The 72,089-nt window shown below is 40.6% G+C and overlaps 1 protein-coding gene across 1 annotated transcript; it reads left to right on the forward strand.

The window, feature by feature from the left end:
- Nucleotides 1–6,752: 6,752 nt before the first annotated feature.
- LOC118786213 (ly6/PLAUR domain-containing protein 6-like) lies at nt 6,753–31,730 on the forward strand. The gene is made up of 5 exons (XM_036541316.1): nt 6,753–6,864; nt 26,010–26,199; nt 29,370–29,468; nt 30,126–30,256; nt 31,374–31,730. The coding sequence occupies exons 2-5, from the start codon at nt 26,082–26,084 to the stop codon at nt 31,554–31,556; spliced, it is 531 nt and encodes a 176-aa protein (XP_036397209.1). The 5' UTR covers nt 6,753–6,864; nt 26,010–26,081; the 3' UTR covers nt 31,557–31,730.
- Nucleotides 31,731–72,089: the final 40,359 nt, after the last annotated feature.

The raw sequence follows: 72,089 nt of genomic DNA on the forward strand, positions 1-72,089 counted from the left end.
CTATAAAATTTTATTTAATTTCCAAATATAACTGAAGCTTAACAATTCTGTTTTCTTGAAAAAGTCTGTGGTATAGATTGCATCAATGTGAGGACATTTGTTACATTTACATTTATTCATTTGGCAGATGCTTTTATCCAAAGCAACTTACAAGTGACGGACATACTATACTATAAATATGAAATAAAAAAGAAAACACTACATTAAAATACACATAAATGTTTGAAGTATAAGGTAGATTTTTTCCCCCGTAACTATATTTTTGATCAATTTTGGCTTGTTGCCTAACATTAGTCCCAGCCTTTTCCGACGGGTTTTTGTAGAACTCCAGGGGTAGTGATCAGCCTGAGGTACAGTACCGAGTACATGTCACGTCAACGGGCCTTTTACACAAGGCCACTTTACAAAAACCTGGTATGTCCTTTGAAACCCTTTCACTTGAGTATAGGGTATACTGTCAGTAGTTCCAAAGAGAATGCAGATTTTACAGGAGACAACAGACCTTGTTTGTAATGTGACGACAAACATTGTAATGCATATCCATGGATATCCCAAAAATGCACCTAGTCATCTTGCTCAAGTGGGAGAAAAGAGTGTAGACATGGACCTGTTCAGATTCTGACCTTGATATTTCTGAGAACTGAATAGAGCTCTGTCCACAGCAGGGTCTTCTTCACTAGTGCCATTGTCTCCTCTGATGGAGCAGCCCTCCACTGATAATGCAGAGAGGAGACATCCTAGTGTACACCATTTTGTACATCATTCTCCTCAGGAAGTGCTTTGTTTTTTCGATATTAGCAAGCCCTTCTGATTAATGTTTCATTATTAAACAAATCTAATTTCATTTTAAAACATGCGTTTATAGTCTTGATAGAATCAAAGGCAGGTGCTCTAACAGAATGTGTAATGTGGCTCACAGTGGAAAGAGGAAATAGTCACAATAGATCCATTCACACAGGCATCTCCACAGGAAACGGCAGCAGGCATGCTGATATGATTGTAAAGGGATTCTGGAAGACAGTTTGCATCTGAGGTATGACGGGCAGGGAGAGTGGCTGGGCAGTCCCGTTCTTCATTCTGATAAAACACACTGTGGAATTGTGTTTTCTGATATCTATCCGGAAAGGAGTTTTAATCCATGGCGCGTGCCTATCCATCATGTGAACACACTTGCGGAGTGGCAGACGAGAAGGAGAGAAATGCTGGTGGTCTTGATCCATGATGACAGAAGAGCTGAATGCCTGCACGAGAGCTTAAAAAGTTATTTCATGTTGTCACTTCTGCTGCATCCAGCGTTCTGCTTTCAAAAACTTTGCAAACAGCAATAAAGAAAAAGATATCAGGGAGACATGATCATGCACAGTATTAAAGGCAGTTTATATATAGTAATATATTCACATTGAAAGTCTTACCATAATTGACAAATACCTCTCTACTTCTAAGTAGTTGTCATCCAGAGTAGAACTGGTGGCTACAATAACAATCACACCCTCCTCTAAGGAAGTGGTTTATGTAAATTGTCAAACTGTTCTGACAGCCAGGGTTATAGCTGCAGGCTGATACAGGATGTGGAGTTTTGTAGTGGCAAAAGCTAAGATTCTCTGCATATACCATCAAAGACAGCATATCCAGTTATAACACACAGATTGATGTGACATGATTTGTCTGCTGGATTTGATGCAGTTAGGAACAGGGTAAAATGGGCCTGTTTGCTCAATTCATGGACAGATCAAGTCAAACACTCACTTTTCCAAACATTTTATCTGTGTTACAAAATGCTGTGCACAGAATATGAATAACTATAATAAAATTTAAATTGGTTTGATAGCAAACAACACAGCAAAAAGTTACAGAAACTAAAGTCAGCGTTACACTATTTAGCATGCATGCTGTAATTTATTGGTGCTGGCCAATTCAAAGGGCTGTCTGTGGAAGGAAGCTTGAAAGAGTGTGAAAGGAATCAGATTATTTATTTTGGACATGAATGCACTAGATGGGTCTTTGTGTTTGCTGGGTTAGTGTCCCTCAGATTTATGCATCCTGTAGTTTTTCCATTGCTTCAGAATTGCTTATAAACAGGCCTATAATAGCTGTGTGTCCAATTTGAAACATTTATCCATTGCTTATGCTTAAGCAATGGATTAATGTGTGTTATTTTATGGTGTTACATATAAATTCATCATTCTAATCTCTCATTCTGTTTTATCTTGTTCTTTCCTGTCCCATTTTTGGGCTGGGTCTTCCAACCACAAAATTCCACAATCAAATGAAACCTGACCCAGGAGGTAGGGAGCTGTATCGGAAAATTGCTTTTTTTTTTTTTACATTTTAACTTCAAATAGAGCTCAGTCATGATTGAAATCTATGAATGAAACTGATTCTTTTCTTCCTATAATTATAACAGATACGGTCTATGCTGTTGAGAAACATAAAGTGTGTTCACTGGAAGACCAAAAAATTTACAAAGGTACATAAACATCCATGTGTCCACAGGTTCTTTCACATAGTTTGTGAGGGAACTGTCAATGAGCACTAAACTAAAGTATAACGTGTTTATTATTTTCTAAAGATTCACCCAAAACTTTTGCACTTGCAATCTAATACCTACACATGTTCAAAAAATTATCTTTCCAAATAACAAAGCATGATTGTTCTGAATCTGTATTAAATTGTAAATGATATCTGCAGGTTTGCTGCAGGTTTACGTACAGTAAACCTAAATGGCACCAAATAGGTAATAAAAGTTAACAATGACAGTTTAAGTAGGGAGACAACCATTTGAGAACAAAGCTCATGGTTAATTAAATATATTTTTTCCAGCACTGCTCAATAGTTGTTTTCATTTGGGTGAATTGCCCAGGACACACTCAGTTTAATAACAATGTACTAGTGGATAGTCCAGTAAAGCTGTTATGAGAAACTGAATTGATTATCATCAACGGGTCACTACAAAGAAAATTGACTGCATCATATTTGGTTCTTCTTCTATCCAAAGAGGGAGTAAGGCCCTCTTTCATTTCATTGATTCACAAAGCAACAGTTCCTCAGTGTCATGACAGGGTCCATTGTGGTTGTCATGTGAGTTCCCTGCAGAATAAGTTAAATAACTTAACCTCATGTTATGAAAGCGACATTTCTTTGAACTGCGTTTGACTAGGAGAAGTTCGATATGAATGTGGCATTTGCTTCAATTCTCGTAAATGTTTTCCACACAGGTGGAAATTTACATCTGTTTCTGTTTGGTAGAAAAAGGCATACAGCAGTGATATTCACTGTATACATTACATACACTCCTACAAAGGAGCATGTTGAATAAGCTGTAAATGATTTTATAGTGACTTGGAACTGCGTGTTTTTACATCACATCATTTTTCTTCTCACACCACATAAACAACCTCAGTCGGTGACGCAGCACTGTTGGCTATATCCTCCCACACAACAATATTTAATTTACTTAAAAAAAGCTGTCTTTGCCAATGCTCTGCTATGTAAGAAAAGCTGCACATAAGGAACTGTTGGCAAGCTTTGTGAACCCTCAAAAATCCAATTATTTCTAGACAGCCTTCAAAACAACATCATGTATTTTTGGAGAGCGCAAAGCAGTTGCTGGTTTGTGCTTCATGATGAGGTGGCTATGATCACAGCGTTGCAGACATGTCAGGTTATACTACACATTCAGCAGAATGCTTATCCTGGAATGCATGGACACTATAGTATGTCAAAGGAAGATCCCTTTTTGTAGGGATGTGCAGCCATCAATCCATCATGCCTCAGTCTAAATAATATGGTTAGCATGTCTAAAAGTTCCGATTCTCCACTTTTATATCTGTGTGCCACAAATCAAAATCATATACTGGCTTCGAAACAACCTAGACATGTCTTTTTCAAATGAATATCTTTAGGCAAATCTTTTAGATGTGCTTGATTGATTTATGTTAAATACATACCGGTGCAAACTGGAATGACACAAATGCAAACATATACAATAATTGAATACATTATGTTCACCAGCTTCCGGGCAATAAATTCTCTGAGTGAATCTCGGTATTTTACTTGGAAAAGAATCATGTTTTTCTTCTAGTTGTACCACTTAATACACATTTTTTCCTTATTTCTAAAGCAGTCCACGGGAAGTCATTACAGGTTTTATTATATCCATAATTAAATATACTGAAAGAACTTATCAACAGCTACAAGAAAATTACATGCTGACATGTTTTGAGGTATGAGTGTAATGGGCTGAAATAGCTGCATTACATTACATTACATTACATGATATTACATTAATTTAGCAGATGCTCTTATCCAGAACAACTTCCAGCATGAGAGAGAAGTGAATCCATTCAAGTTAAACGAGCAACAGCTTCAGACCAGGCTAACAACACTCCCAGAACAGCAAATATGAGCACAATACCATTCAAGCACTACCACAAGTTAACTTGCGCTAACCTGAGACTAGACAGCCTAGAAAACTAAGAGTCAAGTACATACACTACCATACATTGTACAGTCACTAAAGGACAGTTGATTGTCAAGCATTACCCCAAGGTGTCTGACAGTAAGAGTGTTATTGATGGAATAGTTTGTTGTGTCTAGATTGAGGGAGAGGTCTGGAAAAGGGGAGGACTGGAGGGGATATAAAGTATCTCAGTCTTAGCCAGGTTGAGCTTTAGGTGGCAGTTCACTTTCCACTGTGAAATGTCCTTAAAGCAAGCTGAGATATTTACAGAGAACTGTTTGTCATTTCTGCTCTTTATGTGAAATATATCAGTGCAATCCCAATGTCAGATTCATACAATGCCCCAGTGAGAAAGTGGAGCTATGGTAGATTATCTCTAATTCTCCAGATACTGGTGTATGCTTGTAATAGCCTTTTTCATGATATATGTCTGGGAGGAAACGGTTTGAAGATGGGAATGCTAGCTTTTAATTCAAATCGGAAAGAAAAATGATATCCTAAGAAAACATTTCCTGAAGTTTCACTTAAATGTATGGTTTTATTGTTGTCATTCTCTATTTAAAGATTAGGTTAATATAAGATATTCTACATTCTTGCTTTCAGATGAACTTAGTTAACTATGTATCCATCAATCAGTACAGTGAAAGGACAGATACCCCTTATGTCTACAGAAAATTCATACTACAAAACATTCTGATTTCCTCTTTGCCTGACATCAGCTCTCTGAAGACAAGTTACACTCCAGATAGTTACTTCAGAACATCAAAATACCATTACTAAAATGAGATGTATAACAGTATAAAAGGCTTGTGTGAGCCAAAGCACTTTATAAAATTACAGGAAAGGCTTTCCACAGACAGTGCTCCCGGGATGATCTCTGCATTTCTCTGCATTGTTCTCCCTCTGCATCAGTGGACTGCTTGGTGAAGCCATGGATGGCTGTTATGGCTGACTCATATACACTGAACCCATATATTTCCACTCTTGATATCATCCAATACAGTGTCCTCCTCCATTCTGTGACAGACACTTACAAAAGCCTATTTACAGAATTTAAGTGTATCGATATTGGTGAATGTTAATACTGCTCAGTCATATCTGCTGTTTTGATTACAGAATGTTTGCAGTAAAATGAGCATGCATTTGAGCTGGAAATATCACACTTGCAAGCAATTAACTGATACCTGTATGTGATGGGAGGATCCTGTGCTCTGTTTAGGTGTGTAGCTATTGAACACATTAATCAGTCTCAATACTAAATTCTTACGTGCAGTTATCAGCTTGCGATAATGTATAAATTACATTACGTTTCTTTGAATACACTGTTAGTCTATAGTTTGCGATGTTTAGGCTAAATGTTATCTATATCTACAGCTGGACACATGTTGAGGGAATTCGGGTAAAGTGCCCATGGGTACAACAACATTGACCCACGTGGAAATCTTACGGCAATCTTTGGGTTGCCAGTCCCTAAACGTAGCTCTTTACTACTGCTACATGACACTGCTGCTCTTGAACAATGTTCAGTACTATGGTATTGTTACTTATACCCTGTGTTAGGGGAAAGGAAACGAAGGGATAGCAATATTTTTATAGCAAAGATTTTTGTTAAAATTAAATTCACTTCCACCGTTTATACTCTAAGCGTTTAAAAGACTACAAAAATGTTTTCAACCTGTAAAGAGTGACTTAAGGAATGGATAGTTTTGCACGTGTTGGAGGCACGTCTGAGACTTCAGTATTTCATGTCAAAATGTGACTTGTTTGCCCCCCATGGTTTCCGTGTCCCGTAGAGGGCGTTGGTTTTATGCGAATCCAGAGATCATACAGTACCGTATTTCGAATGTGTAATGTACTCTGCAAATTCCAAACTGTGAAATTTCTGTCAAATCATGTAACCAAAATAATTACTCTTTTTATCACACTAAAATTAGCTTTCACATGCATTTGATCATTTTTAGTTAGATTAAAACGTTTAAAATAATCCATATTATGACAAATCGGAGAGGAAATAGGTAATGGGTTTATTATCTGTTCACAAAAGAATACACTTGTTTTATCAAAGAAAAACGAGTGACGACGCAAAAGAGATAATTTCTCTGGCGTTATAATGCCGCAGGGTTGCTGAAGCAATATCCCTATTTTTCTGTCCGAAATATGTCACGGTGCAGCCTATGGGATGGTCCTTTCCTTTAAAGAGCACGCCTCCGGAGACGTCCGATAGGACCAGTGCGACAAGCACAGTGAAAGCACCTCTGTACTTGTGCATTTCATTTCAAAGACGCTCAACGAAGTGGAACTCTGTGACGGATAATACTGTGCTTGCAAACGGCAAAGTAGATGTTTGTTTTGACCTGTGGAATACTCCGTGGTGCTCGCAAGTTTGACAGCCGGTGTTGTCATTGGTAAGTGCTCATAACGCTTTTTTTTTTTTTTTTTTTTTTTAGAAATTCATACATTGTTAAGAGTCAATAAACCTGAAAACGTAGTGCTCCTCTGACGCAACTATCTGGAAACAATCGAAACATAATTTATCAACAAAGCAGTGCAATATTAAATATATTTTGAAAACAATACTGCTACTGTTTTACTATTTTAACCATATTTTGTATCTCTTAGGCTACTTTATCTTATTGTTCCCTTTTACCCATTCTTCTCCGACCTCATATCGTGCTAGATTATTAATGTAAATAGCACCATTACAGTTACTTGTTATATCTTCTTTTTTTCAAGTTAATGCTCAATGTTTTGGTACCTCTGTTCCAAAAATAAACGTAGGCCTAAGTAAGCGCACCACTGAACTTCATGTCTGTATTTGAAAAGCCAAGACAAAGCAAATCTGATTCATTGGTCGGAAGACAATTTTCTATTTAACATGAACGAATTATTCCATATCCTCCTGAGCCGAAACGAAGAGGTTTATTTCGTTCATACCACGTAAATAATATAAAGCGACGATGACCTTAAATATCGGGCAATGTCAGCGTCTTGGATCAAATTAATCACCAGTTTATGCGGAGAACGTGACAGTTGGGTCTGAGAATGATAATTTGTTGACCAGCAGGTGCACGGAGTTGCGAAGAGTTTCTGCAAAATACTGTAGATGGTAATGCAACTGATTCATAGGAACTTGTCACGGGTTTTCTGTCAGATTTAAAGAGGCTGGGCTCGCTGGTTCACGTCTGCTGGATGCACTGTACACATTCCGGACAAATACATAAAGACCAGTTATTTGGGGGTCCTGCAGAGGACCGTTAAGCTGCTGTTGCTGCCCGGTTTCATCAGTCCATACAGTCAGTAAGATGTTTGAATTTTCTCAGTGCAGTAAAGGCAACCGAGGGCACATCTGCAAAAACTCTCACTGCCGTAACATGTGGACACGTTATAAAAGTGATGTTGTGTAACAACAGCTTGGAGCAGAACTCTACCCTTTATGGTAATTGTTTCTTAAATATTGCTTACCATGTGATTATTACAGACTGTAGTTACCTAATAATTGAAATTTACAGTTGGAATGATTACAATTATTACTGTACCGCTGTACTAGTTATTTTTCACTCGCTTGTCAATGTTTGCTTGCATGTACATATCTGATTGTTTTACAAACAGTTTATTTTTCATGTGGCGGGGGTACTGCCTTCTTTAATGTAACCATGTGTTCTAATTTAGTTAAAAAAAAAGACAATGCTGATCAAAGATAATTGATGAAAGGTATTTTGAAAGACAATTTTTCAATTTTAATTACTATAATAACTGAAACTAACTGAAAGGCTCCTCATTCAATTTCCTGCTGGGGCACTGCTTTTATACCCTCGGGCATGGTACTTAATACAGAATTGCCTTAGTAAATATCCAACTCTATAAATGGGTAACATGTTAAAAAAAATCAACCTATGTAAGTTGCCCTGGATAAGACTGTTAAATGTAATGTAATGTAAAAACTGCTCCAATAGTGTATGCAGGGATAAGCACACCAGGTCCACCCAAAAGCAGTGTGTCCTATGTAGATGATTAACTTGGGCCTTTCCTCATTTTCAGAAAGAAAACAGTGGTTTGCTTTTAGATTTTGCATGTTTGTGAAGGAGCCATATGCTGGTGGCCAAGTAAATAGCACAAGAGAAGCAGAGTAAAAGCTACTTCACTTGTGATTCTCAGGATCAGTTAGCCCAGAGCCGTGGAGATATTTCTGAAAGAAGGAGGGGAGAAGACTGTCGGGAGAGGCTCCTGTGGGGCTGCAGGGTCCCCTGTGACAGTGACGGGGGCAGAGTGGTACACTTAAGCACAGCACAGAGAGAAACCACCTCAGTGCCATCTACTGATTTATCATACAGATCAGAGAAACGGTCCCATTATTGCCTGCAGTGTTGGTCTTTAATGCTAGGTTCTGTTACTAAAAACCTCCTGGTTAAGAAAAACAAACTGATCATGAGGGCTCTTAAAACCCCAGCAGCTGCCTGGAGGATTCAGGAAAAATGTACCTCGTACATCACATGCCATCTCCATTAACTTAGAGGGGGTGATATATGTGTAAGATGTATGATTTTATGCACTGTTACTCTAGGTGTGGTTTACAGTAGGATAACACTCAAGCAGTGAGAGGTTTTGAGTTCCCAAAACTGTCGCGACCCAGGGTCTAAGTTCTGGTGAGATTCCTGCCACAGTTGAACTGTATGACGGACCACAGAAGCTACTGTACTTTAATGTACATATATTGCAATTTTTTGTCAGAAAAAAAATATTGTCTCAAATAAACATGCTAATTATACAGTACTATTTAATTATAAACAAAGCCAGTTGTGATATTCAAAAAATAGGTATGGCCAATACAGCACCGAACATGTTTTACTATATCAGAGTAATTTATAATTTACCGATTTCTTTATTCAGAATTACGGGATCAGCGTGAGTGCAGCCCGCATTCCTCCAGATGTTCTGTGATTCAGATACTCAAAGGTATCTTCCTGATGATGACCTCAGAATTATACGCTGACGGACAGGTGCTTGTTCTACATCTCTAGTGCATTCTGGAATCTTTTGGAGCATTGATGGATCCAAATTTAGACCCCTGCAGAAGTAGGGACCTGCCGTTCCTACCCTGCGGGCGCATTGAGGTGATCTCACTGGAAAGCTTCCACAAAATATCGGCACCCACACTTGAGTAAGGCTATTGTTGTGAGCAGCACAGTGTAAAGACCGGTTGACAGAGACAGATGTTTTGCCTGTATAGTCCATGGTGGTGTGACCAAGCGGTTGAAGTGTGTCATTAGAGCGTCAGGAATGACTAGGCTCCATTTCTAACAGGTGTGAGGGTCATTGTCATTAGGTACATTCATCCAGGTGCGGGCCTAGTCTGTGAGGGTGATCACTTTCCTGACTGGCGTTGCATTTACTGTAAGGACATACCTGTCTGTCTTTACTCCATCGTTTTCTCATGCAAACACTTGACAAGTGAGGCCCCTTTTGATAAGAGTGGTTTTCTTTCCTGGTCCCGGAGTGGCACTGTATATGTAGCCTAGCTTTGTAATGCATCATGCTATTTCCAGCTTTTTGATTTTCTTTTTTCCATTTTACAGCTTTATAAATAACCTCTTGAATTCTTGCATTTAAATACATTATGGCCCAGCCATAAATCATGACTGTGCATCTGTGAATATACTAACTTATAATGATGTTAATAAAAATGCTTTGCCTTCAAGCTGGCGCGTGTGGTATCTGTGCTTTTGCGTGCAAGCAAACCCAGTGTGGTCATATGGGTGCTGAGCAGTCCTCTAAGTACAGCAGACAGCTGAGCTCCTTTCCCAGTCTTGTGAATCCCATTACATTTCACCCTGCTAGAAAGAGGACAGTGTTTCAGCATACCCAGGGTGTAGGATGGGGACAGACGGTCATTCACTGCCCCCTCATTTAAAACAGGTCTCGTACGATAAGAAAAGCAAGATACAGCAAGTCTTTGTGGAAACGTTGCTGTGATGAATTTCCAGACTCGAACATAGATCTCAGCCCAGAGCACAAGTTAAGCGGAGGTCAGTACGGCCTTCTCTCTCTCTCTCTCTACAGTGCATTCTCTGTGTAAAGGACATCAAACGGAAATACCACATTCACCTATGTATTGGGGAAAACTGCCCCTGGGGTGCAGTGTGGAGCTCTTACAAATCAGCACGGCCTGCAGTTCATTAGAGAGGGGGAAGTGGAACGGCAGGGGAAGTCTCGTGAAAGAGAATCAAAGCACCAAACTGCAGCCATAAGGCCAAGACCTGCAGGGAGTCACTCAGCTACTCCATTACTTCATATCCTCAGACAGTACCAGGGAGAGGCATCCGTCAGATGAGTGGATGACAGACATTACAGAAAGAGTGAGAGGTGTTTCTACCGTACGTCACACCTCTGCATTAAACTACCAATTCAGCTGCATTTTTTTACCAAAAATAACAATCCAGATAAAATGTGTCTGGCTCAGTTTGATAATACTTGATAAAGACATGTACTCTTGTCAGCTGTATGACAAAAACAGTAATTTATGTGAACCTGTAGCCACCACAGTTTTTAATTATGTGATTTGAATTGCTTTCTCACTTGTAAATAACCTGACTTACTAGTTAGTTAATGTCACTTATCAAGTCATGTGACTGCTGGGCCTTTTCAACCTGTTTTTTCTGTTCCACCAGCCTGTTCCTTTTCAAGATAGCACATTTAACACAACGGTGTGTCTCAGATTTAATACCTCTAGAGCTCACTTTCAGATAAGGTTGCATTAATTAGATTCAGATGAATTAGGACCAAATGTGTTTAATTGTGATGCTAATTAATGTTGCTTGATCTCTTATGTTCTCATACATTTAGAGGGCAGATGGATTTGGTTTGAAGAGGCTCTCAAAAGTTTTACTGGGGTTGTTCTCGCATCCCATTGTGAACCTGCTGGTTTTCGGGTCTCTGAACATTTTTGTCTTATAAATATAAAGGTCAAGTGCCAGCGATAGTGGCAACATATCTTTTCAAAGTTGCTTAAATGGAGCTGTCAAATCACTTCAGATATTATGAGGTAATTTAATATTATTTTATGTCTTATTGAATTATGTTATATCTATATATATGTTATATATATATAATGAGATTAAGGGTAAAGGAAATAAGCTTTGAGGATAAAATGTATTATTTACAGTGCCTGGTAAGTATCAGTGTTAGATTGTCATGGTTGTGTGTTTGTAAAAATGAAGATCAAAGTAATTGAAAAACTTACTTTAATAGTGAACAAGGTAGAATGCTTAATTCAGATAGCACTTTGAACTGCAGCTTTGTCCTAAGGAAATCCGGGACTCAGCGTAAAAAATAAGATACTTTCAGGGCAGATGAGGTGAAACTGCTTTTAAATACAGACTTTAAAGAGATGTCAGGCAGACTCTTCATATCTTCGAGGGCGGGAAAGACCAATAATCCCTCCACAATTAAGTAGTGTCTTAATGTCCATCAATACTCCTTGTTTCAGAGGGGTTTGTAAGTAAGTTAAGTCTTCTCTCTGACATAAGCACCAAAGAGCTCTCCTCTGAAGGTTTTCTATGCCCCCTTTTAAATGGCAGCTGTGAATTCAGACACAGGCTATTTCTGTGAGAAAAAATGTCTGTAGAAATGTATTATTTCTTTATAATTTGAAGGAGAACACTTTCAGCTAATACTGAAAGATAATCATTGTTTACAGATAATGAGGGCTATATTTTTGGGCTGGTTCTAGCATATTATATCATAACCTATTCATATAGCATGTATAGCATACTATACGTTGTTGACACAGCTTGATTTTTGTGTACATTAATCACAAATTAAGTGAAATAAATTATATACAGTAGCTTTATTAAAATCATTCTTTAACAGTTTTTATGCATTGTCAAAGAAAAGCTGGATACTGTTAAGGCTGATCAAAACTTCTCTATATGAAGAATCAGTATTTAAATTATCCCATGATGTTACATGGTCATAATGTGGACAGCAAAGACATTACAGTTATAGCGGTACTACCCTCCCCTTTCTTTATATTGGGGCATTTTTGTGTTTGTTCACCTTTATGCACCATGTGTAAGTGTATTTTTTCATGCCTGAAGTCAGCCCTCAGTAAAAAACTGCCATCATAAAACTCATATTTTGGAAAGGAAATGAGGTACACAAACTCCTCTTCTAAAAAAGCCATCATGAAAGTGCTGCAGAGGGTCATATGCGGTTCCCGGAGGCATCTAGGAAAACGTTTAACCTGAAACCCTGAAGATGAGGCCGCCAGATTGAAAAGATGCATCATTTTGTATGACGTTGGAGCTCGATTGGGCCCTCTCCCGTAATCACTCCCCCCGCCCGCCCCCCAACCCCGACACCAACCTCAGCTGCATGCTAATAAGGTCCAGATGGGAGACTGGTCTCGAGAGTGCTTCTCGACAAAAGAACAGCGTTTCCATATGGACCTGTAGCAAACACAGTCTCCCTCACCACCAGACATCCATGTCCCACTATTTGCCTGTTGTTTTAAGTGTGGAGTGTGGTCTGGACACTTAGAACTGCATTCTAAACACTGTCTAGCTCTCGCTAAGTCTCTTAGACTGGATTGGATTCGCTCCAGCTTATTAAAATCATCACATCCTGTATTTCTTTGTTGTTTTTAATGACTCCCTTTGTCTTAAATATCCTTTGACATTATTAATCAATTTATGCTGATTGTAGGTGAGAGGCTTCCCATCTAATTAACCAGTTGTGTAAATAAATACCCAGGAAAATGGTGTGTTAATGTGGTATCCATAATGCTGTTAAGAATTGAAAAGATGAGCTCTTACACTTCTTATCAGACAGACAGAGCTGTTTTTTAATGGAGCTAAAAACGATGCTTCGTTCTTTACCTGCTTTAATGTCACGTCCCCAAATCCGTGGAAGCTAATTAAACAGTTTAAAGTGTGAAAAGGCTTTAACCAGCACCGCAAGGTTCCCCTAGTCCTGCTTTAAGATAAAGGCAAAGAAAAGCCTTCGCCTCCAAATCCCAATTAGCTCCCCATGCCTTTTAACTGTGCCGTGGATTTTGCCCTGAAGTTTGGGGGGATAAAACTCCCTGTCTTCTTCTGCAGCTGCGACAGTTGTGCATTATTCCAGCCTTGATCCCCATTATTCCCCTGGCATCTGCGCCGTCTTACCCGTCCCTCACAAGGATTTAGTGTTCCCTGTTCTCATCGGTGGGTTTAACCCCTTTGAGTCTGGACCAAATGGGGCAGCTTCCCTTTGATGCAGGGGTCAGCAACTGTCCCTAAGCCCTGTCTTGTACGTAGTGTAAAATAAGGCTGCTCATAGATCAGTGAGGCTCAGACACCGAGCTGAGAAAGACAGAATGGCGGGCACCCTGTTGCACAGTAACTAAGAGTGCAGAGAGTGGCTCAGCAGTGCCCTTTGCTGTCATTTGGGAACGCTGAGTGGCTGTCCCCTGCACAATCATTACCAGCTGTCTGCTCGACTGGAGAGCCTCATTATGAAGTCATCTTGGTGCCCAAGTGTCCACATCCTGTTTGCTCTACCCTGAGCCCACATTGCTTGGTTACATAAGAGATATGTGCAAGTGCAGCATTACACTGGATACAGATATCTCTAACCTCTTCTTTTAATGTCCAGGCCAAGGTTACGATCTTTTTTCAGTTTTGTTTAATATTAGTACTTTGTGTTGAAAGTATTGTTTATCATCTGGATGGCTGGACTTAACATTAGTAACATGATTCTAGCAGATAATGTGTTTTTTTTATTACTCTCACCACAGCACTCTGATTATGTAAGTGTGTGTTTATAGTGCATTACATGTCTGTGTTTACATTAGCAATGTAGAAAAGATCCACATTTGATCCCTCTACCAATGAAAAGTAAAAGCTGGCTGCTCGTAAGTGGCTTTTATCAGGGATACAAAAGACAAACAAAAGAAGAAAATTGACTCTGTTAGTTATAGATTCTGTGGTTTTGATGGTGGTTTGTAATGTTGGTTTTGGGCCAACTAAAGTCACATCTTTTAGAGATGGCTGTCATCAACGATAGTTTAATTTGAGGTGCATTTATAGAAAAAAATCTCATTTCTAATCTGGTGGTGTCTTTTTTTTATCTCTAATGCCATAAATGTCAAGTCCTTGTATGGAATGTATTTATTTCAGATACATAGCTAAAAGACCAAATAACTATAAGAGCAGAAATCAATATTGCCCATTTAGTTGCCAATTCAGTGCTTGTATTATTAAAAAAAATATTGGCTCTCTGTAAAACATCAAACAGCCATTTAAAATCCACTTGAGGGCATTATTCAGTTTCATTTTTAATGCACTTATTGTATATTTAAACACAAAATATTGCAGTTCAAGTAGTTCAGCCTATTGAAGTGCAGCATTGCTTTATATTTGCTTTGTAATTAGCTTACACCAGCACAAGAAGTCATGAGATCTATGAGTACTTCACACAGGTGATCACCGCCGCATGGCCAAGCTGTGGCTTTCATTCCATGGAGATGAATCAGCTGCTGTAGAGCAACAGAGATACTTGTCAATCCACATTCACACAGGCACAACAACATCACCACACAGGCCACACATAGTTTGGCCCTGTGGTGGTTGTATTGACAAAACATGGTGAAAATGGTCATTCCTGCTTTTGTTTGCAGTGTGGAGAACCTTGTCCGGATACTTTTAGGGTTATACTTGTAGATATTATGGATGTTGTGTAATCCTTGGATCCTTCCAGCATAGTAATGTTGCTACAGCATGGTTATGATGGAATTACATGATGATGCCACAACTATTTGGCAATGTAATAGCTGAAGAGGAATTTAAATTGCAAGGCCAGGTGCCTGCTTACTAAACCACAGACTCCTGCTGTCACACTGGACTCGCGCACAAACAAAGCCGGTGCATCTCTTGCAACAGACCCTGTACAAGGGAGGAGGCAGACGCTCTGGCTGGGTCATGTGACCAAATGACTCGTGTCCCTCCCTGAGGTTTTAATTACAGATCAAGAGAGCTGGGGCCCGTGAAATGGAGCCCTGCATAATAGAAAGTGATGGGCTGAGGTCCCCGGCCCTGGCCGGGACCTTGTGTGACTGGGGGCTACACAGTTAATCCTTTTAATCTTCATGTGTATGGAGCCGCCAGAGGATTAAAAAATTATGCAGCTGACTTAAAGTACTTCAAAGAATGCAGCAGGATTATGGTGTGTGCGCAAGCAGGATTTCGTTTAGGTGGACCATGATTCAAATGCGAACCGACTCCTGTTCTGGAGGACCTAAATGAGCAAAGCCAGAGGCGTCGTTAGTTGCCATGTGGCATCCGATAAGGGGGTATTGTCCACGATGAGAATTATTGTGTTCCAGCTCTTTTAGATCAGATGAAGAGATTTGGATGCTTAATGTAATCATTATTCCTGGGAGTGCTATTTTTTAAAGATACTTTGATTTTGCACTTGGTCACAGATTGGAACAGATTTCAGCAGCATTCTTAGAACTAGGCTACTTCAGGAACAGGACTAAAAATGCAGTAGGCAGCAGTGTGGTGTAGTGGTAAAGAGCAGGACTAGTAGCTGAAAGGTTGCGGGTTTGATTCCCTGCTGGGCCACTGCTGTTTTACCCTTGGGCAAGGTACTTAACCTATAATTGCCTCAGTAAATATCCAGCTGTATAAATGGATAGGATGTAGAACTGTTACCTATGTAAATTGCTCTGGATAAGAGCATCTGTTAAATGAAAATAATGTAATGTAACAAAAAGCCTTAAATCAGTTAGGAGTTTCAGTGCATGTAGAGCTGGTGACCTTGAATGTCACCGGCTGGAAAGGGCCAACATCACACTGCCTGAGTTTCTGTCACTAGCTCACACTCCCTTGCATCTGGTCTGACAAGTTTGGAGAGTCTTGCGAAGATACAAGAGGGGATTCTGCATTTCTGTCTCTCTGATGGGCGGAACCCCTATTCAGAGATTGTCACTTGAGCTAGAATATCGCTTTTCACCACTGGCAGTGGTTCAGAGGATGGGTTTCGATTCAGGAGTCATGGGAAGACACCATTGTGTAATCCCTTCTCTCCCTGTTGGTCAGTTATCAGCACCGACTGAGGGAGTAATGAGATGAAAGAAAATTGTGCCATCTTTATCAGGGAGTATTTGGCATTGCAGAGCATTTCCAGTTTGCATTGAGCTGGAGATGTGAGGTTTGATAGTACTGAGGGCTCTGAGGAGCTGGGAGGCATTCTGCCACTGATGACTGATGTTTGGAGCAGAGAGAGAGATTGTTGTCGGTTGCCAGTGCTGTGGATTTCTTGGAAACATGCACTCTGGCAAATGTTTACAGCATAATCAGATCAGACCGGCTCTGCTGCACTGTGCTGTGGTGAGCACCAGCACTCTCTGGAATCTACAGTAGCACATGATGTTTCTCATGGTGAAGAAATACACTGCCATCATACTGTTGTATACAGCAGACGGGATTCCCAGAATGCATCATGCATCCAATATGAGATGTGAAATGTGTCCTTATTGGAATTCTTGCCGATTTCATTTTCCTGGAATTACAGTAGAGGGAGATTTTGTTATATGTACAGTATGTTAGAATGTATTTACAACAATGTCTCTTATACAGGGGTAGTGCCATGACCTCTTTTTCATGGTCAGTGTTCATGGGCTTGGATGATAAACCAAATGAACTTGGTGGATTAGTCAGGGAGAACATTGGTCCGCACTTCAGAGGCATCATGTCAATGCGGTTTTTAGTGATGGTGACACTTTGTAGTGGTGGAGTAACCCAGACATGTAGACATGCATGTGATGTGATTAGCTGCCAAATGTCCTTACACTTCACTAACACCATCCCAAGTGCCCTAGGTTACAGGCTTTGTGGGTGGCAAGTTATTCGAAAACCTGTGTTCTCCTTTGTTGCACAATATCCGGCCAAAGAAAGGATGTAAGGGGCGCTATACTGAGAACTTTTCTAACACTCACTGGTGGTGCTTTCTCCTATAAACCACCACCAACTCCTTGTATGGAGCATATTCCTAATTGAGGGGTGCAGTCAAAGAGCAGATAAGGGTGTCCTGCTTCTCTGTTAGCTTCCAGACTTGTGGGGGATATTACACTGAGGTGGTCTCTGTTGGCATTTGCTGTGCCGTTCTAGTGCGTGTGTGTGACAGGGCGAGTGGGATACTGCCACCAGCGAGGCACCTGGAACTCGGCCGAGGACTGCAGAATGCAGAGAGAGAGAGATAAAGAGAGTGTGCACAAGTTCACTGCTCAAGTTGCTCTCCAAAGGAAGCAATACTCCACAAACCCAGCAATTAGCTCTGCCAATGCATGCCATCGGGCCCCTATCCATCTGTCTGAAACCTATCAAATCAAAGATTGGATTGCTCCTTATGCAAACAAGCTACTGCAAACTTCCATTTGTGAGGAATGCATGTGGGTAATAAAGTTCTGCTGACAGGTGATGTTTATTGCGGAAGTGCTGGCAGTGGAATAGAGAGGGTGCATGATTGAAGTTCCCCTCCAAGTATTTCCTGAGCAGAAGGCTGTCACACAAGCTGCATGCTTGCTCGGTGGGCACATTAATTATTGAGAGCGCTTCGCGGTGGAGTCGAATGTTTTATTGCGTGAGATTCATATATTCAGTGCCTTCCTAATTAACTGCCTAAGATGTTTATTTGGGGGAATCTTTTAGGAGGCATATCTTAAAAGTAACATTGGCAACTTGTGAAACAACTTGTGATATTGTGTGTGTGCGCATGTGTGTAACACATTTCATTTATCAGAGGGTATTCAGTGTCCTGTATGGTTCACTAATACAGGGAAGGCTGGGATGCCATCTGCTAAGTTACGGGTTGATGGAGCAATCACCTTATCTATACAGCACTGACAATTAGACCCTTTTTGAGTTAAAATAACCACAATTCCCCTGGACACCGAAAAACACTTATATCATCTAACCTCATTCGACCGCACAAAGTTCAGATACAACTTCATACTGCTACACACCAAAGAGGGACAGTGTGGTGCAGTGGTGAGGAGCAGGGCCTGTAATTAGGGTTGGGTTACATCCAGGTTTGTCAGTTAGCATACTGCCCTGAGAATAAAATGAAACTGGACAAACTTTTGAAAGAACAGAGCAAATTCTGGATAGCATCCATCTGGAACAGTGCCTCTTTACTCTTTGTAAGGTAATATGGATGAATTTGTCAGCTGTGAGTTGGTGTTGTTTCAATTCAGTACTATGAGTTGCAGAGCTATTCTAGCAAATATGCGCTAACATATTGAGTATATATGTATGAGATAATTGCTGTGTAACTGAGTAACTTGCTGTGTTTGTATGGTCAAAGTACTGTTTATTGGAGATTCACTAAAAGGATGGGAAGTAATTGATTTGTCCATACCTTTATGGTGTAGGTAAAATGTTTACTGTTTGCATGCTATCAATGACATATGGTTAGGTGAGGAATGAATGGAAGAATCAACATTTTACCACTGCACCCACAAGGTGTACCCCAGGCAAGGCAAGAGGATATCCACGGTGCATTGCATTTAAAATCAAACAACCACAAGAACGGCAAAAAGTTAATGCTATGGAACACATATTTCATTAGATCAAAATTGTCATGATAAAAGAATTGGTTCTGCCAGACGCCCTCATCAGCTCAAATCATAAAGAGTAAATGTGTGTCTTACTGTTTTCTGCCACACACTTTAGCAAATTTGGGGAAGAAAATCTGCACAAATTGGGTAATGAAATCTAACACGACAGACGTCAGATGTAGGTTCTGCCAGGATTTACTTCAATGCAGGAATGTAGGTCTTCGACCATTTTTATTTTAGCTACTAAGCAAGTCAGTAACTGAACTGTGGGATTCATAAGAAGTCATTAAATGAGATAAATGGTAACCTGCATTATTTTATCAGCTCCTCTGCTTTGAGGAGGCATTTCCCTCTTTCTTTCCCCTAACTCTGCTTCACATACAGCCAGGCAGGCCTAATAATAGAACATCCCATTAGATAATTGGAAGAAGCAAGTTGGGTAATTCTTTACTGAAATCATGCATGAAGACTGAATCATTGATCAAACACAGTAGCATCGGTTTGTAGTTATTAATCAGAAAGAAAAGAATTCTAGGGCATTAGACTGCAAGTCACTGTGTTGGACCCCCCCCCCCCCCCCTTTTCTGTGGCACTGAATGATGGAATGCTGGGAATTCCTGTTAGTTGTCTTTGCAGTGTCTGAATGGATATAAATCAGTTGGCAAGCGCAGGGTCATTCAATATCAATATGCAGCAGAGACAAACAGAACCGTTTATGGTCTTGGAATGCTTAAATTTAAATAGTAATAGTAATTGTTATCTCTACCTGCTTTTTATCGTGTATAAGTTGTGGAATTCCACCGCGAGTCACATTATCTGGGGAAAATACAGTGGGAATATTCTACAAATTCAAATTATGCACCTAAGTTATGGACAGAAATGTTCATCTATTCATTGTACTTATACTTAATATTCATCTATTCGTTATACTTAAACATGTAATTGGTCGTAATTGATTTACAATGTCATGAACTGTACACAACCACCAAACTATAAAGCATAAGTATCAAATGAAGAAACGGCCAAACTGTTGCATTGCTGCATAAGGTAATAATGAGAAAATAGGTTTATCAACATGTATAGCCGAGATAACTTTGTAAATTACTTGTAATGCCAAAATGTCGTCCTTCTTTTATCACAGCACATAAGAACAATTTATTTTATTTTTATTTGTGTTCAGCTATGCATCATCCTTTCCTCTTTGAAACACTATTTTGAACATTTGTTTTATTATTGTCACAGAGACTATATTCTGTACTTGTCACAGGTCATGAAGGGTTAAAGACAAACCAAAACAGAATAATTAAGGTGGAATTACCAGTAGGCTAGTTCTAAGGAATTCTTATCGAGATCTCTCTCCTAAATCTCATCTCATTATAATGGAGTGTCTTTTAATCCAGAGCCAATACAAGCCTGGTGAGACACAGTAATCTCAAAGCTTTCACTTTCAAGCTTATATTTGTTCAAGTTCTCTAAATCATGATGATGGAATGCCTTTTAGTGGCTTAGGACTTCAATTAGAATTGTGACCAGTAAAGGAGAGCTGCTGTTACACACAGTATTTTTAGTCCGGATTTTAAAGGCAGCTGTTTGCCCTGTCTAAATTAAACTGTGGAAAATGTGTCAATGCATTCTTTCAAAACTTTTACACATTTCAGAACTTATGAACTGAACTTTTGTCTGTTATGGTAACATAAACTGATGTAAGACAAGGAAGTTAATCTTCCAGCTTTATCCTGTATGTGTTCAGCTGAAAGACTGAGTCATTAGTCAAAGCAGTCATGGCACCTGTTGGTGAGGTCATGAAGGTACCCTCAACTTCCCCACAGGAAATGACAGTAGGGGCACCAAATGTAAGCTTAGACTCTTAGCAGAAAGCTGTACGTAGTGAGAGGTGCGTAAGCCTTGGTATAGGCACCTGCAATGCCGAAACCAGACCCTCATCCGAATGTGAATGGGACGTTTGTTTAGTTGCTTTGTTTCCCCTGTTCGTTCTCATGCCCTTGTGAAAAGAGGTCCATGCCTCACTATAGCGGTGACACTATCAAAACCCCAAATCTGTCTCATATATTCCATGGTAGGGCACTGTTTTTGTGTCTGGTTTGTGAATTGTCGGGACTTTTTAAACAACCGAATTGGCTCCTGAAAAAGTATTTCCATGTGGATTCAGAACATTATCAAACTGATCTGAAATGAAATAAATGCAGAAAAAACAGCTGTGATGAAGTTTAATGGCTCTGTAATTGGTCAGATGACTCATGACCTTTTAATTATTAAACTAATGACATTGACAAATCAGAATGCTAAATATCCACTAACTTGACAGGAAACAGGAAATGGATGTCTCCTATTTAATAGGATAACTACACTTCCTACTTAGATCTTGCACTTAATATTCTTACAGCCATAAAAATGATAAACATACTCAAACCAAACTGAAATATTTTGGTTTCAATATGCTTGAACTCATTATTTTAAGGGTCAGAAAGAAACCTGCAGAAGACTGTACAGATGAGTTGAGTTGATATGTTCCTGTAGCCTTCATTGCCAGAGGGTGTACCATTTTATAGATGCTGATGGAAAAACGATACATATGAGTGTGTGTGTGTTATTTGTATCATTGTCAGCATTTATCAGGGGAAAGCACAAGCTCATCACCTTTTTCTTGTTTTGTTGAATAATTTGTAGTCTGGATTCACACAAATCCTGATGGAGAGTATGTCACTGTAGCAGGACTGTAAGTGGCCTCCATTAGGAGCCTGGTGTTACATTCCACTAATACTTCACAAGTAAACGGCATGGATCGTTTCCGATGTGGTGCGATCAGGGCCATTATAGCAAAGGCTGATGGGTAATAAACAAGACTCAGTAGGTAGCCCACATAGTTGTGGGGCCGACAATGCAAGTGACCTTTCCAAAGGTGCACCTGAGTGTTCTCATGGTTACACTGGTACTGGCTGGAGGGAAGAGATCGGGGAGATAAGAGGACAGGAGTGAAGTTCAGTCTCGACTTTCTGTTGAATAGGGGGGGTGACCAGATTCTGTGCATTTTTTAAATTCTCAGTTTGTCCAGTGGTTTTGAATACCTGTGTCAAAGGCTTGTTCGGAAGTGTCTTTTTCACACCAGGGAACCACTGTCTGTAATTTGTATTTAGTTTTTTTTTTGGGAACACAGGTAGGGAGGGTGTGCTCCCTCATGGAATCTGTGTTGAGTAAATACACATGAAATAATATCCCAATGTCAGGCTTAAAATCACCAAAAAGAGAAATGTAATCTCTCAATATCACAGAGGCACAACTGGCATGCTTTGTTATTTTCAATAGGCAAAAGGAACTAATCCAGTAAATCCCATTTACATGCAATTGATCCAAGACACCAATGGCTGTAATGAGAACCAAACTATTATACTGAGTCATTAAAAACAAGCATTGTACAGTTTTGGCAGTGTAAAGTTTTTAAAAACATTGATTAATTTTCATTAGCAGCAGTGAAGTAGAAGTACATGCATAACATGTCTGGATAAACACGTCTATCTTATTCTTTGTACAGTCACTTGTGCTGAGGAAGGAAAAGGAGCAAGGATGAATCAGATCGTGGAAACTGATGAATGTTTTCTTTTGGTACGGTTAAAATCAAACCATGTGTCACTATCTCAGAACAACACCATGATAAGAGTTAGGGCGTCTTTTTTGGCCAGCTCTGAAATTCCTGAGTCAGCGTTTAAAAGTACAGTACTGGAATTGACGATGCGGCCCTGGAAAGCAGACCATGAAAACTACTTCATCAAAGAATTCCCTCTGCTTTGTGTCGAAAGGGGTGTTGGTTAGTGTGTGCATTAATGTTATTGTTATTATTCTGAGGTCACTGCGGTAGCCAGAGGCAACAGAGGTGCTGAAAGGACTCTTGCCGTCGTTCTTTATGACAGAACTGGTGGACTGAAGATAACAATGGCATATAATACACAAAAGACAGTTTATCAAAAACCACAATATCTCAAAAAGCCATTATCGGTGAACAATGTTTGCTTTTTTAAAGCTTTTAAAGATTGTAAAGTCATACTCATGCTGAGTCACCAGAAATATCTGGGAGGAAATCTTAGAATTTGCCACCATGTGTGTGTGTCTGTGTATGTGTGCATGTGTATATGATATATAGATTACATATACATACTTTTGGATTATGTCTTCAAATGTTAGACTCTTATGGTAGAAATTCTTATGGTAGACTGTTATGCCAGAAACTGGAACTTTAGAAGATGATTGGGTTTGAATATGTGTATCCTCTGATAAATCCAAATCATTTCCTCAGTCATTGCTTGCTTATTAATATGTACAAAAGATTTTCAATCAATGACCTCAGTGATGGCCGAATTACCTTGAGCGCAACCATGGAACTGCAACTTATATGTAGGCCAGACTGTCCTCTTTTTTTTCCTGTCAGGACTTGCTGACCTTGTCAGCCAAGGTCACTGACACAGAGAATGCACAGCTAAGCCTTGGCAAATACTTGCACATTTCTAAGCTCATATACTTTAATATACTTACCGGGATGTCAGAGGAGGCTGCGGCTCAGACGCTGGTCTTAGCCCAGTGGAGTGGTCTTTCCTCATGGGGCAATAGCCCTATTTACTCAGGACACTGGTACAGAAGTAAAGGTTGTTTTGAATGGAAGAACCCTCCCACTAAGCAAAGCTGCTTTGTCCTCTGTCTTAGTGAAAGCAGGGATAACATGCACCTCCGCTAATCTGATTTTGGCCTTGTTGGGAAATGTTGGCAAGTCTCACAGAGTGCATCAGTGATCGGGGGAGTATTAGATTACTTAAGCTTTTGTATTAGAGCTATAAGGGTTTTGAATCATCAAAATCAAACATCTTTAAATGTCTTTAATATAATGGGGTTTATAATTTTACAACCAGACATATGCTTCTGCTGCATTACTTGATATTCAAATACATCTAAATAACCTGTTTTAAATAATGTATGATTATTAATCCTTAGTTTGTATTGATTAAAGAAGCCTGTTTGTAATTTCCCTGGTACCTTTGCCTCGGCAGAGCTGGAATGGGTTATGTTTTTATCCAAAGGAGCAGTCCTTTGTTTGGTGTGAAACAGCAGGGAAAATTTCCCCTCTTTGTCTGGTGTGCTGTTGATACATTATATCAGCAGCAGTCTCTCTCCCTCAGGCATGGAAGTAACCTGTGTCTTGCCATTTCATTAACTAACTCATATTTTCTCATCCCTTGCTAAGGAAATTTGTCACATCTTGCATGATGAACAAACTGAAATAATTTTTTTTTTTTTTTAACATTGCATGTGTAAGTTAGTAACATTTGACAAAATCTGGCAGAGAACATCTTGTGAGGTGGCTTCAGCTTTTCCTTAGGAAATGATCATGTATAGTTGACAGAATTTATTTAGTTTATTTAGTTAAATTTACCATCAAATTCCAAAGCACTTTTTTGTTTTCCCCTCATTTGATAGTTCCAGAGTTTTTGCATACAGGCATAAATACATTGATGCAGAGGCAGTGAAGAGGAAATGTGGTATTGTATGTGTTAATGAGTTTATTTTTGATAATGAAAGTGTGCAGATGGACAGGCACCTGTTCAGGCCCCAGGCATGCAGCTTAGTCACCGGTCATGTGATGCTCTGTCTTGTACTTTGATCAAAAAAAGATCCAAAAAGTGTGAATAATACTCAGGAACATCAGTGCACTGCATCGCAAGCTGTTCCTCCATCAAGTAATCCCTTTCCTTGCCCAATTCTGCAAGCAGGTGTAGGGGTGTGTGTGAGTGTGTGTGCGTATGTGTGTGTGTGTGTGTGTGTGCTTGTTGAATTACTATACTCTGGTCATAGCCTGAAGGCTGAGGCCTCCCTGAGCTGCAGGAAGTGACACGGTGGGTGTCAGAGGAAGGAATGCACACAGCGGACCAGGAGAGTTGCAGCTGATCTGACTAGGAAACGGCATCGACTTCTCCTTCTATTGTCCCCTCTCACACAATGAGACTCAAAAGGAAAACCTCTTAAGCGCTTTGAGACGATTTATCAAAATTCAGAGGTATTCTTTGTGAAAGTACGTGGTTTTACCTCTGTTCAATGTGACAGTGCTGGTTGATGCACCAGCAATAAAATGGTTAAAGGAGTGCTTAATACAAGGAGTTGAAAGCAACCACAGTCCTGTATTAAAACACTTTTTAATTAGACAGGTTTGGCTCATTATTGCTGGCTTACTTCACACACATTCCTTACACACAATAATAAGTAAATAATAATAATAATAAAAGTTAAACTGATGGAATGTACTGCTCTGAGTAAGTTTTACATGGAAATGACATATTTACAGGTTTCCACTAATAGATAAATGCTTGTCCTAGACTCTCACCGTGTCTATTTTCTTTGTGTAAGAAATTTGTCTTAAATAAATATAAAAAGATCTTACAAGTCAGACTGAAGGCATTGTTATGATTTGATATTGTATCGTAAACTCATAAATAATTGTTATAGTTACGAATAGGGATTTTCGGGTTTATTCCTTTATCATTCGCTTGAAAGTGCCCCTGTTAGGTGACGGAGATGAGTGATGCCAAAAAATAAATACTTTAAACCTGTCCTTTTTCATTTGCTTGTCCATCTTTCTGAGAATTTACCATCCAACCATTTAACGTCTCATTAACCAGATGTTATACGTAAGCTTTTTGTTCCTAAATGTATGAGTCAATCATTATTTTACAATACTAACACTAAAAGACAAAGCCCAAGTATAATTTCCCATAGAAATATACCAAGGATTTATTCATTCATACCAAAGGTCTATTATATGTGCATCTGATACACAAAGCAGAATAGCCTGCACAGGATAAGGCTATCGAACTTGTTGAGATTATTGAAAGTGATTTGTAATTTCCAATGTGGAAATGAAAAAAATTGTTTCTCCTTTTTTGTTAAACTTCTCAGGTGGTTTGTCATCCTTCTGTGACAAAAGTGTCGGCCAATTGGATACCTGTATGTGTGAGGCTGCGACCAGAAATGCAACCCTGGCCAACAGTGGCCTGGGTCCTACTGCTGACTCTGATCGCTGATTGGCTGAAGACAGTCCAGTCACGGGACTTCACAGTGAAAGACATAATCTACCTCCACCCTTCAAGTAAGAACTTACTTTCTCAGAGCTTGTTTGTTTCTGCTGTATATTTGCAATTGCAATACTATTGCCAGTGTGCATGGGTGTTCGTAGAGATATGTCGGCGTATGTCGTTGTTATTCAGTTAATTTGATACTGATGGAGGTTCTACAGTGAAGATGCTTAGCTAATTTCAAATAATTTAAAACAAACAGGAGCACATGCTAGAGAGATCACATATCTTCCTCCATCAATTTTATGGCATTATTACTGTTTTCCCTGACCAGGCTTGATAAAACCCGACTGAGGTTGGCAGAGAAATTGCTACCATTCACTCTCCCCTTTGTCTCCATACAGTGGTCTTAGCTAGCAGAGATCTGATAAGCATTGCTGGCATGAGTGTCCAGACCCTCCATCTCCTCTGAAACCTCTGATTAGGAAGGGGTATTATTACAACTGGCTAATGGGTCCTGTGGATCTCCCTGGCATCTCTCTGAAGAGCTGTCCACAGTGTGGGGGGGCCTAGCTACAGGGGCCGTGGAGGTGGGGAAATTATGGGGGCTTCCAGGGTCCTCTGATCTTGGGCCAAACCAGACAGCGCCACAGCTGGTCCTAAAACTGCATGCAGCCCCTCTCCACCATGCCCAACCCTTTGAAGTTGAGGGCCCATAATTCCATGCGTATCAGACCAGCTCAGTTCTTGTGTGATGAGACCCTATGCCTGCCCATTTCTGCCCCTGCATAAACTCTGCCGTTGGGCCCCAGAGATTTTATGCAGTCAGGCTGCTCTCTCATTTCCCGGTAAACATATTCCTGTCATTTATACCCACACCCTCTCCCTGCAGGAAGGCCTCTATGAAAAGCATGGGTCAGGCGAAGGGCATAGATGGGATCCCAAATTCAGTGACTGCAAGCATTTTTAAAATAGCATGCAGAACTTTGTCAGCCTCTGTCTCTTCTCTTTGTGTGCTCTCCTGAATCTGTATTTAGGGTCCTTGTACGTACTTCTCTCTGCCCTGTAACCCTTTCAGATTTGCTGTGTGCTTTTACTGCCGACCACTTGTGTATTGGGATTCTCTTCTAGCCTGTTCTACCTTCTTTGAAGAACTTTCGTCCTGTAACAGACACATACTGTGGTGGGGTAACTGGCCTCCAGCCACAGGGCGCTGAACATGGACTCTCTTCATCCTGTCAGCGCTTCCCCAAACAGGCCCTCAGATGTCTTTCCAGTGTTAATTAATATGGATGCTGATTTAATTAAGTGTTGGGAGTCATCAGGCCATTGCAGGATCACAGCACCAATGATGAAGCAATGAAAAACACAGACAGGGGTAATTAATAGCTCTTGTTTAATGTCATCCCAGTGAATCGGACAGAATGTTCTGTGTGGAACTCTTGTATGTACCAAATGTGGCTGCTCTTAATTGGAAAGTTGTGTCAATTAGATCATGTTCCCAAAGCCCTGTCTCCGATGAGGCTGAAGCAAACCATGTCATTGTCTCAGCTCATCCAGAGTTATCTCTGTCCATACAGACGTGTGAATCTGTAATCACCCCAAATGAAATTACTGCAGGGGCTTTGCATCCATTCCATTGCTTTTACATAACCTGAAATATGTTCCTAAAATATTAGGTGCTTATAGGAGCAAGTTCCTCTGTTGTGGTGCGTGCCAACTGTTGCTGTCAACAGTGACCACTGAACTCAATTAAAATTAGCACAGTATGTTTGCATGAGTTATGAATGCTATATATTCCTCATATGTTGCAAAAATAGGACCAACCAATTCCTCTGTAATAGGAATAGACCAATACTAAGGTGCACTAGGCATTGTTTTTGAGAAAGGTCTAACTATTATGCCGTGTACACCTTCCCATAAAATTCTGAGTGTCATTCCTGCTGTTGACATCAGCTGTGGTGGTGGTATCACCATATTTTTTCTGAGCACGTGGATGGTTCCCTCTCCTGTATGCAACACAGTAGCCATACAGCGGCCTTCCATAAGTGAAGATGCAGTGTGGCTGGCAGACCACTTTCAATGTGGAACCTGAGCTGGGGAGTGATTGAGCGTGCTCACCAGTGCGTGACAGGCGTGCAAATCTAAATATTAGGGGCTGAAACAACCCAACACTCTGGGAAGCAGACATGCTAGAGGTCAGCACCTCACACTAATAGTCCTCTTCTTACCCAAGAATGAAATCTCTAAGATCTTTTGCTCTGGCTTTCTCGCCCCAATCTGCACTGCACATCAGAGAACCAGAGCTTCCAGGATCAGGTTAACCACCAGCAGCTCACAGGGATATTGTAGACGTCTTCCAGGGAAATCCGTGTCAATTTATGCCCGCCCCTCCGCTCCTGGGGGGATTGGATGACCAGTGCGGGAGGGTTCAAAATTGCAGATTAAAAGTTGAGAGGCAGGTGGAGAGGGAGGCGGACCCCAGAGAGCGGGGGGCGGCTGGGGTGGTGTCATCCAGCTTGATTGGCAGGCTTTGTGCGCTGAGTGAAGTTTGGATGACCCTCAGACCCACAGCTGCCATAGCCAAAGGGATTCGGGGGCCCTAACCAGATTAATGTAATGGTGCTACATGAGAAAAGACCAAACAGCCCTGCTGTTTGAAGACAACAGATGGCCCACCGCAAGACTCAATTCATCTGAGCTGGTTTATTGAAAGGGAAGGATCGTACTGTATGTCTCTTGGACTGTTGTATGCTTCAATAATGTCACTAAATGCTTTTGGTTATTGTTAATATTTGTATTATTTTGCTCAGCAGATGTCACATTCTTAAATTTTTATGGTTATCCATATATACAGATGGTTATTTCGTACTAGTCACAGTAATGTAGTTTGTCTGTGAAATAAGCACCCCCTAATGCATTAATGCATGTGATTCTTAGTCTGTGGCAAAGTGATGATGAAGAAGCATTTTTTTTTTCCAGAAATTTAAATGGAAGGGACATTGAGCATGATTCATGTATTTATTAAAAATACTTGCAGAATCTTTGTGAAAGCAAATTACAGCTTTTGTGGATTACTAATTTTAACTCATTGTCTTGCCAAACAACAATGCTTGGTCATTTAAAATTTTCTGTGAAGTTTAAAAACAACCTGTCCTAAAGTGACCTCCTTGTTGGAAGGAGAAGCTTGTGTGCCAGAGTGCTTGCTAAGTTTGTATCTTTTTTCTCCCATCTGTGTTTACAGCTACACCATACCCAGGTGGGTTCAAGTGCTTCACGTGTGAGAATGCAGCGGATAACTATGACTGCAACCGCTGGGCTCCGGACATGTACTGCCCGAGAGGTGAGCATCGTGAAAGACTGCTTCCTCCTCTCCCGTGTAAAAATAGTCTGCCATTTTGGAATTCTTCCATTAGGACATAAATTACTGTGTTTGTTCTGTGGGCCTCTGCGCCTGTACAATATTGAACATATTTCATTTGTGGGGGGCATGTTTAGCTCATAAATAGCTGCCCTATTAGTAGAGAAAATGCTCCTGTCTCCCTGCTTTTACACTGATTTAGTACATGTCTTTAAATGGGTGGAACACAGTTTAAGTTATTCTTAGCTTTTTAATACACAGCACATTCTTTAAATCAAGACAATACACATATGTCACCTGAGATTCAGAGGTTGTCTAAAGGCTGTGGAAAACACTAATGCTTGTTGTATGCTGAATTTCTCTGAAGATTTAAATGATATTCACAGTGTCTGTCACAATTATATTTATGACAAACACAATAATTTTCCTGTCGGACAGGTGAACACAAATGAACAGAAATGAACCACAGTGTAAATTCTTTTACAGCACTGGTTACCTTTGAGCAGTGATATTTTCACAAATGCGAAGTACATAAAATTTGATCTTCAATGTCACACACCTTCTGTCATACTTTCTAGCAGGTCCTGTGGGTTATTATTTACCATCTCAGACGCTGTTTTACATGTGGGTTTTTATCAGAGACCAGATACTGCTACACACGTCACAAAATGGATATGCAAGGCGACAGTGTATCAGTGACAAAGCGCTGTGTGGCCCTGGAGGACTGCCTCTCTACCGGCTGCTCTGAAGTTGACCATGAAGGATACAAGGTGAGCAGAGGACATGTATGTATGTCTGTATAAATATTGTATAGGAGTGCAAAACAATATTGAGGGTTACATTTTGACTAAAAATACATTATGTGTAATCGAGGAATAAATTACACATCTTATCCAAATAGGTGATGTAATGCAGTAAAGTCCAGTATCTTTGTTACATAAATTATTACCCTTGAGTTCTCACTTATTTCTATGAATCTGAGGTTATCTGAATGTATACACCATACACATATACAGTACATAAATTATGCACAGGTTATAGTAAAATATTTAAGAAACCCTTAAGATATTGTAGGATATTACAATGTGTATATGTAAACATCCATGAAATGTGATTGATATCTCACATACTTTATACTCCCAGGTGTGCACAACTGGTTTTCAGTGACCTAAAGCTGACTTTTCCTCAGCAGGCCTGAACATTGATTAATTAAAGCATTATCATCAAGAGAATATTTCATCCAAATATTCTTCAGCCAGATTTCTTCTCTTATGAAAAGGGTTTCAGATGATATTTTTTCTTGTTCATTTAAGTCCCTTTATCACAGAACTAAAATGCTTGAATGACCCACTTGAAATTATTTGAAAAGTATATACTTGAGGAACAATAAATATGTACTTTTGACATTTGCCTGCATTATCCATGATGACTTAAGAGTTCTTTTTAGTTAATCCTTAGATGCTCCACGGTGATCTCACTGTTGATAAGAAAGAGACTGGAGTTAGACTGCTCTTTCTCAGCGGCTGTCAGTATAATCCTGGCTGAAAGTGCTTTAGATGCGTGAGACTGTACCTTTCCTGTGAGGCTGAAATTAAACCCACCAACCACATGCAAACTCAATGCTCATGCTCAGTTTGTTCTAAAAGTCTTTACAAGGGACGTGTTGGGCATAAGACAAACATATTTTGGGTAGTTTCCTTTTGACTGACATAAGGAAAGGAAAGAAATATGAAGGACAGAGGGATGTAAGGAAAGAATATTAAATGAGTGAGAGAGGGCAAGAATGAGAGGCAGTGAACCCAAGACATGAAGAAATGGCAAGGGTGAGTCCCCTCTGTTCACAGCCTCATGTTTAACTCTTTAACTCCGTGCTTGCCGTGGTCGCAGGTCTGCACCGCTTGCTGCGAAGGAAATATCTGCAACATGCCACTACCGAGAAATGAGACGGACGCTGTCTTCGCCACCACCTCTCCGCTTAACAGTGCCACACGCCTGACGCAAAGCTGCCTGGTGCAAACCTGCCTCACCATCATCATCGTCACCCTCCTCCTCCTCTTCTGCCATCATTAAGTCAGCCTGCAGCTGGCTTGGACAAGGGCCAAACTACAGATCAATACGAAACGCAACAGTGAATGTTAAATTATAAATGACATTTTTAAAAATACATTTTCTTTCATTTTTTTAATTGGTGAACCCGCAGAGGTGCACTTGGCAGCAGCATGTTTGGGCTTGTGGGTGAAAGCTTTGTGGTGGCATTTTAACGTCCTCTCTTGAAGAACAGATTTTGTGGTCCTGTTAATTGGTGTTTTTTTGGCTAAACTGAAAGTTTACCACTACAGTTATTTTGTTGTATTTTCATGTGTATGCACTGTTTGTATGTTATACATGTACATATATAGTATTTATTTTTGTATACATTGATGCCTAATGCTCCTGTGAAAGATCATTTAAGTAACACTGGACTACTGGGAGACATGTCCTGTTTATAACAGTTAACACCCTTGCATCCTTTCACCACAGGAAAAAGTATTTTTAACATTATGGAAAGAAGCCCCTGGCATGTATGCAACGATCATTTAACCAAATGATTCTGCATGAATTTAATAAAACTGTATACTCGGTTTGAGAATACACATTTATATCAAAATACAGCATAATTTAAGACAATAAAATAAATTTGTATAAATTTGGGAAAATCCTCAAGTCATAACGCATAACATTTTTATACTTTAATCATAATAGCATTGCACAGAGCAAAGACATATTGTTCACAAATAAGAAATTACAAAAAACATTTTCATGACAAATTAAGTATTACTTTGGAAAAATGTTTTACAGTATACTTTTCCAACATATATTTTGTATAAAGCACTTCGTGTTTTGCTTAGTGGAATGCTCTCTTTTTTGCATTTTCTTCAACTGTGAGATGTGGGGAGTGAATTGTGCCCGTGTTAGCACTTTGCTAGGGGTGTGGTGGGGGTGAGAGCACAGAGGCTGCAAATACAGTGTTATTGTTTGTGGAGCCTTAGCCTTTGCTCAAGCTGTCACAGACTGAGATTGTGCTTTTCCATGGTCAGTCAATTATTTTGCTAATCTCTTTGCCCTAGTTGCTGTCATGGTATAAAAACCTCATGCAGAATAACAAAAAATGAAAACAGGGAACAGCAGAAGACAGGGAACAGCAGAACGGCACATAAATTGTTCAACTGTGCATTAACAGTAGCTTTTGCCCCCTTACTCTACATGATGTGTAAGACAAGATGTGAGTCTTGTCCATTTTCATTTGATGTGGATTGTATCCCAATATGGTTGATAACTTGTAAATACTGCAACTTTTTTTTATATATATATGTCTATGTACATAATTGTATAAACTGTGAATATCCATTGAAAATTCATATAAAACATTGTCACTGGACTAATCAGATGGGTGATTTTTGCTTATACTTTCATGATGTGCTTTGTCTTTCATCAGAGGCTTCAGTAGATCACTTCACACATACAATGCGGGATATAAAGAGGTCATTTTTGGACTACCCATTGTGCCATATTCTATTTTCATCTGGAATGTATTTTTGCCCTTGCTATTTAGGTAATATGGAAATGATTTCAATGAACTGTTATTCCACTTTTTTTCCATCCGTGTTTCCATAAACTGAAGTTTCCATCTCTGGAGCAAAGAGGAACATTGCCCTGCTGTCGTAAATCTGCTTTATTTTTCCACAAATTGGCATGAAATGATTCACCCAAAATATGTTGACGCATCTACAGTAATCTCTGAATAGTGAAGGGGCGGGTCGTAGCTGGAGAGTGTAATTGTAGATTTGGGTTTCCTCATTCTGAGAGGTGGAAACACAAACAGACAACCCGTCGCATGTCCTCCCCGCCCCGAAAGCTTGTCCGTAATCAGCCCCTGATGCCCGGAGCGGAGCAGCCAGCATTCGCAAACCCAAAACATATCACTGCGTAGAGTCTAAACAGGACGGGCGCCGGGTCGTCACAATGAAAACACGGCAGGGTCACCCCCCCCCCCCCCCCAGCAGGCGGCTGCAGATCCGGTAGGAGCCGGTAAATGCCACTGCAGACCTGGCTTGGAAAGTCGCTGGAGAGGGGGCTTTGAGCGGGCTTTGGTAGTGGAGTTCTTGTTGCCATTTCTCACATGTAGCAATCCTCCCTGTGAGGTCAAACAATCAAAAAAACACAAATACTGTATATCCCCAATACAAAATATATTACCACATATAAAATACAAGTGTGTTACTCCTGTGCAGAATAATGTTCCACCCATGTCAACAAAAATGAAATTATTGTTCAGTATAGAAATTAGGCATGCAACTAAGATATTGGCGTGAATTTTGCTGTAACAGTTTTTGATGTATCATTGATGTAAGTCACCCTGGATAAATGCCAGTAATGAAAACCAGATTGCAAGCCATATTTCTCTCCCTTTTATCCTTTATGGTTTTCCTGGAGTGAAATATTAATTTTGCCCAGTAAATCTCCCTCCTGAATGGGAAGATAAATCATGCCTCATGTGACACACGAATGTAGTAGCACCCCTACTACGGCCACTTCTGAGTTGTTTTAGGTCAGATCATATTTGTGCTGGAGATTTAAAAAGGAGCACAGTGCGCTGTATGGCTCAACCAGACTGGAGCAGAATGGGGACACATGATTCCTGTATGGCTCAACAGAAGAGATCATTATGGATTTTTGACCCCCTTTACCACAGATGGACTTTCAGGAAAAAAATACATGTGACTTTGTTGAAAGTGTAAACCAACTGGAATGTAAGCCTAGGCTGCTGTAATAGGGTTTGGAACGTGTATAAAATGACACAATGTCATTAAGCCTAAGCCTACAACAAAGTCATTTCCGGGAGGGGGAGGGTGGGCTACAAAAAGCACATATAGTTCCTTATTCCCCTTCTCTGCTTACAGGGCAGTAAAAAGGTAATAACTTTCTCAGGCTGAAAAAAAATCAGAGGAGTGTAATTTGAAATCCTTTTACAAAGGATTAGTTTTTTTTTTCTAGCTGTGGGGTGTTCGTTATAAAGGTGACCTATAGCTTTCCATGTGCTGGACAGAGTTTCCCTCCATCAAACTTGAATTAAGATCTTGGAGGAGAAACGCAAACTTTCAGGTCACGGATCAGTTACAAGCAGGTCACCCTGAAAGAGGACATTCCCTTGTATTGTTTTAGATCCCAGAAGCAGATTAGAAGATCGTTTTAAGAGAGGGAATTTTTGTACTGTTTTCCTTAAGGCCCCACTGCTTTGATGGGAACATTGCAGGGATAACTGTAGCAAAAGACCAGTAGTGTGTTCTTGTCATCTGGTTCAGAACTGGGCTACTGTGGAGCCACCTTGCAGCCAAAACCTCAACACTAAAGCCTGCTTTCTGGGTGAGTGATAACACGTTTTTAATGATTAAGTGCAGTTTTGGGCCTGGTTGCAAATGGCTAACCCAGAGACTAAAGAATAACCTTTATTGTTGCTGTGCATTGCTGCATACCCTGCTCAGCATTGCCATGCTGGGTTTTTAATTATCCTTACAAGAGGCCTTTCAGCGTAGATTGAAATGCAGTGGAAGCAAATTCAATCCTTCTTTCACAACCAGAAAACAGCATTTCCATCTGCTTTTTGCAGACAGAAAACAGACATGATGATAAGGTGGTGGTGATATGTGGTGAATTATGATAAAAAAAATAAAATAAAATAATAATAATAATAATAAGAATAATAATAATGCAAGTGATTATCAGGGATCCTTACAGTTATTGGAGGCAAAAATCACTTTTTGTCCTTTTGACTGCGATCAAAAAGGATAATACATGGATGCATGCTAGTGGTTGTGATGTCAGAGAAGAGCATTAAAATAATGTTGTATATATAATAGTGCTTTCTAAACAACTGATTTTTACATAAAATAAAGTACATTGTACAATTTTGTTCCTTTGTTTAATGATAGAGGGATTTGGGTGATGTATTCCTAGCCTAAATTTGAGTAAAAACATGAGTGCATTATATTTGGAGCAGGAGGGAAAACAGGATTAATTTGATGAATCATGGAAATTTTGGAAAAAGTGAGGAAATGAGTCTGAGAGATATAGAGAGACAGCCAGGAATAGACCAGGCAGTTTCTCATGGATACGAAGACTGTGGGGTGAAGTCCTTCTAGCAGATATATTGTTTTGTGTGCTAAAGTGGCTGTCACATCCAGCACATTCTGAGACTAGTCATTTCCTCTACGGGAACCGAGGGGCACACCTATCACCAACATACACACAGGAGAGGGATATTGGCCTGATTTCCTGGAGCACCGTGCTGTCAGTTGATTTTTTTTCACATTTATTTAAACAAATAAATTCAAAACATCTGTTGTTTTTGGCGATTCAATAACTTTTAGGGTCTGTGCATACATATCCTGTGAAACATATCCTGATTGAAAAAGTAGTCCAGAGAAGTGAGCGAGGACATAGGAAGAAAAAGAAACATCCAGTACTAACTTTTGATACTGAGTTTGACACTCTGCGGTATGTAGAGGAACTGAGGGGCCGCTATCTCCAGTGCAGACGTAGAGAATTGTGGGAACTGATAGAAGGGACACAACAAAAAAAGCTGCTAGGAATTGGCAAGGACATGATAGGAATGATGTAAGTGAGACATCCCCTTTGAGAGGAAGGGAGTGACATGTGTGTCAGGAGTGCTGAAAATCGAGGAGAGGGGTTTTTGGTGTTCATCTGGGCAGGCTGAGGGTTTGTTTCAGAGCCCAGGGGAGAGACCTGTTGGAGAGAGGGGCAAGGTATAACTCCTCATCCAACACATGGGTACATTTTAATATGCTTATGTACTTTTTGCTTGTAGTTAATTCTATACCTTTGTAAATTCACATGTAATTGACATTGTAGTGAAGTTCCACAATAATAAGTTTGTTAGGGGGTTACTTTAAAACTTCATATTTGAGGAAATCAGTAGTTAAAATGTAACTAATTACCTATCTAGCAACGTTCAGCATTAATTAGTATGTCTGCTGCTCCATTCTCCACCTGCGCTCTACACTTCAATCTGCATTTGAGAAACATCCATCCAGGATGATTTAATTCTTATAAAAGGTTAATGATTTATGTAAGAGCTGTGATAACTTGTGCTCTGGTGCCTTTCCTGTTCAGATTTGCTTTCATGATGTGAGGCCTCCTTCATCAGTCTTAAGAGTTTCGTAACACTGAAGAAAGAATTTTTCATCTGTAGAAAACGCCACTTACCTCACCTAGTCAACCAGCATCAGAACACTCAGCTAAACTACACAACTTTTTTACTCAAAATATTTCACTTCAATGACTACATTTATTGATTATAACTAAATGTTTATTGATATTTATTATTTAATTTTGTATTTATTGATAACTAAATAAGTTTCACTTTTCATGTTTTAAGTTCTCTTAACTCCACTCAGACTGTTTGGCTCCTGGTTGGATATCATGAGCATGGTCATCTTGACCTGGTCCTCTGTTTCTCTCAAATTTTACTTTCTGAAAACTGACTGTATACTTAATGAATAAGAAGAAAACCTTAGTGCTTTCAGAGACATAGTTCTGTAGTTTATTCTGTTCCTCGGAACCATCTCCTGGTTTAATGAAATTCTTGCAGTGAAGTCCTAACAGGATTACTAGATTATACGGAGCTAAATCGAACTGTAGACAACACTGTAATGGAAGGGCTTTGTGTTGGGATTACCTAGGCTACACATTGTCTGGAAGCCGTCCTGTTAACTCTCACACTTAAGACCAGTGGACACGCTACGCTTGTGGCCCTGATTCTGGTCTGTTAATTGCCCTTTCGAGTTTACCACCATTCTTGAAGGAATTTGGCATGTGCACATATGAAATTGAACCTCACTTTATCACCCAAGTCTGGTGCATCATATCCTAAGCAGATGACAACTTCCCTTCTGTGAATCTTTGGTGTTATGTGTAGATATCAAACATTTTTAATATTTTCACTCGTTGCAGTTCAGGTCAGGATTTCAGAAGCAATGAGTGACTACTAACTGCCAATGTCAAAAATAACCAATAAATAATAATGTTATGCATTTTGCATTCTGTAAGATGTTGCAATCTCTGTTAAGCATCCAAATTAACTAAACCATTAATTGCGCATTTCTAGCAGAATGTAATAGAGATCATGTGCATAGGACCAATGGAATATTCCTCTGTCTGGAGTCCTCAAACAGGTGACGATCTCTCCAGGTATTCAAATGTGAAAAGTCAGTTTTTCTCCCCAGCTGTCCCAGCATACAGTACAAGTTTTACAAAATTCACCCTGAAAGTGGTACAAGAGGGGAGCTCTTACTAGAGAAATCAGATAATCAAAGCAAACCATGTGACAAATGATGGCGGAAGCATTAGAAGGTGTGTCTGCTGTTCACATCCAGCTTTGATGGAGACAACATGCCATCCATCATTTTCTCCTCGGTCTGTGTTTATTAGACCTTTCTCTTCAGCATCTCTAAGCCTAACACACTGCTGACACTGATGGTCTTGTTTAAACTATAGAACATGCATGACAGTCATGAAGGCAGCTATCTCAGTGTATTTTGGCTGGAAACGTCCGTTCTCCCACATTTTGTCAAAGTGGACAGTTCGGTCTATATGAGATAAAATGTGAAAAATAAAATGCGGCGCTGAAGTGCGATGCCAGCGCTAAATTGCATCGTATAAGATGTAAAGATTGTAAACCACTCCACATAAGATTTACTAAGCAAATGGGACAGCATTGTTTAAAGAACGGGTCTCGTAACCCAAAAGGTTGTTGGTTTAATCCAGTAGTTGGGTACTACTATGGTACTCTTGGGCGTATAAATGGATGATATATAAAATTGTAAGCTACGTAAATCGTGACATCATTTACTCTGATCATAGTAATTCTTCCCGCGATGGCGTTATATTTCAAGGATAGAACTAATTAAATATCTGTGCAGCTAATTGCCTAACCCTATCGAATGGAATTGAGAAGTGTGCTCACCAAATAAATAAACGTAAGCCACACTGTATAAATTAGTGCAATGTAATCCTGTAATGATCCTATGGACAATTTTAACCTCAACTCACAAAAATATACAGTGCAAGATCTGGCACCTTTAAGGTACACACATCTGTAATAAATGATCATTCAATCCAGGCTGCCATTGTCAATGAAATGTGGGACAGCTGATTTCATGACTGAAGACTGGTATGGAAAAAATTCTCAAACATATGGGGAAAACTATTAATCTGCTAGATGATAAAACATAAAAGACAGGAGGCTCCCTGTTGGACCCATATGGCAGACATTGAACCAAGTGCAGCTGTACAGCTGATGTTTTGCATTAGTTCTGGAATTACCTAAGGTGCACACAGCATGGAGTTATTCAAGGATGAGACTTTCCACCTTCCAAAAAAAAAAAAAAATAAATAAATCTAGTGTGAGACGGAAAGAAATAGCTATAGCATTGAAAACAGGCTCATGCAACTGCTTGCTCAGTGTTCATTCAAATCCGTAAACTCTTATTTCAAACTTTTTTTTTTTTTTTTTTTTTTTTACAGAATTCCAAGTTCATTTAATATTAAACAGAATGCCCTGCAGGAAATTGTCAGGGGTTAAACACGTTGCATTAATATTTCACAGAAACTAAGATGGTGAGCAGTCTGACCTAGATATCAGCCGTACATTTCAAATGTGATGCAAATCACTAAAATCACTGAAGGAGTACTGTATGTGCAGGGTGAGCAGATAGCGTGAGGCAGAATGCCATTTTTCAGCTGTGTTTACAGAACTCCTGAAGGCTGATGAGGGAAAATCTGCATTCACTGGAACGGACGAGAGTGTTTCTCTTGGCAGTCGTTTCGGTTTCCTGAAGAAAGTAAATTCTGAGCCTGGAGTCGGACTTGAGGAACCGTTAATAATCTCCACACCTCATCCCCATCCAAGCCTCTTCACCTTTATTCTTTAGACAGGAATCAGGGTGAAAGCTTCAAAACACCACCTTGACCAAGTTCTAAACAACAATATTGACATTGACCTCTTGTTACAGTACATGGGAATGCATTGTCTGAGAATTCAGTGGGGTTGGAAAATGCACAATGAATCTCAAAATAAACGGTACAGTATACTAGGGTTCAGGGGTTTAGGTCAGTTGCACAAAATTCAATTTCTTTTCCTTATAAATTCCATCAATTCAATTCCAATTTGAACAGTCTAAATCCTGGTTCAGTTCCAACAATGCTTGAAGATTCTTAAAACTCCAATTCAGGATTGGATTAATGAACTAATTCATAAATGCTCCCATTAATTTCACCATAAATTGACCCCAACCCTACTAATTTTTATATGACATTAATGTAAATATGAAATGATAATTAACATATTTAATTCAATAAAGTGTCATAACATAACAACTATCTCAGCATGACAAGAACAGTACACTAACCCACATTTTCAAGCCTTTGTCATTTTTTAAACCAATGAGCCACTTATCATTGAAACAGAAGTTTTATGTTAATGATTTGAGACACCTGACATCAACAGGTTGTCAGGTGTCTCAGACATAGGCATGTGGCACAATATGAATATACATGGAGGCTAAAAACGGGCAATGAGATGAGGCTCATAAGGATCTGATAAAGTTCCTCTTAAAGTTTAATAGGATCCAGAGTTTCACAGCTGTGCCAATCACTGATGCCTTAAATCAGTCCTCCACAGAAGGGTGTCTGCATCCTGCCATAGCCCAGTGTCTGCCAGACAGGGAAATCACACGGTGTGCTGCTGATCAGATTCTACCTGGAGTCCCTTTGATCAGCTACGGTGCATCATTTTAACCCATGCATGCAGTCAAACACCAAAAAACACCGAAGCCTTCAGATAAAACTTACTGTATGTGGTTGTCAAGGTACCTGTCTGTATGACACTGTGCTGCCTGTGAAATACAGACATCATTCCCTCTATTGGCCATTCAAATCAGAATCTACAGCAGACTTAGTAGCAAAGCAGGCATACTGTATCTCAGTTACATTTATGCTCATTAATTGCAAATTCCAGCAATGTTCTGTAGCCATTGCTCTTCGCTTTTGTCTGACTGCATTGAGTTAAGAAAAAACTCCAGATTCCATTTGATTTATATTCTAATAGATCTTGACAATGAATGAATCTAATGATTATTAACCTAATTACTCATGGAAAGTGAAATGATAAAAAAGACTTTTCTGATCCAGAGAAGGTGGACAAATAGCCTGCCATGAGCTAATGCTCATCATCAATTACCTTTCTGATGCACTTAATGAACTTCTAACGTTTATTTGGACTTTACATGCAAACAGAAAATCAAGCACATACCAAGACAATTAGAACTAATCAAACCCCCTGTCAATCACAGTCCAATGTGGTGCTACCTCAGCCAAAATATACCAGAGGGGTGTGATGATGGTTCCTCTACACTCAAACAGAGCACTGACCAGACGAACTTTTCAATTACACAGTATGCATTTACGCAGAACGCCAGTGTTATACTGAACACAATCCATGCAGGAGAAACACACACAGTGAATGATCAGCCCTCCCAATATGCCAGTGTGGGTTCAGTCTGAAAAAAAACTGAAACATAGAAAATGCCAAAAATGTGTAAATCAAATGTTAGGTTGTTTTCACATCATTTGCTGAATTAGAAAAAAAGGAAACTTCACATCCAGTTTAAACCTAGTACAGTTCAATATTATTTTCCAGGAATAAATTAACACGTCAGTACTGTCATTCATGGATAACTAATAGATCATCTATAACAGATGATAGCTAATAGCTGCTGTAATTGGTTCAAGGCAGGCAGCAGTTGAACTTGGGTTTTATTCTCTTGACTTCAGTCTCCGGTGTCCGTTCTGGTCCCATTGGATATTTAGTCAGAGGTGAGAGGGTTGGGTGATCCGCCCTGCGTTGACCCGCACAGCACACTCCCTCTCGGGGCCGCCCTGCCCCACAGTAAGCGCAGGAGGGGGATACTCCTGCGCTGACAATCGGGCACCTGCTACAGCAGACGGGCGGCAACAATGAAGTTTTCACTTCTTTAGTCAGCATGGCCTGTCCGGGCATTAGGGAAGTCAAGTCCTATTAGCTACACTCGAGTAATGAGCTCCGTGCCATTCACACTGAGGCAGCTGAGCGGATATGCAGACAGGGCAAAATAGAGGAAAAAAAGAATACAGACTAGTTAACCCTTTCAGTAAGCACCACAACATCCTCATGGTAAAATAAGGTGATGTGTCCCATGTTATGTTCATGGTCCTGAACTGTTGTGTTGGCTGGAACTGCACACAGTCCCAGAGCATAATCAATGGAATACATCTTACTCTTGAGACAGAGTTGTCATTTAAATTACATCACCCAATTTTAGATTAAATTAAGCTATTTTTAAAATAGGTGTCTGGAAGCAGCCATTCCACCGCGATGGACAAATAGTTTACATTTACATTTATTTATTTAGCAGACGCTTTTATCCAAAGTGACTTACAAAAGTGCATACAGTAATATGAAAGAAAGTGTGACAGGACAGTTGATTAGCTGTCGGCTTATTAATAGGAGTGTCATGTCTCTTGGTGGCAGAGTGGGACCCATCTGCAGTGGCTGTGAAGCCAGCGTCAGTACTTATGGCTCCCCCGGGGGCAGTCATTACAGCTGAGCTCCTCTGACATGACAGCATCCACACGGAGGTGCTCTCCATTACGGCTTATTAGGTTCAAATGCGTTGCTCGCACAGTCAATCTGTAATCATGGACTCGATGAAAGGGAAGCAAGTGCAATGTGTGAGCTTGTAACTTGTACTTCATGGAGTGATTCCATTTACACGTTGGAAGTGTGGTTGCTACCAGGGGTTCGCTCTTTGACGTTACTGATCCTCTTTCATGGGGATAACCAGCATATCAAGCAAGGTTACTGTAGCCGGAGGTCAGGTGAGAAACTGGAGGACCTTGTAGTGGTCATATCTTTAGTTTCTTTGTATCTTACTGAAAGTTGGATATGACTGCTTTCTTTTGTTTATGAAGCATGAATTTCCATCTGTGAATGTAGTGAGAGGTCTGAGGTCAGATTGCTGTGAGCCTTCTCCCGCTGCATTCACACACCACACTCCTACACAACCTGCAGAACTGTATACAGATCACTTTAACTGTGCCCAGCATCTCTGTACTGTCCCGCAGGGGAAACACACAGCAAGCCAAGCATCGAATGCTTCAACACAATCCTCAGCAGCTGCCTGGAGGACCAGGTAAAGACTTGCCTTGCATGGGGTCAAAGGTGTGCAAAAAAAAGCGGAGATGTACCATAACAGCTTAGATTTATTCCTTAGGGATAAAGTCTATGCCAGCTACTCAGTTAGCATATTTTTCTAAAATATGCTATCTATTTAGCCTACTCAATTTGTGTAGTGTTCTATGGAATAAGTAAATATTAACAGAACAGGAACCACAAAACTCATTTTATCTGAGGAAAATGCTGAATTAATTTACCCTACCTGACACCAAATACCACAATGGATATTTAATGGTGGATGAAGAGGGAGGATCTTGAGCTTAATGTTCATGGCCACAGTGTTTACTAGACAGAAAAGGACACAGCTGGCCATGAACATTTAAAGGCTAGGTTATGCTAGCTTTTATCAGTTCAAGCTAAACTAACTGTAAAATGCTAAAAGCTAACAGACTGTAATTGTCTACAGAAAGCCTGAGAGTAGCTCATACATGAAGGCCTGTTCCTTAGAGTCTGTGATAAGGCGACAATAGGAAACATCTAGGTATACCAGTTTTATGGAAACCATTTATTTCTCCTCAGTGCATAGTGTGTGCTCTTATCCCAAAATCCCTGTGTTGTTTAAACTGTCACATCTCCCCCATATACCACAATTATCTAGTAAGAGGCTGCAAATCCACTTAGCTCTTGATATCTGGAAATCTTTGAGTAATGGAAGAAGGCCACAAGACGCCTTTTGTTGTATAAAACAGGCACATTCTGTATTGTATGTGTTGTGTGTGGTATGTTCATGTTCAACAAACTAATGGAAGATGGAATGGAAAAATACATCTATCTCTGTAGTGAGCTATGTCATCTTTGAGAAAATGTTTCCATAATATGACATAACTTCATATTACCCTATAACCTTGTTTTAGGTTTTGGGGAGGTCTTTTGCAAGTATTGACACATAAAAAAGACTACAACATCAGCAACACATATGTACACTGCGGTGCATTGACAGAGCAGAGCAATGATGATGCATGTACATTCCTTACAATTGACCACCCTCCTGGCAATACAAAGTTTAAGATATTATAGGTCTTAATCTGAAGCCCTGTCAAGTATTAATCCTACCCAACAACTCCTTGACTGTTGCTAGACTTCATTACAGCCAAGTGAGCTACGAAGAATGGCACTTACTAGGAAAATACTGCTCCCCTCTAGTGGTGCTATTTAATATTGCAACTTCACAGAGCAACTTGAGTTCCCAATTATTGTTGTGCTGAAGAGGGAAATTGTCAAATTTTGTGCAAAAAAGAACAAATGTAAATACAATACTATTGTAAGAAAACTGCTTACTTCATTCCTTTGGGTTGAATATGCAGATCACCTTTTTCTGGATATTTCCATTTTAAAATGAATTGGTCCTCACTCCCTCACATCATGAACCAAGACTGACAATCACATCTATGCTGAGAATGAGATAATGGTAGAGAGAAGAGAGAATATTTTTATTTATTTGAAAGGCTATAAAAGGCTAATTTATAGAAGTTAAAGGAATATTTAAAATATCACCTCTTTTTTAACTATTCAGTGAGCGAAAAAATCATGTGTGCAATTGTCAAAATAGAACTTGTATTGTGAATTGTCATTGTACTCTGGCTACTTATCTGCTCTCATACATATCTGCTGTTATCATTTTCTGGGTCTAAGAGAACATAAGGATGGGGGAATCAAGGATTTGGCACTTCTGGAATACAACCTTGGTTTGCTCCAACAACTCTGGAAGTGATACTGATGAGCCAGCAGGGGGAGCTCTTCCCTTTGGACCAAGTGAATTCACTCAGTGCAGCAAGAGGGTCACTGATGCAATCTCAAATGGGACTTTCACTCACCGTGTTTAGCAGAGATCCTATGGCACTCATTGATAGTATAGGAGTAGTAACCTCAGTGTCCTTGCCAAAATTTTAATTTGGCTACCTGCTCATCCCTTTACATTTAAATGTGTAATGCATTGTGTTTCCTGCGTGTGTGGAGCTGGTGCCTTGCGGAAGGCAATGGCAAACCACTCCAATCAGCTCCCACAAATGCTAACGATTTATTCATTTATTTATTCATAAATAGTCCTATTGTGAGCTATGGACCTGGTACAATAAAGATAAAATATCTTCAGCACTGCCTAGCATATTATGGAAAAGAAAAGGGTAAAAGAATATATTTCTAATCTTAACAATATATTCTTTGACTCATTTTCAGTATCCCAAATAGTGCTGAGCTTTTTTTTTCCACCGTTTTCCACTCCTTTCCTTGGTTCATGCGCCTTGGGGGAACTGCAAGGCTAGAACCACTACTTCATTTAACCATTAGGACCACTGACCAGACCACAGTGACAAGCTATTTCGTTAACTATCCCTCTTGACGCCTCCGTGAGGATCACTTAACTTTCTTTCTGCTTGTGTATTTCGCCGTCTTTCATCTGAACAAACTGCACGGGACATACAGCTGTCATATACCCCAGCCTCTCATGCCTTATTTTGATTAATCAATAAATCCAACTATGTGTGGCTTATGAGTGTTATTGAAAGGATTAATCACGTACAGAGTATTTGGAATGGAAAAGCCATTAATTGAAAATATGAAGTGACAGTTGTTTCTCAGTAGCCACAGTTTTTGAATAATTATGTTTCTGAGAAATGCTTACAAGACCCTTACAAGTGATTTTCATGTGACCATGCTGTATGTATAGCATTCCACTAGGGGTCACTAAACCTCTACAATTGTAACACAACTCTAAAACTAAAATAACATTCCCATCAGAAGTTGTACAGTAAATCAACAACTAAAACTGAAAAGTGGTATACTAACAACCAAAACAAAATAATAGAAAAATCTGTTAATGAATACATGGTGTACTTGCTAAGTTGTAAGATACTGATTTGATTAAATGAGGTATCCAGGTAGGTAGCCAAAGGTGATGGTACTGTTACCCTATCAGTATGATCTAAGTTTCTCTTAAGGATAGCTGTTGAGCACCACATCTTTGCTTAAGTTATTTATGTCTTAGGACAACTGAACTGCGATGTTAATAATGTGTTTTTTAAAAACACATGTATTTCTCTGATGTTTATATTTAAAAAAATAAATAAATAAAACACTGGCAGTTGCTGCCTTTGTAATCAGTGTATGATGTCAGTCTGTTCAGGAAGGGAGGTGTGTCTACATACAATCATCGTGTGACAGTTATGTTCATTATCTCGACATGGAATAGGGATCAGTTATGATGGCCGCTTCTTGAACTTGCAATCATAACGCAATATAAGACCAATGAATTCTGCTGAAAAGGCCACGCCATAATAATTACTAAATCCATCTGGTCTCCCATGGAGAAAATTATTGCAGTGAACCTCCTATTGGGATCCATTATTGAAACCTCACTTTTAACAAGATTGTCCACATTGTCTGGCGCATAAAGTGGAGAAATGCAATTTCCATAATGCCAGAGACACATTGATTTCCAAACGAAGACAAAGAATCCTCTGCTTTGTTGTAACAAGGTGGAATGGCTTTGGAAACTCCTTCTTTCTGCAGACCTGACACTCCCAAAATGGAAATACAGTACAGTCCACCTGTTCATCCAACAAGATTTTTAGTGACCCTTTGATCTCCTTATGGAGTAAGAAAGGACACTTGTAAACTGCATCCTACTGTACTTTATCACCCCACAGATGCAGTGCAATGGAGAGTATAATATACTACGGGGAGGTGTACAGGCCTGGAGAATGCTTTTAAAGCTTCGAGGCGCCCCTTTTCCAGGGAAGACGTAGCATACACTTCTATAGGGGTTCTCTTTTTGCATCTCTCAAAAAGAAACAGACATGAAAACAAGTATTTTATTTTGCACTTAACCTCTGTATGTTGTTTATGGTGGCCTGATATTGCCCCAGTACTTGCGGGATCGATTGTGTTTCTATGGGCAAGTGAACCACTGGCACATTAAAAAGGGCACATTCATTACTGAGCACTGAATCACTCCACCTTTTAAACAAGCCACAACTGCCCTGTTAAAGCTTTAACAAATGAGATACAGTTCCCAGGAGTTCGCTCACCGCTGCCGAATGCCCCAAATGGTGAAAAACAGCAGGCTCTTTCTACAACCTCACACTGTTCTCAGATCAGCTGCAAAAACAGTACGCCCAGCGCCTGAAAAGTGTCACAGCTCCACATTCTGACATTGTGTGTGTGCACGTGTGTGTGTGCGTGTGTGTGTGTGTGTGTGTGTGTGTGTGTTGGAGATGTCTGTGACCATAAAGTAGTGCACAAGTGTCAAGGTCATAAGGGACAAGGACCAACACTGGTGGCAAATAAACAAGTCCATTTGCTCCCCTGCAGCCTGGGAGAGTGATGCCCTGAATGACACTTCCTCAGAGTGGATCAGAAGTGGAGTGGGACTTGCCCTCCGGGCCCCCGGGCGCTGGAGGTTTTTCACTGTGTGCAGCTGCAGCGGAATAGGGAGCCATCTGTCAGAGCCCGCCCATCAAAGTGCCTGGCTGGGAGGCACACGCGCTGGTGCCACACTCTCAGCCCCGCCCCAGCACTGCACTGGGGCACTCAAACCGGGGGGTTTACACACAAGCAGCAACACCAAGCAGAAATACACAGAGGACAGCCGGACGGGAACTAACCACTCTGAGGTAAATAACACGTCTGAAAACAACCATTCGTTCATATCCTTTGTTATTTTGGAAATGACTTTGAGGAGAGTTGATAAATAGATAGTTGAAGAAAAGTCTGATAGAATACATTATCTACTTCAACGAACATAAAATTAGGCTGATTGAGAGAACCAAGGATGGTACTCAAATAACCGGGTACATATCTATTTTATATTACTATACAATTTTGAAATTGTATAGTAATAGTTTGAAACCATTTTCTGTATAAAACACACTATGATCCACATAAACCATGGCTGTATTTCATAAATATCACTGACAACTATATTGTTACCAATTGTACTGCACATCATGTCTTCCAGGGTGTGGCAGAAGGCACCACTGACATCAGTGTTACATTCCAGGTCACTTTCTCAATAATTACATTAAACTACTGTGACTGATGAAAACAGACAGGTTACCTCTAACCATCCATAATTTTCTCATTCCCCTATATCCCTCATTAACATAACATATTTGTGATATTTCAGCCTGAGAATGATTATGTGTATCCTTTGAAAGGGGATCATTTAGCCTCTCTCAGCAAAACTCCTGCCAACGATGATGCCATTCATTTACAGGGTTAATAAACACCAAGCAATCTATGCAATGCTCTTGAACAGAAATATGACACTATTTTGATGACACAACAAGTAGCACCTTTATTTAGAACTGGAGGAAAGTTAAAACTCATCAACATGGTGTCAGAACTTTATTTGCATGGAACATCAATGACCTTGAAAAGGCTCTCTGATTAAAAAAAAAAAAAAAAAAAAGGCCCTGGCACAGTTTGTCCAAGCTGGGATGTGACGTCTCCTTCTCTTCACATTTATGTGACATCTCCCCCTCTCTGGTGCCATATTGTCTCACAGAAACACAACAGGGTGGCCAAATGGGTTCATCCCGTTCCTGTGAGACCAGAATTTTAATTACCTGCACGGCATTTGAAGTGAGCGTCAAAGGTGGGTTTGTCGTCCCTCCGTAACCGGGGGACGGCGAGGCTGAGTCACCACCTGCCCTTCCTGTTCTTGCAGCCAGCGCGGTGACAGGCATTGTGGGCAATTTCTAATGGGTTCAGTGAGGGTCCCCTCAAACACGTTGCCGCGGTTTCCGAAAAGACCTTAACAAAGTCATTGGGTTTCAACATGTAACAGACAGTGACAGTTCCGGTCAGAAGCGTGGATGGATTCACATTTCACCGGGCGACTGAGACTAAAGAGAATCCAAAGGGAAATGCGCTGAAGGTATTTTACGTTTGTGAAGTCTGACATTTTGTTACATTCAGTACTCTCTCTCTCTTTATTTAAGATCCATCTAGACACGAGAAGTTGCTGATCGAGAATAAACAAAAACAGCTTATGACCGTATGAACCAGAAGCTGACAATCACTTGTAGGACATTGTTGTAGAACACGTGCTGACAGTGTTTTGCTATTGGTTACATTCAAAGGTCAAATGTTGGGGAGGCTGAAGTTTTCTACCTATTTTTGATGCAGATTTTGCTGAAAGTGATTGGGCCCTCATTTGGGCCTCAGTTCACTTCTTGAAAATAAACACAAGGCTTTGGTCAGCTTACTGCCAGTGGATTAATTGTTTCTCAAGTCCACATAAGGGAGGAATGAGTTAAACTCTGGTCTAAAGAGAAGCTGAGAGTCAAGGCACCCTGCTTTTTATTGCGTTTCTGTCAGGCTCCACTGCAGGCCTTGCCAGGAATCAGCACTTTTATATTACCGTTTCATTCTGCTGTAAAGACTACATTGTGTGGTCAGAGGACATTCCAGCTTACACAGGGGATCCAGCAGGAGCCAGACCTGTTCCTGTGTGCAGGCCTTTAACTGTACTCATTTAATTCTGACGCCTCCTCTGGAGGACAGCACAGGCTTTGGGTCGGGCACAGATTTCGTGGGACAGCACATACGGCCGAGGTGCTTTTCAGAAGGCCAACGGATGGCTCCTTCCATTAGCCTTTACAGCAACCGTTCGTGCCCTCTTCATGGGAGTGGTGGCTGTTTTCACATCACAGTCCATGGCGACCATGACCCACTCAAACATCTGCGAGGTGCCAAAATTTGTTCACTAGTTTTGTTGTGCTGTCTTAGCTGGATGTATCTGTTTTAGACAAAATGTTTAAGGTTTTACAGCATGGGATTGTTCTCTCTTTTTTCCATGGTGGCTTTAAGTGCAAGGTTTTTTGAAACATCTGGATCATGAGAAAACTACCAGCTCAAAACACTAAGTAAACAAAGCCTGTGGCAAAATATCCTACTCCAACTGAATGGGGTTTTGAGACTGACGTGTCAATGTGACTTGTCCATGTAAACACCGGGCCCTTTAGTCGCCCCTTCCACAGATTTGGTTTTGAAAAGCTCCCACATCAAGGCTGATCCCTCTCACTCAAAACATGGGTTCTCCCCTCAAACCCCAGCCGCAATATGGAGGCTGGCCAACTGGGGCTGGGCTGGACCTGGGCCAGAAACTGGTCTAATGTTTCTATTTCACAAGCCGGTTAGTCACCCTCAGCTTTGAGCAGCAAAAGCACCACCCCAAGGCCATCTGAAAGGATCCATGACCTGTTGTAAATAAAACAAGCAAGCCTCTTCCCAACAAGCACGTCATACAGGGGAGAGAGAGCACTTTCTACAATACAGATTATGTTTATCTTATTTCATTTCAAACCACAACTCACATCGTACATGCTTAAAGGCACTATAAATGTACATTTTCCATAGAAATGTACCAGTTTTAGTTATTCACCACCTGTAATGAGTGAGCTGTGCCCTTTTCAAGCCCCGGGAGGCTCACTTCAGTGCTGGTGTGAAGTTTTGCAAATAGAGAAGCCCAGTTTGTTTTCCATCCCCGAGCTACTTTGCCTGCACTTACAGATTGCAGTAAATCAGTGCTCAATCACCCAGATCTAAACTGGGACAGTGCAGGGACCACCAACCCAGAGGGGGGAAACATATGGCTTTGATAACGCACTGGCACCGCCATTTCGTGAAAGTTATGCCCGTCTTCCAAAAGCTGGCTGCCATCAAAGGGGCGCAATAATAAACCAGCAGGGCCAGCCCCAGAGCTGAAGTATGCACAAACCAAATACGCGTGAGTGCTTTCTTTGCAGAGAGGGCTTTCTATTCATAAGAAGCGCCGTCGGTCTCAATTCAGCGGGCGAACTCGGCCGAGAGCTCCAGAGGCTGTCGGCTCAGCAGATTTCCCAGCAGCCTCCGCTCCCATGTGTGCTCAGACGGGCTGCTTCGCTTTAGATGCGGGAGATGAACCCCGTTTCCCCGGCTCTTTGTTCTTCCTCTTTGATTCCTGAACACCGTCACCAAGCATTCACCTACAGCCCTGCGCTTTAAATCGACAGGGGGGCCGGACTGTGACGAGCCTGAGCAAAGAGGCATAAGATGAACCTAATTCTCCCACTGCACTGCCACAGCCACTGCACTGGGTGACGAGACGGCTGGCTTACAAAAATTTTCAGGTTGCCAGTTAGTGGTGAACACTCTGGAGCTTCACTCATCGAATTTCCAGTAATTTCTATAGATTCTTGCCTGGCTGTCAGCAAGTGGCCTTCATCAAGCTAATCGGACAACAGGAGATAATGTTCGGAGATCCTGTGTGCAGTAAGCATTTTAGTAGAAAGTGTGCCTTTTGCCCATTCAAAAACCCCTGTGAACAATTCTAAAAATCAATCAGTGCTTGTTTTTATTACTCATACATACAATAGCTGAAACACAAACATAAGAACATGGTGAAGGTCACATTTTAAATCGTACTAATAAATTCCTTATTAGAGATAAATCTGGAAAGACTCTCAGCGCCACACCGCACTTTCCCACTTTTGTTTGCATAGGGTGATATACAGACAAATGTTGATGTACTTTTAAAATTTTCTCGGCATTTTGAAGATAAGCGGCAAAAACCTGCCTCACTGCCCTATTGAGTGTTTAATTTCTTCCCCCAGTACAACAGAGTAGATTCAGGTAAGAGCCATCAGTCCTGTGTGGCCTGTTGCATTTTATACTGTGAAGAATGGTAATCAGACACCAACAATCATCAGTCCTGGTTGGTAGAGGGCTGCCATGCTGATATGTGGCCAGCTTTAAGCCTGTGAAGGGAAATTATCCTTCACTTGTTTACTGTAGCTTGCCTGGAATGGATCGCAGCAGCACCCTCTATCCAATTACATGCAAGCACCACTCAGGTTGGGCTTTGTGGTGTTTACTTCCTCAGGCATCTATGTGTAGGCAGAGTAAATACTGCCTTTATGCTGCAGTAATGGCCTACTCACTCTACAACATTGCTTTGAGAATGCAAAAAATGAATTTTTAAGGCCTTGACAATTTAACACACACACACGCACGCACACGCACACGCACACACGTATATATATATATATACATATAATATGACACATATACTTGTTGAAAGCCATACCCATGTCAGTGATCCTATAGAGCAAGCTTCCATAATAAATGATAAATAAACCATATGCTCACCCTTAACCTAAACCATAAATAATGAATTTCTTCTCATCAGATTTCATGAAAGCATTGCTTTGAGTAATACAGAAGAAAGACTAGGACAAAACATAACTGGTTTGCCAAGCAAACACATTGAGGTATTTTTGAGTAAAATACACTAATAAACTATATTATGTTCCTATGCCAGGATATACACACAACAGAGGAGAATGCGTGTTATACTGAAATTGTTTCAAACCGTGAAAATGACAGAACAACAAACAAATTTAAGACTCAGAAATCTCTTCAATCAGGCACAAATTCTATATAATACACATATTTAAAGTAACATTTGAAAGGTGAAAGTGAGATGCAAACTCCTTTGAAACTCCTCCATAATTCCACGTTTGTGTGGAATGACTGTAAAATGAATACTGTGAATACTTTATGGGCTGCAAACGCCTTATAGACACGTTCTGACAGCCAGTGATTACTGTAGGTGCCAAGGGCATCCGCAGTCAGTAAAAACAGACTTATTTGACTGATTATATCTGATTTGGAGAATGCCTCAAGAACTTGAGCTGAACAGTGTCTGCTCTCAGTTCACACGAAGTTTAAAAATTTCGCTCAGCCCAATTCAAGCTGATTAAGCTGTTGGTGAAAAAATGGTTGACAGGGTTCTGAATGTACAGATCCAACCTGATACGAGTCCTCAGAAATCATCCCCACATCCTCTCGTCCCTGCCCCATGTCCTCTCGTCCCTGCATCCCCCCCATCCCCCCATGTCCCTGCTTCATGGTAGCCCGCCCACGGCTCGTCTCCCTGACGCCACATGATCTGCCACCAGCCCCATGAGTGTCACGCACTGTCAGATGAGCGCTGTGGGCAAAAACCACTCCAGAAAGTATGTGTCAGGGTGGTGTGGACAGGGGACAAAAGCAGGACGAAATGACATTTCTGAAAGCGCATATACTTTCCCAGTTTCTAACCACACCGTCAGTTCCAATCTCCGTCATACGCAACACTTTAGGAATGTGAGTTCGCATGATAGAAAAGCTCAGAGAGACTCAGCTGTCACCTTAAGTGCTCCATCTCGAGCCGAGAACTCACACCGCTGTCAGAAGAGTCGGGAGACAAACTCTGCCATTTAATTGCAGTTAATTCAGAGCTTCAGAGGTCACAGGTTAGAAGTTGAACCCTTAAACAGGGAGATGTCAGAAGGTTAGTGTTTTCAGAATATATGTGTAGTGCCATGTTGTAAATGTGTAAGATCCAATGAAAACGTATCGCTGTTGCAGCTCGTTACACCCTGTACAAAACCCTGAAAGCAGCTTTGTTTGCTTTACAGATTGCATGGTCTCATATGATCTCACTTTACCTTCACCCTCCAGAAGTGGCTAACGTCAATCCCAAAATCACTATAATGCCATTATATAGCAGAGGGAAATTTGCTTTGGCAAAAGGACTTCAGGGACCAAGTTTATTGTTCTGGAGACTCCTGTGGCTTGGACGTCTTCTATATCATTCATATAACATTTTCCTGCGTGGGTGTCCAGGTGGGAGGGGGTGCAAGAGAATGAGAGAGAGAGAGAGAGAAGAGATGTGTGTGTGTGTGTGTGTGTGTGTGTGTGTGTGTGTGTGTGTGTGTGTGTGTGTGTGTGTGTGTGTGTGCGTGTGCATGTGTGTGTGTGTGTGCATGTGTTTGTGTGTGCGCGTGCCTGTGGCTATTTTTTAGCCACATATGAAATATGAGAGTGTTTCCTCAGGGAGAAAACTATTTGCCCTTCAACTTCCTCCACCTCTGCAGCAGCAGACAGTTGACTCCACATTTTGTACACACTCCAGCTGGTACAAATCAGCAGTCCGGGCGGGGAGAGTGCTTGGATTGCTGGTGTTCCTTTAGGAACCGTTATGGACAATCTCTCCATCGACATCTCATCAGATAAGGAGCGGCACAGGGGTTATTCTTTCCCAGTTAAAGGTTTGTTTTGTCTCTAAAATTGCAAGAGATTTGGATCTACAGTAAACAGTTTGCATTAGGACTGTCATAGAGGATGAAGATGCCCTAAAAGTATTTGGGTATGACAAACCAAAACATAAACTCCTTGTTATGTGGAGGCCATGTAAAGGACAAACACAGCAGTGTAAAATCTACTGTATACAGGATTACTGCAGGTTAATACTGCTACAGTTTTCTAACGGTCAGTGATCAACCTTAGCAAGACGTTGGTGTATTTTATCTAGTTTTAACAGAATACAACTTAAGCAATTAATAATTTTCCAGCACTCGGTATTGTTGAGTAAAATATAAACAAAAATATGTTTGTTCTACTTGGATACAGTATCACATTGAGCTGAAAACATAACATGGAGAGTGAAAAGACCACAGCAAATAACCCCTGAAAAGTCTTAATGTAACTTTGGACTGAGTGACATGAGTAATGGTATTAATGATAGGGATTGCACTCTGGGTACAATTCTGTCTTTTTAATGTTGCAGTACTCAAAGCCCCACTGACCTATACTTTCACAATAAATCAAACACAATGCACATTTGAAGGTATTGATTTGCCGTGAGAAAAAAAAAGAGTGTGGATGGGGGCACTTCTGACTCACTTTAATGTAATTATTTCAGATGGAATGGTTATTCTCCACAGAGAATGTCCACAGGTATTCCCCAGAGGCTGCAGAAATGTTGCATCCAATGTGAGGCGATCCATTTACGGGAGTGGAGCACATGGCCAAAGACACAGGCTGTCAAGAAGAATCACTCAGCTTTAGCAAACCAGGCAATATCTAACGCTAGTCTTGTTAAAAATGTGGCTCTGCCACCAGGCCGAATTTATGCCCTTGTGAATGTGTCAGCTTCAGAAAGCAAGATTTCTGTTTGCTTTCTTAGTATATTTCTGCATGGACAGTGTGTTGTTTTAAAATAACCTGCAAAACATTCATGAGAAAAAAAATATGTACAAAATGTATTCATTCATCTAATCTATACAAATTCTATACAAAATGTAAAGACCTTATATACGAAGTTTTAGATTGATGTAACCTGATTGGAATAAGAGAAAAATGTATTTATTTGCTGAGCTGTTTTTATGTATTGAGTTCTAATACTTTAACTAAAACATTTGTTTATTATTCATGAAGATTTCCTTTCTCAGAACAAAGTAGTGTACACAGATATTCTCGTCTTTCTTTTCAGATGCAAATGGAATGTTAGTACTAAGTAGATGGTCAGTGCATGATTTGTATTTGCATATTTAGTGAATAGAGATTAAAATAACTCCTTTGGTTAATTGGCATCTTCATCTTAGTTTCCATGACGATAGAGCCAAGGTACTGTATGTTTTGCAAGAGTGAAAAAAAATCACATGCACATGAGAATGCGCCCTCTCCAACACTACACAATCCATGGAGCGAAGAGAATGGAAAATTGTTCGCTTGTTTGTGAAACCAGTAATGTCTTCCAACACATCAGGTTGCTGTGACATTTCAAAGCTAAACTACCAAGAAGGTGAGAGTCTGGCATTTGTACCAGAAAGACCTTTACCTTAAATTTGGAATGGCTTCAAAGCACACTGCGTGGCACAGCGGAAGGGTGTTTTGAAAGGCCTGGCCCCGTTGGGCGAGTTGGTGGATGATGAGGGTGGTGAGGCACGGCCCTGACATGGTCTCTGTCTCCCTTTGTTCTGCAGAGAGTGCTAACGGGTCGTGCGTGGCTGGTGGATATCGTGTTTTGGATCGGTAGGGAGCCAGCCATGCGGAGGGCCCTACAAGTGTCGGGACAGCCCTAACAGGTATTGATGTGCTCACGTTATCTGTCTCTTCGGCTTTAGCCCGTGCTCTGATGATCACTGGCCTGCTGGTAACCCCCCACACAGACATCAGCCCCCAGGCCATAGGGGGCTGCTCTCAGGGAGAAGAACACAGAAGAATGCCCCAATATATCCCTGTAAGTCACCACAGAGAAATCCCTCCACATCACAGAACTGTTTATTGAAGACATCTGCTACTGTAAACACAAAAAAAGACCTTTTCTGTCTGGTGCTTTTTTAGTCAAAATCTAGCCTGCCATAAACACACAAATTTTGCATAAAAATAACAAACATGAACGACAGTGTACAACTCATACTGTTTGTGTGCCTGGTTGCACACTTGGTCAGAGACTTCCCTTTACAATGAACCTCTGAAAAGAGGTTAGGATTTCCTTTGTGGTGGTCATGCTCACAGAAGCCCCAGCGGTTGTCGCAGAGGGTGATGTTACTGTATGCTAATGGGAGTAGGCAGAGAGGGATTCCTACCTGCGGGACAAGGTGAATGCACTGACCTTTCCCTTTTGAAATGGAAGAGGGGAGGAACAGATCTGATATTCAGTGACATGTTTTAATGGGCGTCTCTGATCTCCTCAGATTAGCATCACAGAACAGGGGGCCCCAGCTCTCAGAAAAGCCCACATCCCATGATGCCCCTCAATAGTGAGATGTGTAGTAAAATCATTGCCAGGCAACAGCAGCCAGAGAGCAAACACTGTATCTCAGACAAAAGTAATATATATATAAATATGTTAAGAAATGGAAGGCATGTGTTTTGTGAGTAAGCATTTATTAGAGACCTCATAAAAGGGATCAATTAGCATTTACAATGTATATATTTTTGACTGCATGATACCCCACTCTCATAAAATTACACAAAAGTACAACAAAATGCAGGGCTACAGCCATGACTATAGCATGCCCATTACGGTGTATAATTTGCATAAGGCTTGGTTAGCAGCAGGCTTAGAGAGCCACGCAGCGGGAACTCCTTATATGGGTCACTATGTTTATATTCGATGTAGCGCTGTGTATAGTTACGCTTCACTGAGATCTTAGTAATGAACATCATATCAACATCGTACACTCAAGTGCCATGTGACCTTAATTCTAATGAGGGCTTGGCCTTCGTTTAGATGTTTACAGATCACTTATTCTGTGAGGCAGTATTAACATGTACACTGCAGGCTGTACACATGATACTCCTTGGCCTCTGGGATTTTAGCCACAGAAAAAATGCTGGAAACAGATTTTCTACTTGTCAGACTGAAGTCAGGGTGATGTACTTAGCTGTGGCTGTGGTGTAAAAGAGTCTAATTGGCTGGAAAATCAATTTAGAAAAAGATCAAAATGACAACTGCTGCGCAAACACATTGGCTTCAGGTCTTGGCTTCCTGCTGCCTACAGTAGGCGGTAGGACACATAGATGTCTTAAGGGTCTGCCACACTTTTGCAATAGTTATATACCAGACTATAGGAAAGGATACACAAGATAGTCATGGCCACTGGCTCAGGTTCAACTGAAGCCACACTATGTATTCACCACCCTGGTAGTCCTGAAGACAAGGTGTTTGCTTGTGAAAATCCAAAGGCTTGCACAGCATCTCAGCTGCATAAGATGCAAAAGCTCAAACTAATGTAGGCTACTGGTGCCTTCTTTAATCCAGTGCATCCTTTATAGAACCTTGATTATATTACTATATTGTATTACGACCAAGTCTTCTAGATGAGCATACTTTTTTTGTCATTATGTAAAATGACAAAAATGACAATTATGTTGACTGTCCAGACACACAGAGACATACTCACTAGGGAGCTACTGAATAACAATGTGATGACCCTTTTACCTTCTTTATTATGCCACACCTGCAAAGAGATGATGAAGGAAACGTGTGCCTCTGCAATGGGGATTAGTGTCTGGGCTGTAAGAGCAATGACAGCAGATCAGGGGATAATGAGCTCAAACATACACACCATGGGGCCATTATTTATTAATGCACTGTAGCCTGTGCCTCTTTGTATCAAACACACACTATGGTGCCCATGTTTGGACAGCTACTTCTGACTATTCCCCCATGCAACGGGTGCTGCAAAGGTAGAAAGATGCTATCTGATGTTATTGTGTTGAGGTGTTTGTTCCAAAACAACTTATAGACATGAATTATGCAGAGACTAACAATGTCCATGTGGGAGTTCTTAGAGTGTTCCCGTAAGAGAAAATTCCACAGACAAAGGATGGAATAATACTTCTTAAACCCTCTCAGAAAATTATGGTGGGACTTTATGCATCATTTGTCTACATTATTGTAGTCCATTTGGTTGTGGTACATGACATTAAAGTTGTTTTTTGGTTGTCTGAACTAGGCTTATAGCCTGAATGCTATAATATTAATTCTCTTTGCTCAAGAATCAATCTCATGTTTTGAATTAAATACCCTGAGCAAACGCCCTCACCCCCAGACTCTGCCCTCAGTCTGTTTACACTGTGCCATGGAAATCATGAAACATCTATATCTGGCCTGCTGCTAAATTGCAGGTAACATTTGTTTGCCTGTGATGGCTGACCCCATTATCACACAGAAAATGGAAAGAAGTTGGAATAAACCCCTGCGCTGAGTCAACATCAGACGATTCCCCAGCGTAGCCAATGCAGTCCGCACCCAGACAGCCGCAGAGCGCAAACCAAACGCACATCTGGCCCTTATCTATATGAAAGTGAGGTCATCTCGCAGATGACATCATTTACTCAGGCTGACCTCTCTGCCTCAGAAGATGTGTCGGACACTGATTGGAACCCAGCGACATTCCCACCCCTGCTGAGATACATGCCTGACTACCCAATACTGGCCTCTCAGCGCCCTGATGGAAATGGTTCAGGAACAGTTCTACTCACTGGTACACTAAAGAGAGGCACTATTCACAGAGTATGGAAAAAAGGGAGGATTCCTTACAGGGAAGAAAGACCACTTTAAGTGTATAAGAGTATTATCACTAGCATTCTTGCACATTAGTTTGTCTGTAATTGGCCTTCTACCCAATTAGGCCTGCAGAATATGAACATCAGTATAAGACTATAAAGTCTATATTTCCTTGAACTTTTTCCTATACAGATCGAGTGAGATTTGGGGCAATTCCCAAAGCATTAATTACCTATCAAAAAGTATCTCAACAAATGGTCTTTCCATACATCTTTGGCAGTTAAGAGTAAATAGCGTCTAGAACTCACAGTAAATCCACAAAAAAGAAAACTGCAACACCATGTCTAAAATGATCTAAATGAGAAACACAAAGGCCTCTATATATGCCACTATCCCCTGCAAAATAGTGGATCTTTGTCACAGAAGCAGTTAGGGTACCTGTTAATGTAAATGAAACATATTCAAATTACTGTTCACATAGTTTATCATTGATTTATGACTTGAAGCACCTTTATATGCTTTTTTTCATTTGACAAGCATCTGGGCTAGATGAAATTCTTCAATATAACCCTTTTTGTTCAATGCATATACAGTACTATTTCTCACCATGGACGGACACGATTTGTCAAATTTGACAGTCCACTCTAAATGTGCTTCTGTGGCATATTAAAATACTCCATCACTGCTCTCCCCAGCTCTGTATTCCTCAACTCCCCACCTTGCACAGACGCCATGTATCTCTGTTTCATCATGCTGAGATCAAAAGAGGGTTAACCACTGTTAACGCTGGTGTCTTGGCCCAGATCCTCTACGCTGGGGGCAGTACATTAAAGTGAACTGCAGATCATACCCTGACATCGCATTTTCTGAGACGATTTCACACCTCCTGTGCATATCTGAGCATGGTGATTATGACAGCATGTCTGCTTTATTCAAAAAACCTCCACAAGTGGGTTTAAACGCCTGACCGTGGCCTCGTTTATCAAATATCTCTATTCAATTGAAAAGCGCGGGGGCTGCATGTGAGCCTCTGGGAGCAGTACAAAGGGATTCTAGGTGCTGTTATTACTGTACAACGGGGGCGCTCTCCAGACGGCCGGCTAATCCAGATGCATTCATGTCCGCAGACGGCAGAGAGTCAGGAGGTGAGATGAATCTGCTGTGGGAATCGTGCTATCGATCAGCCGAGTCTTCAAAAGGTCAGACCAATCTGTTAGCGTCAAGGCCGTCGCACTAGAATTTTAACGGCACGCGGATGAATAATAGAAATTGACTAGGCTCGTCTGAGACTGGGAGGGAGGACCAAAAGGAAAAAAAAACAAAAAACAGAGAGGTCATTTTATCAATAAGCTCCACTGCAAAGGTTAATTGAAGGTACAACATTCTGTGTTTTTCTTCACGAATGGTGTAAATAAGAATGTGTCGTGGTATTAAAAAGAAGCTGTCCATTGATGCATTAATCCTCTGGTCCCTGGGCATGGCTGTGTGCAGGGGGCAACACTAGTCCTCCTATTTTTTCTTTCCAAAGATGTTTAAAAGAATAATAGTCCACAACCAAACTGCAGAGCAGAGCAAATCTTTCTAAGTTGTCTACCACCATCTCCTCTGTAATGCATTAGTACTCATGTAGAACTCAGGCCTGGTTAAGAATGACAATAAAGGCACAACAGATTTAATGTGTTAAATGAAACAACAGTATCAAGTAGGGCATGGAACAATTGTACTCAATTTATAATTCAGCTGATTAGTCACAGTTCAGGCTTTTCAGAGTTGCAGAGTTTTGATGTCTAATGTCTGAAGAGATTAAATACCAGGCTATGCCTCCAGACCAGCAAAGGCTTACTTTGTTTGACTTCTAAAGCTAAGCTAATTATCTTCATTTATTCAACACTGCTTGCAATGCCCATGCAGACAACTCAACCTTTTGCATTCGTAAAAGCAATGATTGTGGAAGAATATGTTCTTTTAACTGGTACATGAAAGCATGAACTTATTCCAAGCGCAAACATTCTTTCTCATTAACACCACTGAATCACCGAAAGCCATCAATAAACAGCAGGGGGTTTATTGATTAGAGCTGAAACATGTCACCTCATGAACAGGAGCTTAATAACTAAAGTAGCCAATGAATCAAATGATCAATTCTAAAAAACACTTCAGTGAACAGATATGGTTACAAGACTCCACTTTGTGCAAAAAAACCTCTTCCTCACTGATGTAATCAGAATGGTGTTGGATGGAGGGATTGGACCTTTATGAAGAGTCATTGTACTTAACGTATATAAGGCAAACACAGGGACTTTCCATTTCTCTTATTCTTGCCCCAAAACACCCCTGGATATATTCACTGACAATTAATCACCATCTCAGCCAGTAGGAATTAGGAACACGCCCAGGATGTCATTGCCCCGTTTAGGGCAGGGTAAAAACTAGGGTCATGTTCAATTTTGTTTCTTTAGAGGACAATTTGATTGGCTTCCAGTCATTGATCATCAACAGTTCACTTTGAAGAGAAAGTTGAGCAAATTACTTTGAAACAAGAGGTGGTCCACGATTCAAATGCAAATGCATTAAACCCCTCCCTCCTTTCTCATCTGGGCAAAGGGTCACATGGCTGTGGACTTGCTCTAAATCTAATGAGCCTGGCATTGTATGGAGCTTGACTGTATAGTGATTTTGTTGTGCTGGATTTCTTTCCACTGGTGAGACCAGTCAGACATCTAATTGGTGAATTTTAGCCAATAGTGCATAATGGTAGGAAGCATGGTAGATTGTCTCAGGGATGCAATAAATGATAAATAGATGGTCACTGTACACTCTCTCTGTTAGTTACATCACATAGTTGTGTTTTGTGCACAAGAATTCTTAGAAGTTAAAAATCATGCCCAGGTGGCTGCCCCTGAGTTCCAAGGCAATGCTGAATGCAACCTGAAGCTCTGTGTGTGAACATGCCATAAAAAGAATAACCCTCACATGCGTAGAAGAACATAGGTCGAGTTCATCAACTGACTGCTGAAACACACTGCCATTCAAATTTTCTTCATATGATGCTTTTGACCTCTGAAAATGAACCTTCAGAGTTTCCTCATGAAAGTGATAAAAGGCCACCCTGTCTCTGCTTCTCCCTGCAGCGGCTGTTGTTTCTGAAAACACTCGACGTGACCGCCTAGACTGTTTGCGCTTGTCAAAGAAGGGGAGAATATTGATCAGGCCGAATGACCCGGGGGTCAGGGATTGGCTGCGGGCCCGATCAATTGAAGCCACCCTGCTGGCATTAGCGGCCAATACGCGGTTTATCTTCCCCAGCCACTGGGGAGAGTGCGCTGCTGTCAGGTATTGATAAGGACTTACATCGTAGCCAGCAGGCAGCCCTGCAGCCATGTGCCGGTGGCACCCCGTCAGATCTTTCTAAGAGGTAATCAAGAAACAAATACACAACGAAAGGTTGTGTGGCGAAACGGGTGACGGACACGGTAACGATCCCCTCGGTGGGGAAAAGGGATGAAGAAGCTTAAAATCCCCCAACACCGCGAGAGATCATGCACAAAGTTTGGGAGAGATAAGAGGATCAGTCCAGGAGGAAGAATCCAATCGGATGATGGTTTGGGGGGAGACCAAGATTTCCTGTGTGTTTCACCTTTATAAGGAACCAGAAGTATTTTCCTTGTGTGGTCTCTGTAAGCGTATTCCACGGTTATATTGTATCATAACATGTGACAACACTATTATACTGCTTCAGTAATACAGATGTACTGTCTATGGAGGAACGCTTAGTATGGCATTCAGAGTGTGATATCAATTCATAGTCAAATGAAAGATATTTGCTGCAATAGTGGCATCCTGTTGACTGTGTTGATCCAGGGACTTTAGGTAGTGTAAATCAGAGCCCTTAATTACAGTAGAATAGAGAGAGAGCAGAGAAGGCAGCACACTTTAGTGATGGATGTCAAGACATGAATAAGTTATGGTTAAACTGACATAACATAAGACATGGTTAAACACAAAACTAAATCCTATTCAATGTATTTTTTCAATGTACTCTCCAGCCTCATCACGCCTCCTCACATTTTTCCCATTTCAATCCTGCCATTTGATTGCTTTCTCACAGTGAATGGAAAAGTTCAACCTCAGCAGCCGTCTGAACCTTGCAGGGGTGAGACACAGCAAGACTGCGATGCACACGCGAGTTTGACAGAAAATATGCGCACAGAAGAGTATGCCAGCCCCCTCATAGGGCTTTCCTGCTAATGACAGAAAATACTGAGCCAGAAAATGACAATGAAAAACACTGAGCCAAAAAACAGTGGAGACATGCATTCAACATTTTGTTGAAAGGTTGTGGTTCATGTCACAAGATACTGGAAACGAGCTCGAGTACACACAGATTAAATACAGTTTCAATCTGCTTCTTCGTTCAAGACTTTTTAAAATGAGTTTTTTAAAATGAGTGCAGTACCCTCAACCGAAGGATATTGCTTTGTCTGTCGATCTGCGTACAAGTGGCACAGTAATGTCATTGTGCCACTAGTGGATGCGGTTGGATCATAAGAGTGACGGTGTGCACACTCTAATTGCACTTGTTGTCATTGTTTTTGTTCAAGCACAGGAGGAGAAGCGTTTTCATTCTCTGATTTTTTTCATTCTCTCTGTTAGTTAATTAAATTCATATTTCATGCCACTGTTCAACACATATGTGAGGGAGGAAAGCCATGAACATATTGAATGATATTTCTATTTTAATTTCATTTTGTATTTCTTAGTAAAATATGTGCAAGACAATCTGCCAAATAGATGATAGATTAAATGGTTTCAGCGTCTGTCTTTTGTAAACTGCAACAAATTCAGATGCAAATGCAAGCTTTTTTTTTCAGAAAGCTGATTTCACTCCTGGTTCACAATGCATTGATGTTGGGAATGTGCAATACGCAGGACTGCTGATGGCAGGAAAATGAGGTTATCTAAGAGCAGGTTGGCTTGGGGTGTGGCTTGAGCGTATATATTACTGGCTTGGGTGTGGTGTTTTTATTGACATGAGCTTTATTTAGGAAATGCAGACTTTTGGATTGTTAAGGGAATCTGACAGCTTGTTATTGGCTGGTTTCTTTAATTTGTGTCTTTTTGCACCATGCCTAATGTCCCTATCTCTGCTTTTCCTCTTTTACTGACTGTCTGATATGATGTCTAACCACATGTGTGGTCTCCTCCTGACAGATTTTGACAGCACTATTGAAGAGAATGTTTAACTATTTTACGTGCTAGAAAGCGCCAGTTCGTTTCTTAGAAGTGCATTCACCAGAATTCCACTCCTGTTAAATATGTTTTGCTGACAATACATGATTTGGCATGATATGATTCCCTCATTGCTAAAACTGTAAGGAAACTCAGCCATGACTGAATGTTCTGTGACTGGTGTGCTGTTTGATAGCATACAGACTGAGGTGGAGCAAGGGAAAAGTCTCCCACACCACAGTGTACTCCGGAGAGGGCGGAACTCTCTGCAGAGGCGCCCCCCGCCGCACACCCGCAGTGACAGGAGGAAGTGTGTGGGGAGGCCGGCCCTCCATCCCTCACACCCCTGGCACTGGACCCTGCCAGCTCGGGGGGTGCCGTGTGCCAGACAGGTCAACTAAGGGAGGTAAATGGGTTTTGACAGGGCATTACAGACCCCCGCGGCCGGGTGTGTGACAGGAGGGCAAGCGGCATGTGTCGGGTGGAAGGCTGAAGGACACACACAAAACCTCACCCACCCCCCCGTTCACGCTCCACTTGGCTCCGCGCTCTGATTGCAGAGGGGCTGAGGTCATCGCTGGCTCCAGCGTCCCCTCCCCTTGGCCGGTTCTGTTAAGTCTCAGTGCGGCAGGTAATGAGATACTGAAACAGACCAGACTGTATATGCATTCAGTGAAACAGTTGAGTTCATGCATGAAAAATTAACCTACATATATAAGTATGTTTGCGTAAAAATTGAATCACAGTGACAGCAAGTAATAAGCAGTGCCCAGAATGACCATCTTTAAATGAACTGAGGCTGTGGGATAAACTGTACAGTACCAGTCAAATGTTTGGACACACCCACTCATAAAAGGGTTTTTCTTTATTTGAACTATTTTCCACATTTTAGAATAATAGTATAATAAAAGGCATCATAACTATGAAAAAACACAAATGGAATTATGCAGTGACCAAAAAACATTGGTCTCTGCATAGTTCCATTGTGTTATTGTTAAACATTGGTTATGATTTATTATTTCAAGATTCATGAAAGTAGCCAATAAATATTTTTTAAAATTAATTTTTTTGGAAAAAAAAAATCATATACAGGCATCAACTTCACTATTCATCTTTGTCTAGAAAGGAATTTCAAGCATTTAAGCATTAGATAAAATTTTTTTTGAATGTATGTTTCCCATTATCTCAGTCAGCTGTGTCCAAACTTTTGACTGGTGCTGTATATGTATTGAGGACAAGCCTGGCTGCCTCAACAACAGAGAAAGGTCTTTGAAGTGGCTGGACAGTCCTTTGAACCTTAGTGGACAAACAGATGTGCACTGTGTCATTAAGTATCTGTGTTTCATTCACTCTAACTTTTCCTGTTGTGCATCTGAGAGTCTCCAGCAGGCCATCTGTTGATTATACACCATTCGGCAGCTCCATCGAGCCTGCCAACATGCTTTCTAATCCTGTGCAGTGGTGATTGGCCATGGCAAGAATAAAAAGGTTTGTTCTTCTCCAGTTCAAAGAAGCTCCCTGCCCAGCCAATAAATTGACTGCAGTTCACATTCAAGGCTTCTCCAACTGTGTTGTTCTCTCTCCAGTGTCAAGATCTGTTATATTTGGCTCATGTGTCAGAAATCAGCAGATATTGTTAAATTGGGTGACAATGTGATGCAAAGCGTCCAGACCTGCACTCTTTCCCTATAATGCTGTCTATTTTTAGTCATTTTGCAACATTTTAGGTGAGAAGACCATCACCACAGTCTAAACAGAGAACAGCCACAAGCTGGTGCAGAGCAGTATACTGTGTAGAAAGACAACGACACAAAATAACGATGCTGCAGCAGACTGTGTAAGTTAATGACAAGGCTAACACAATTAAAACACAGGTTATAAACGACCCCTGCCTGACATGTTAGCCATTTCATATTTAGCTGATGATGCTGATTTGTCAAATGTAGGTTAGCCATCATTAAAGGGAAAAACTCTTATTCCTTAATTTAATTAAGGATCATTACTTAGAAAGAAAGGTGCTGCAACAACAGAGGTAGGCCGTTTTAATTCAAGGATGTATTTTATAATTTAAAAATCAATATAGCCCAGACAGACCCTCTCCTGTTGGTAATCTGTTCTTGAAATTGCATTTAAAAATGATGAAGCCTTTCTTAGCTCTATGAAATGAAAGCAGCAGTTTACACTGAGGTGGGGCCTCAGACAGCCTGTGTATCATAAAAAAATAGAACCAGCAGAAATATTAAGACATAAGTCATGGCTTAAAGCTGACTAATTTCATTAACAATATCCATTTATATAAAATTCACAAAATATATGAATACATATACAGTATATCTTATATTTTTTTCAAAAAGGTTTAAAAAAAAAACATTCAAATTATAATTTGAGAGCCAAACTGTTCATGGTCAGCATACCTGCTGTTGCAATAAATTATTTGGCTCTGTCAATATCATTGTTATCTAAAGCACAAAAAGGCATTTCTGACTGTTATAAGCCCTTATACTATATGAAGTCCATAAAACATGCATAAATTAATGCTGTATGCATGTTTATTCGTGCATTCGGGTTGAGGTCTTAAAAAGACCTTTGAATGCCATTTCAATTAAACACCTGTCATTGTGACAGCGATTAGACAGGAGATAATGAGAATGACCTCTGTATTTGTAGCGGTGCCACGAGTTGATGAGAGACAGGAAATGAAAGAGGTGACAGTGTAGCTGGAAAAAATTTAATCACCTTCCAGGACATATGTCACGTTGATTCTCCCACACTGAATATTCGGTTCAGCCACAGTGGGGGACTGGAAATTGTGACCACCTGCATCAGCCAATATAACCATCCATTATACTGTCATGAAAATACCATTCTGGTCTTCCCAGCCATCATGATCTATCATCAGTCAAACCGATATAAATATATGGAAGATTAAGACAGATGCAGTTCAAGCATGTAATTTCATTTGAAAGACTATATTGTGGGCTGTGTCTCTCTGTGCTGTGTTCACACATTCTGTAGCCACGGCCTTACTCCGTATCCATACCTTCCATAACCACACCACTAAGCAGTGTCCATTCTTCGTAACTACACGCCTGGTCTGCTTTTGTGCTGCTTCTTGTGAGTGATGTAATGGGGAAAAGAATCCAGCACTTGCATCCTTCTAAGGTGACATTTAGATCAAGCTCAAGGTAAAGAAATAAAGCTGTCAATTGTTCTGTCAGTCATTGTTGCTCTACATAGCTACTGAAGTATCAAAGAACAGGCGTTACCTAGTTGACATTGCAAATGTACCCTCAACATGTCCCACATAGTATCTGTTCTATCCCCATGACATTCAAAGGTTTTATTTTGACATAAAATATCATGGAATATAGAACCCAGTGGGTGCAATAAAAAAGAGCATGTCCTTAATATACATTTATTATTTATCACAAACCTTCATAGACCTTGAAGCTTGCAAAGAAGTTGAACACTTAAGAGTATGCAGATGTAGTCATTTGATGTGCAAATGAATGGCCATTGTTTTCCAACAGTTGGCAAGAGGAGGGCCAGACGTGTAAGCGCTGTTTGATTTGATTGGACTCCCTGCTGTGCCATCTTCTGGTGTTATTACAAAAGTCAAAGACACTTCTTTGGCAGAGTATGCACATAATGCACAGTAGGAAATATAGACACGGCAGTCAAATTTAATAAGGTGCATCTTGCCTTTACAAAGAGACAATGTACAGTGTATCACAGTATAGACCTTATCGCCATTGCTGATAAAAGATCATTGGTTGAACTGATCTACCACAGTTGCACTACAAGTGATTGAGTCGCCTTAGGACCTTTTTTTTTTCATTTTGAACTTAACTGAGTTCGTCTTGTAACGTGATAATGCAATACTGCTATGAGGCTGTGCAGCACACTGAACCTACATTGTGGTTCCTTATTGTCTCTCCTCAAATATATGTGTGTGTGTCTGTGTGTGCGTGCACTCGTGTGCCTGTATGCATGCATGTGGATGGTCAGCGGCTGTACTGTTGTCCGCCTAAGGACCACCCAGCTTAAATGGGCTATGCAGTGTCATGGAGGGCACTCAAGTGTGACTAACAGCCCATTTCTGCGAGCAGTGAAAGCAATTAGAGCAGCCAAACAAGATACCTTCACTCTGAAAGAGAAATGACAACTCTAATTAATATAATACAACAAAACACTAGTGGAATAAGTGAATTTCTGCTTATAGCCCCTGTGCAGGAAAAACATTCTGGTTGAACACAATGGTCAGGGTAGATAAATAGAAGTGGACATATAAATACATAAATATGATGCTGGTTTTTCCAATGCCAATTGTTTAAGAAGTAATTATTAAAAAATATTACAATTGGGAATGACAAAAGAGCATGATGTCTTTCTCTTAATGCTCATATCTAACGTGTAATCTTTACCATCAATCGATCTTTTTACTTTTTTTTTGGGCTTTATCTTCTGAATTGAGTATGAAATATGCACATGTAGTTTTGTCATGGTTCACACAATAATATGTTCAATAAAACATGGACTTTACTTTCTATTTGTATTCATAGCAACCACAAGCGTAAGAATAGCTACAAGGAGTTAATGAGGTAATATACCCGTTATTGTGGGTGATATCTGTAAGTGTGTTGCTGAGATCACCTACTAAAGTCTTTGATAGGATGGCTATAAATCTCAAGCTATATTTCCTTCCTTTTGAAATTCTGTTCCATAAGGAGTGTGAACACCTCTGATGTCAGGTCCCAGGAGAAGAAATCATGTAAGAGTTTCCACTGCAATAAAATATGATTATTAAACTGGATGTATGCATTCACCCTTGAAACAGCAAGCACGAAAAGAATCATACATTACTCCACAAAAACACACCCTGTTTATATGGTGTAAAATTTGACTTGATTTCACAAATACCTCAGAGAATACTCTACTATTGCCAGCTTCAGCACCATTAGATCATGGAGTCTAATAGACTCCGAGCATAATGTCCATACCTCTGTCTGGAAGCCTGGATCACATTCCCTTACTATGAGGATGCCAGAGGGCCCTGACAGAAACTTCATATGCAAACCTAAAACAAGGCACAGTAGTAAATGGCCTTTTCTGCATGTTCCTCTGAGCTCGTGAAGACATCACTGTGCCCTCTTAAAAGAAAATTAAATGTCTGCTCCTATGTTATCTCTAGGATTATTGTGTTCCCATGGCTGCTGTGGAATTGTGGCTTAGGAAAGTTTTGCTTTGTGCGGTTGTGTCTCAGTGGCTGGATTCTCATTTCAATTTTGCGATTCCATTTTTCATATGACCGGGCAGTTTTCAGTTGTGACTTGGGCTCCCTGATAGAAATATTTATTGGAGTGGAGACATTCTTGAGTGAATGCTATTGGTCTTATGGGACAGGGGGGGGGACTTTTGGAGAGAGTGTCTAAACTGCACGGGAATTCCCTTCAGTCTCATTTGAGTTCATAAATACTGTCCTTTCCACTCTTTATACTGTACTTCTCTGACTGCATATTCCTGCCACTTGGCCACTCTGGGGATGACTATAAATGCAGCACAGCCAGTAAAGAAGCCACTGGGCAAAAACATGGAGAAAGCACAGCAAGCATATTCACATAAGTGCAATCCGGAAAGTCTTATCCCTTCCATGCACACTAGATATACAATAGGATATAGATATACTTCCCCTCTCCCTTCTCCTTCCATTCTATTGTATATACTATATTATATTGTATATACATGATATTGTATATATTGTACTGTATATATCCATATAGAGCAGAAAGCTTAAAGTGACTAACCCCCTAAAATTCATTGGATCACATATATCACTCCAATCTGTCCTTTTATCTCTGAAATTCCTTTTCAGAAAAAAATAGATTGAATAGACAAAAAGACTCCTTTGCAAACCCAACCTAAGATGATTTGGATTTGCCATCATACTTCAGTTGAGAAAATCAAGATGTTTAGAAACACTGTGAAACCAATTATTTATGCTCCGCACTCAAAGGAGCTATTTGGGTGATTATTACACTGATGACTGAAATTAACTGCAATTGTGTTTTCCATCTTGAAAGTTATCGACGCTAATAGCACGTCGGTGAAGCAGGCTGAATTACAAAACCCTCACTGCTGTGCTGAGCTGACTCTTTCTCAAAGGGGCCCGAGCACAGCTCTGGGGGGAGACTGAAGGCAGGAGGAAATGGAGGTCAAGGACGAGGCGCCTGAATAGACGGTGAGCATTGTTGAGAGCTGATGGCCATGAAGTGATGCAGGACGCCGTGGTGGGCTTTAAGCAAGCGCGTGATGAAGAGGGCCGAGGAGCTATCAGAGCGTGGACAGAGATTGGCTGTGGCAGGCTAGCAATGGGATACTGCAGACGACCGCAAAGTGAAGCACAACCGTCAGCAGCGCTGTGCCTCTGGGGGGGTGGGGGGGGGGGGGGGGGGGGGGCAGCGCACCCCTCCACCCAAGTGCACTTACCCCCATGCTTGTGGGGCCAATCCTCTCCAGAGTGCTTCACCTCCAAGCTGACATCAAAAGCACACTGCTCATGGCACTGAATTCATTTTCATACAATATCCCTGTTGTTGCCTTCACAAGACACACACACACACACACACACACACACACACACACTCCAGTCTCTGAGCTTTCTCTGCAAAGCTTTATACGCAGGACATATTTGTCACCCTCAGTGTGTAAAAATATGACCGTTCACGGCAGAGATCCCTGTCACCTGTGGAGGGGTACATTTAAAGGCTTACAGCCCTCACAGGAAAAAGCATGCGCTTCCCAGTTGTATTAATGGGGAAATCGACATTCCCTTCCAATGACAGCAAAACACAGCTGCCACCAATACATTATGAGCACTGGGACTGGGAGCGGCTTTCCCAGAGAGCCAAACTGCTCAGAGTGGATGGTCAGATTAAAATGAAACGACACATGCCCGAAACACTGAATGTTGAAAGTTGCATGATTTATTATTTTTGTGCTGTCTCAAGGCACTTTTTGAGGGAATACAATAAAAGTTTCATGTCCTTGCATAGCCTCATCTTTCTGTGGGTACCCTGTGCTTTAAATGCTGCAAATAAACATAGTGAAATAAAGCTTGGTTGAGTCAAGAAAAAATTCAGTCTCAATTCAGTTAATGTCAAGGGCCTACTTCAAATGTTGGTAATAATGTATTGTTTAATTTCACATGTTTATCTGTATTCTGTGGTGTGCCATTATCCAAATATGCAACCGACTGCCATACAGTACACATTCATTTTCTCAATGGTGATATACAGACCTAACATCTTATTCAGTGGAGAGAGGTGGTCTTTCACAGCTTTTCAATGTTTTAGGACCTCTGTCCTGTTTTATGTTCTGTCCAGCTGAAAATGTTGACATACAGACACATAGTTAGCTAGCAAGACATAAATTCACGTCTCATGATCAGTAGTCCTTATCATAGCTAGTTAACGACATTTCTGTGTAGTGTGTTTGCCAGCCAACCTAGCTAGCTAGTTGGCCTCGGTTAACAAATTCTACTTCCCATGGCTTTCCTGGAACATTTTATTAAAGTGTGTGAAAATGTTCTGGGCACATTACATTAATAATCTTTTAAAGGTTTTATGGAACATTTTATAAATGTCCTCAGAACAAATTTTTTTGGTTGTCCAGAGGATATATGTAACCTTAGGGGAATGTTGCTGGGAGTTTACACAGTAGGTAACTGGAACTAAATAAAAAGAAACATTAGGGCAGCATCTTGTTAAGGTTCTTTAATGCTCAAAAAACAATATTGTTTTATTAGATTTTCTAAACTTATAATGAATAACTAAAGGGGAAACTTGAATGAATGACATGGACATGGGGCTTTTCGAGTAGCCAGCTGGTCAAGCTGACAAGCAAGTCTGGACATGTAGCTGTCTGCTACTTAACATTAAAGAAAGTTACCCAGCAACTACTCCCTTGGACCTTCTGCAAAACACAACTCGTGCCTGGAAGCAAGATAATTTGATATAAACCACAGCAACTAATTCTACAGCTGTCTTTTAAAATATGATGGATATTATTGCTAATTTTACTGTTGGAGTTTGGCTAATAGACTTCACCATACATAAAGACTAACCAGGTGCACTGACTGGACGCATTAGTGCATTTTTATATTAATATGGAAGTCCTTATTGCAAGTAACCCATCAAGCATCCCATATGGGCCAGCCTGA

This window comes from Megalops cyprinoides, chromosome 11, assembly GCF_013368585.1.
Source record: "Megalops cyprinoides isolate fMegCyp1 chromosome 11, fMegCyp1.pri, whole genome shotgun sequence".
Classification (NCBI taxonomy): Eukaryota; Metazoa; Chordata; class Actinopteri; order Elopiformes; family Megalopidae; genus Megalops; species Megalops cyprinoides.

Excerpts from the sequence above, each read along its gene's own strand:
- LOC118786213 (XM_036541316.1), top strand. The coding sequence starts at position 26,082 with ATGCAACCCTGGCCAACAGTGGCCTGGGTCCTACTGCTGACTCTGATC. Across the intron at positions 29,469-30,125 it reads GGACATGTACTGCCCGAGAG|AGACCAGATACTGCTACACA; the intron begins GTGAGCATCGTG and ends GGTTTTTATCAG. Across the intron at positions 30,257-31,373 it reads TTGACCATGAAGGATACAAG|GTCTGCACCGCTTGCTGCGA; the intron begins GTGAGCAGAGGA and ends CCGTGGTCGCAG.